This window comes from Medicago sativa, chromosome 1, assembly GCF_051527215.1.
Source record: "Medicago sativa cultivar Bolivia chromosome 1, Bolivia_mono, whole genome shotgun sequence".
In the NCBI taxonomy this organism is placed as follows: Eukaryota; Viridiplantae; Streptophyta; class Magnoliopsida; order Fabales; family Fabaceae; genus Medicago; species Medicago sativa.
This window is the reverse complement of record NC_140749.1, coordinates 9,110,337-9,179,005: the sequence shown is the minus strand read 5'-3', so window position 1 is coordinate 9,179,005 and position 68,669 is coordinate 9,110,337. Positions and strand designations below refer to the sequence as shown.

The following is a 68,669-nucleotide window of genomic DNA, read 5'->3' as shown; positions in this document are numbered from 1 at the left end:
AGTCACCTGTCATATACAGTTCATACATGCATACATTCATACATTCATAACAATCATATATTCATACATTAATGTTTTCACATTTCATTTATTCATGCATACATAACACGTATACAACATCATTCATACATAACTACATCAGTCACCTAGAATCTCATTTCGGTCGTGTCTCCTCAGTCCGGTCTTTACTTATCATGGTGTCAAGCCGCAAGTTTCTATAAATGAACATCTTGCATTTACCTTCTTGTCATCAAAAGTGTCATCCCCAGTGTGTCTGGTCCAGAGATGTCACTCGTTATGAGCCCGTTGGATTCCGGCGAACTCTTACCAAGCCGGGTGGATTCTCGCAAATTCCAGCAGCCACACCAAAAAAAAAAAAAGAAAAAAAATACATTTCATAGTAGAGATTATTATTCTAACCGCGATTTCTACGAGAACAAATCTCCATAGTCCAAGCCAGGATCAGTAACGGTAAACCAAGCAATACCGCTATTGCGACTTCAATCTCTCTTAGAAACGCCATTTCTTCATCTATTTCTTCATAATGGAAGATGTCGATGAGTAGAAGAACGAAGGCAAGGAGAGTGATGACAATGAGAAGGAATATAGTCATTTTAAGAAAGAATGAGGATGGAGGTTGTGGAAAAAATAAGAGATGAATGTGAAGTATTTATAGAAGGAGGGAGGAATGTAGCCGTTAGGGGGAAAGAAAAAGGGGTTACTTTTCACTATTCATGACCGTTAAAAGGGGGAATATAACCGTTTATTTAGACGCTGGAAGGCTCGAACGGTACACACAGATAAATCACCTCATGGTAATGAACAAAGATTAACACTTCACATATCAATCACGACAAGCTGTCGGTTCACCAACGAACGCTTGAGTTTACTTTTTGTTTCAAGTCACAAAGTTCACCAACGAACGTTTGAGTTTACACTTTTTATTTTGTTTCAAGTCACAAAGTTCACCAACGAACGCTTGAGTTTACACTTTTTATTTTGTTTCAAGTCACAAAGTTCACCAACGAACGCTTGAGTTTACTTTTCTTTTATTTTGTTTCAAGTCACAAAATTCACCAACGAACGTTTGGGTTTTACCTTTTTATCTTGTTTCAAGTCACCAAGTCCTCCAACGGACCGATCAGGTTTACTTTCATCATGTTTCAAACGGCCAGTTCCAACTAATGAACAGTTTGGAATCACAATTCAATTTCAATAGTGTCATCCCCAATAGGACTGATTCAAAGAGCGTCACTAATCAAATTCGTTTCAAGTGGCAGGTCCCACCAAATATTCATCTTTACCAATGTCTATCCAAATTTCCCGAGTAATTGTTCAAACCTTATCTCGAGTGTCCTTTGTTAACACACATGTCTTTACTACTTCAAAAGTAATAGACCTTGTATTGTTTGTCTTTACTACTTCAAAAGTAATAGACAGTTTTATTTCTTAATGTTCGTCTTCACCTAATTCACGGTGACAAACATGTCTTTGCCATTTCAAAGGTAATAGACACGTCTTTACTACTTCAAAAGTAATAGACAATTTCTCTCCTGCATTGTTTGTCTTCACCTAATTCACGGTGACAAACATGTCTTTGCCATTTCAAAGGTAATAGACACGTCTTTACTACTTCAAAAGTAATAGACAATTTCTCTCCTGCATTGTTTGTCTTCACCTAATTCACGGTGACAAACATGTCTTTGCCATTTCAAAGGTAATAGACACGTCTTTACTACTTCAAAAGTAATAGACAGTTTCTCTCCTGCTTTGTGTGTCTTCACCTAATTCACGGTGACAGACACGTCTTTACTACTTCAAAGGTAATTGACAAATTTAGTTCTTGTTCGTCTTTACCAGTTCAAAGGTAACATACATTGTCCTTTACTAATTCAAAAGTAATTGACAAAATTATTTCTTGTTCGTCTTTACCAGTTCAAAGGTAACGGACTTTGTCTTTTACTACTTCAAAAGTAATAGACACTTTTATTGCTCGTTACGTTCGTCTTTACTAATTTAAAAGTAATAGACAGTGTTGCGTTCGTCTTTACTACTTCAAAGGTAATAGACGGTTTCTTTACTCGTAATGTTCACTATTATCACTTCAAAGGTAATTGACATTCTTTCCTCCCCAGCAATCATTTTCAGTTTGCCCCCCCAGTCGGCATATGTTTGTCGTTGTTGCATTCATAATTACATCGCCTACATGCATACCATTATATTCATGAGCATTGCATTCATAACATCTTAGGTCAAAATTGGTGCACTTTTGATATTTAAGTCTCTTCGGCCCATTAAATCAAAGATTTCATCTTCAAATCTCCGGACAAAGAAAACTTAAATAGGGGCATCTGTCATACCCCAATTTTTGACCCAAGATATCACAGACACGTGTCCTCTAACCCCGACCAGTCTCAGTCTTTTCAGTGAAAAAATCGGCAGAGAGGTATTTTAAAATACCTCATATATTGGTTCCGAGTCGGGCCCTCTTCTCTCAATTATTATTATTATTATTATTATTATTATTATTATTATTATTATTATTATTATTATTATTATTATTATTATTATTATTATCGTTATTATTATTATTATTATTATTATTATTATTATTATTATTATTATTTTCGTTATTATTATTATTATTATTATTATTATTATTATTTATATCATGTCCATAAAAAATCTAATTTTGGTCCAAAATGTTCCAAACACAGCTCAATTAACAGCCTGTAAATGTCCCCTTCATCCCACACAAGGGCAGGTTTTGGTCCTCCTTTAGCAAGCTCTTTGTCTCAATTCAACTCTATAAATAGAACTACCTGCAACCAACATTAAGACACAAAAAATTTTTCCAGCCAACACACAAACAGAGAGGAATTTCGATCCAAAACAACACAAATTTTCCAGTAACAAAATCACAACATCACACCAAACAGCATCTCAAACCACCATAATCACCCTCAAAAACAAAACCGAATCAAACCCAGGAAACACAAAGGGGTACTTTTCTTTTCTTTTTTTCTAGTATTGCTAGATCTAGGTTTAATTTATTTTTTTTATTGTGTTTTTGTACCAAAAAAAAAAGAAGAAAAAAAAGATAGAAACAAGAAGAAGCTCTAACGGGAGGGAGAAGAAAGAAAAGAAAGAAAAGAGAAAGAAAAGAAAGAAAAGAGAAAGAAAAGAGAGAGAAAAAGAAGGAAAAAATGAAAGAAGAAATAGAAAAAAAATATATAAAAAAAGGGGTTTCCAGCGGCGGCGCCGCCACCTAGGGTGGCCGGCCACCGCGCCGGAAACCCCCACCACCAGCCTTCCCGTCGCCGGAAATGAAGAAGAGGGATGAGAGAGAACAGAGCTTCTCTCACTAGAGAGAAGTTAGAGAGAGGAAGAGGGTTTAAAATGAAAAGAAAAAACCAGTAAAACCCTATTTATATTCCTCCTCGAACCGGGTTTTTTTAATTAAACCGGTTCACCCTGAGGTCCGAACCGGTCTAAGTCCAACCCAGGCCCAGCAGTGCGCCTCTGTGCTCATTTAAGCCCAATCCCTCCAGTTTTCTTCCTACACCCCCTTTACTACTTGCACACCCCCCTGTTTATTTATTTTGTTTCTTGCATACATTTTTTGGCACTTTGTTTTCTTTTCTTTTGCATCTTTATTTACTATTATTAGTTTAAGTTTGTCATCATGCATTTTTATTTCTTACTCACATTTCATTTTTATCATTTATAAATTATTGCATGCATTTTAATTTCTTTAGCATTTTTACTTTCATTCTCATGCATTTTTTTATTTATTTCTTGCTCGTATCTCATTTTATTATTTATAAATTATCTCATGCATTTTTATTTTATTTTCGCATTGCATTCCATTATCTACTATTATTATATGCATATTTAAATTTTGTCATTAAATACACACCTCAATCCAGAGTGTTCTGGTCCTAATTTAACTATTAATATTATATTATTCTCCAGAACAATCTGGTCCTTGTTAATTAAATTAATCCAGAGTGCTCTGGTCCTAATTTAACTATTAATATTATATTATTCTCCAGAACAATCTGGTCCTTGTTAATTAAATTAATCCAGAGTGCTCTGGTCCTAATTAACTGTTAATAATATATTTTTGTTTAAATTTAATTATTCTCCAGAACGATCTGGTCCTTGTTTAATTAAATTAATCCAGAGTAATCTGGTCCTAAATCGACTGTTAATATTATGCTTATGCTTATATAGTCGTTCTCCAGAGTATTCTGGTCCAGGTTAAAATAACCTTATATTTCAGTTTAATATTATTTTTTCTCATTCTGTTTATATAATTTTCATATCAATATTCAAAACAACAAAAACACCAAATAATCAAATCACAAAAATATTTTCATAAACAAACCTTGATCTTCAATCAAGTGATCGTCTTTTTTTAGTTTATTTCTTAATCAAATCATCAATCAATTTAATCCTACTTTGAGTCTACTTTCTTTCAATATTAAAAAACACAAACAAATACTCATTTGCCACTTTGGCTTTCTTTCATTTTAAAACCCTTTTTTAAGAACATAAAAAAAAAACACTCAACCAATCAAACGTCAATTTCTACCCCGAACTACGAGGTTTTGATCCCTCACGGGTACGTAGGCAGAGGACACTCGTCCTTCCAAATCAATAAAACGTAGATAATTTAGGTCTCTAATTTTCTTTTATCATTGCAAATTCCATTTTTTAAAGCAAGCAAGTTTATAGCACAAAAGTTAAATAAAATCAAGAGGTTCTCGTAGAGTACTACGAATATTTAGGGTGCTTAACACCTTCCCTAAATATAACCGACCCCCGAACCCTTAATCCCTAAAAAATGTGGTATTTGAACCTTTTTCCACTTTCTTTTGAAAAGAATTAAATGTTCAGTCGTGAAAACAATAAAGCGGGTCGAACGCCAAATCAAAATGGCCTTTGACCGTCCGAAAAATGACGCGACAAAGTTGGTGGGGGAAAAAGACCTTTCATTTTGTGTTTACAAGAAACTAAATTAGCGGTGTGTGATGTATCTCTGTGTAACTCTCTGTGGGGTGATTCGAACCATGCTTTTTCTTATCGTCCTTCAGTAGGTGCCTCGGGGGGAATGTTAATCATGTGGGATTTTGAGGAAGTGGAGGTGTGGTCAACGGTTAGTCAGAATCATATGCTTCAAGTTCATGGTCGGTTTTTAAAGACGAATGAGGAGTTTTATTTATTCAATATATATGCTCCCTGTGAGGCGAGAGCCAAACAAGAATTGTGGGCTGGCTTATTGATGCGGTTGCAATTACTTCGGGGTGCAAAGGTGTATGTTTGTGGTGACTTTAACGCGGTTAGACGGCCGGAAGAGAGGAGGTCCCTAAGGGGGGGCGAGTGTGCTAATGACTATCATCAGTTCAGCCAATTTATTGACGACAATGAAATGGTTGATTTACCTTTATGCGGACGTCGTTATACTTGGTCCAAAGGAGATGGGACGTCGATGAGTAGGATTGATCGATTTTTGTTGTCTGAAGAATGGTGTACGCAGTGGCCTAATTGTATTCAGGTAGCCCTTCTTAGGGGCCTCTCTGATCATTGTCCGATTCAGCTATCCGTTGATGAGGAAAATTGGGGACCTCGGCCGTTGAAAATGCTAAAATGCTGGCAAGATATACCGGGTTACCAGCAATTTGTGACAAACAAGTGGAATTCCTTTCAGATAGAGGGATGGGGAGGCTTTGTGCTCCATGAGAAGTTGAAAATGATCAAGGGGGCGTTGAAGGAGTGGCATTCAGTGCACGCTAAAAATATTCCTGGCAAAATTGATTCATTAAAAAATCGTCAGTCGGAGCTTGATGAAAAAGGGGAGGAAGATGGGTTATCAGCTGAAGAGATTGTCGAATTGAGGGAGGTTTCTCAAGAATTACACTCCTTGTCTCGGGTGAATACAAACATATCTTGGCAACAGTCGCGATTACATTGGCTGAAGGATGGAGATGCTAACTCTAGGTTTTTTCATTCGGTTCTCTCTAACCGTCGGAGACGCAATTCCATTGTGGCGTTATTGGTGGATGGTATCCTAGTTGAGGGGGTTCAGCCTATTCGTACTGCGGTGTTTTCCCATTTCAGAGACCATTTTGCGGCCCCTTACACTGTAAGACCAGGGGTTGAGAATTTGCCTTTCAATCAGTTATCTTATGCGGAAGGGAGCGGTCTTATAAAGCCTTTTTCTGAAACTGAAGTTAAAGAAGCAGTGTGGGGTTGTGATAGCTACAAGAGCCCCGGACCTGACGGGGTGAATTTTGGTTTCATAAAACAATTTTGGAATGAGTTGAAGGATGATGTTATGAGATTCATTTCAGAGTTCCATCGGAATGGTAAATTGTCTCGAGGTATCAATAATACTTTTATCGCTCTTATTCCTAAAATTGATAGTCCGCAGCGTCTTAATGATTTTAGGCCTATTTCATTGGTTGGATCTCTTTATAAAATATTGGCTAAGGTGTTAGCAAACAGGCTAAAAATGGTTATGGGAAAGGTTGTTTCGGAAACTCAATCAGCGTTCGTAAAAAATAGACAGATTCTTGATGGCATCTTGATTGCTAATGAGGTGGTAGATGAGGCTAGAAAGGCTAAAAAGGAATTGATGCTTTTTAAAGTTGATTTTGAAAAAGCATATGATTCAGTCGACTGGGGTTATCTGGATGAGGTAATGCAAAAAATGGCGTTTCCAGTGCTGTGGAGGAAGTGGATAAAGGAATGTGTGACAACAGCGACTGCTTCAATCTTACTGAACGGAAGTCCTACAGAAGAGTTTCCTTTAAAAAGGGGTTTACGGCAAGGGGATCCTCTTTCTCCGTTTCTGTTTTTGTTAGCAGCAGAGGGGTTGAATGTCATGATGAATTCAGTGGTGAGGAATAATTTGTTTACAGGATACTCAGTGAGAAGTTCTAATTCGGTTGTAGTGACTCACTTATAATACGCAGACGACACATTGTTATTGGGTACAAAAAGTTGGGCTAATGTGCGTGCTTTGCAAGCGGTGTTGACTTTGTTTGCAGAGATATCTGATTTGAAGGTCAATTTTAATAAAAGTCTTTTGGTGGGTATTAATATTGCAGATTCTTGGTTGAATGAGGCAGCCTCTATTTTAAATTGTAAAGTGGGTCAGGTTTCTTTCTTGTATTTGGGCCTTTCAATTGGGGGTAATCCGAATCGGTTAGCATTCTGGGATCCTGTGTTGCATACAATTAAGTCTAGATTATCGGGGTGGCAGAGTCGCTTCCTCTCCTTCGGTGGCCAGTTGGTTCTCCTAAAGTCTGTCCTGACTTCGCTCCCTGTCTATGCTCTTTCCTTCTTCAAAGCTCCGTCAGGTATAATCTTTATCATTGAATCTATTTTTAATAAAATTTTTGGGGAGGGAGTGAGGATAACAGGAAAATATCCTGGATTGCTTGGAGCTCGGTCTGTTTACGAAAGGAGTATAGAGGGCTGGGATTGAGGCAGTTAAGGGAATTTAATAGTGCTTTATTAGGGAAATGGTGTTGGCGGATGTTGGTGGATAGAGATGGGTTTTGGTATAGGGTCCTGGTCGCGAGGTATGGTGAGGAGGCAGGGAGGTTGGAGGTTGGGGGCAGGAGTGGTTCTTTTTGGTGGAGGGAGATAGTGAAGATTAGGGATGGGATAGGTGACATTGATGGAGGTTGGTTTTCAGAGAGGGTGTCGAAAAGGGTGGGGGACGGTACTACTACTTTTTTTTGGCATGACACGTGGATAGGAGATGTGCCGTTACGTATGAGGTTCAGTCGCCTTTTTGATTTATCGAATAATAAATTATGTACGGTGGCTGACATGTTTAATCTAGGCTGGGAGGAAGGGGGACCAGGGTGGAGTTGGAGGAGGAGGTTGTGGGCGTGGGAGGAGCAGATGGTGGAGGAGTGTAGGCATCTTATTGATAATTTTGTTTTGCAGACTGACTTTTCTGACAGGTGGCAGTGGAACCCAGACATTCCAAGGGGTTACACTGTGAACGGTGTATATCACATTCTGACTACTCTGAACGATCCCCCGTTGGGTGGTGTGAATGATCTTGTCTGGCATAAGCAGGTACCAATGAAGGTGTCCATTCTTGCATGGAGGTTGTTGCGGGATAGGTTACCAACCAAGACTAATCTTGTCAGAAGAGGTATTATCAATGCCGAGAACGCAGGGTGTGTTTATGGATGCGGTCAAGACGAATCAGTGGTGCATTTGTTCCTTCACTGTGCTGGAACCGCCACATTATGGGGGCATATTAGATCCTGGATTGGTGTTTCAGGTGTCGAACCTAATGACATTTGTGATCACTTCTATCAATTCATTCATTGTTCAGGGCAATCAAGGATGCGCAAATCCTTCCTTCAGCTTGTTTGGTTACTTTGTGTCTGGGTGGTTTGGAGTGCTCGTAATGATAGAATATTTAATAACATCCAAACCACCATAGATCAACTTATAGAAAATGTTAAATTTCATTCTTTGTGGTGATTAAAGGCTAATAATGCCTTGTTTGTGCATGGCACTCATATGTGGTGGTCGAACCCTATGTTATGTCTGGGTATCGACTGACTGAACTTGTGTAAATATTGTTTGTATGTTCTCTTTTTGGGGTGACCCTTTGGTACATCTTGTGCTGAAGTGGTTCTACCGCCGGTGTTAATATATTCCATTTTTGTTTCTTCAAAAAAAAAAAATATTTTAGGAATAAGTGTCTCTTTGTATTGTGTCTAAGCACTGTATATTTGGTCTTGTGACCATAAAGATTAACTCGTTTAAAATTATTTTTTATGCTTATAAAAAATCTTTTACTTCTATATCTTACACTTTTCAACTACCTTTTGGCCATATTACAACCAAATGAAAAGACCCTTATGATTTTTGCATGCTTACAAAACAAATAATGGAAAGTAGATTGTTTATCAAGCCTATGGATAGTTTCCTAAAAGGTAAGGAATAAGCAGATTGTTAAGGAGTTGCCCAATGTGATGATTGAATTCAGAATGAGAGACATCAAAATATGATTGTTGCAAATCCATGCTTGAATCAATTTCAATTCATCATATTCTAGTCATGGATTCGGAGTTGAATACATGCTCAAAAATTTCAATCAAATTAATTTACCTGAAGATAGATCAATCCCTTAACCCTTTTTCGTAACAAAGAACCTTAATTCCTTAAGTGATCACTTGTCTCAAAGCATGAAAGTATGCTAATTTGTAAGACACGTTTTAACGCTCTATTCATGTCAGATATTGAAACATGAACATCAGTTACATTTCCAGTTCTTACTACTTCTGATGTTCATCAAAAGTCAAGATGAAATATATGAATTACAACCGAATGTAAAGATTTTTTTTATTTTTATATTTTATTTTAGCATACTTGCAAAACAAATTGTGGAAAATTAGATTGCTTAGCTAGCCTACTGACGTTTACTTAAAAGGCATAGAGCTTCATTACACACCCTTAAAACACATGGAGAGATTATTAAGATGAGTTACATAATATGATTATTTACACCAAATTCAGAATCGGAGACATTGAAACATGACTGTTCAAATCCATGCCTGAAGCAATTTCAAATTATCATGTTCTAGTCATGGATTACTACAACCAACAAACCCAATGCCATTGAATTCCAATAATTGTCCCAGTCTGAAAGATGGGAATCAAGACCAAACACAAAATCCTTAGAATAAGGAAGAATGAAAATGTTGGAAATATCCTCCATGGTTTCAAAAGCATGAAGGGTGAGTAAAAAGAGTGATCACAAAAGCTGGCTATTCTGCTAATTGCGTATTGACAATTGCAAATTGGAGACAAACAAAAGTCAATCATAAGTTACGAAAATAAATACATCTCGACACCTTAACCAATGGCAGCTTGCTACAAAAATGAACTAAATAAAAAGGGTAACCATATTTTGTATACCTGCTTCACAATGGGAAGGTTACAGGTGAATCAACATAGACATTTAAAAGAGAGGACTCTGAAAGAACAATAAGAATTCGGGTTCGATCCCCACTGCTAAAAAAATTCTCCTCCCCTAACATTTCTAGTATGCTATTTCCTTTTACATCAGATTTGCAGTAAAAGAAAGATATAGATTTATAATGTGCAAATATTCAAATCCTACATACAAAGAGATACAAAGAGGAATGTTGTTATTAACTATTCAGATCACTTAGTCTACTACAAACCATGTCTAATCTTTGGTGACTGCAAGTATTGGTAACATTAATCATAAATAAGAAACAAATCATGCCTAATGAGATCATTTGTGACCATTACAACATGCTAACAGTACCAAATCCTTAAATTCCTCCAAGAGAAGACAAAAAACTTAAGAACTGGAGCATCAACGGAAATTTAGACCCCCACCTGAGTACTCCACCTCCTGAAGATACAAAAAAGTAAGGTCATGAACACTTAAAGAAAAGAAACCAAGGGTGTTGCAGCTCATGGAAATCACAAAAGGATGAAGTAGGAGAGATGCCAACAAGTTATAGATTTTTTTTCAGTGGACAACCAGTTATAGATTTATTTTCAAAATCAAGCATTATTTCTGATATTAAAGTGGTCACAAGTTTATACTTTATACAGTAAACACAGCATGCATTTACGTTTTTGACTAAAATCTACCAATTCTTCACTATGGCATATGTTCTTTTATTTATACACCAAATGATTGTGGTTCATCTATATTATTCTGGCTTCAATGCCACAGAAATTACTTGTAGTAAGCATTACTTTGCAATTAACGTTACCAATTTCATCTCAATAAAGCAAAACTGATTAAATATCAATAAGCATGTAATCATTGCCTCTGGTTTTTTTTTTTTTTTCCTGGGTCTACAGATATTGTTGCCCAAACATTTTAATAACATACAATGCTATGGGTAGGTAGACTGAGACATAAACATGATACATGTAGCATAAATTCCTCTTGTCATAATACCTTGAAGACAGTAAAATTATGTGCGAACGTTTTAATTAATGTTTCAGAGGACTAAAATATTTTGGACAACAAATAGAAGTGTATAATGCACTTAAAATATTGAAAAGAAAATCCAACCTGAGCAGGTGCTAAGGATGACACCCAGTCTGATGTGTGGGTAGGAAGCAGTCCCAATGAATTGAGCTGCAGAAGAGGCAGTAACATGAATAACAGGGAAAAATAATAATAAGTATATGGCACCAAGATTTTCAAACTTGAGAATCTAGACAAACTTGTTGTGACGTTAAATTAGCTTCCTAAACCTCAAATATATTATAGAACATAAATAATTTAACCCAACTATCCAACAAAATGAACCAAAACTTAAAATTTGAGGTAAACAAAACCATGTATATACTTAGGCTGATAAATTCACTGCTAGGCCCTAGAATCAAGAGTTTATCAATTTTTCAGAGTTAACTTGAACTCATACAAGCAATTTAACTCAAAGAGTTACGAAAAGAACAGAGTTTACAAGCAATTTAACTCATTTTTGTTTCAAGGCACAATATTACCTTCCAAACACCTAGTAACATGCCTCCCAAATTAAGGGCGATGAATACCAACTTAGGCCCAAGAAGCTCCACTTTAGCATCTTTGTAAGGTTCAAACACTGCAAAAAATAATAATAAGCATATGTGAATGATTGCAGAACAAACAGAAACTTGTACATGCCATCTTTTCACAATTCTTGAAATTGCAGACAAATGCTATTGATGTATCCACAGTTCCAATTGCAAAGGTCCTAAAAGATTTAACATCGCAAGCCACAATTTAAAATAAAGTGCTCGATTAAAAGCTGTTTTGAGCACAAAATAAGTTCATCATCCAAACACGCAATTACATATTTTATCAGATCAATTCCTAATGAGTTACAACAAACCAAAAGAGAAGAGAACTGGGATTATCTAAGACCAATGATTCCATTCAACAAATACATATTAAGACCCTGTTTGGATCGACTTATTTGAGCTTATTTACTACCAAAAGCAATTATGAGACTGACTAAAAGAGCTTATGACATGTCCATAAGTTGTTTTCAGCTTATATCCATAAGCTCACTAGGATATCTTATGAAAACAACGTATAGGTTATATGAAACCAGTTCGACTTTATTTTTCTTTTGCTATAGAAATATTTTATACATAAGCACAACACTTATAATACAAGTGCTTAGTTGAGTTATTTATCCAAACAAACCTAATTTCATCCATAATATAAATAATCAACCTCGTTATCTATAGACATCAAGTTTTATGAATTATGATGAGCAACACCAATTCATATAATACAATTACAATCATTGAATGGAGAGATTCAGTAAGGTCTAGCTCAACTAGCAATGTTGATATTATTAGAATGGACATCTTCACCTGAGATCTCGTAGGTGTGTGAGTTTCAAGTGGTGATTGTCAGTTTGTTTATTTAACAAAACAACAAAAAGGAGGCGGAGAAATAGAGAAATCATACTTACTTTTTCCAACACTCTGTAAGGCACTTATGGGTTGCCAAAGAGCTGAGAAGGTGATACCGATACTAAACAAGTGAACAGTATTACCAGCCATCCACATCATAAACCCCATCATTAACAAGTTCTTAAATGGTGCCTGTGCAACTTCCCAAGCTTTCTGTTTCCAACAATATAATTAATCAAAAACAAAACAAAAACAAAAGAGTATTCCTTAAACAATTACAATCAGATGTAATAGTTAGTTACAATAATTAGTTACATGGAGTAGTACTTATTAGATCGGTCAATCATTCCCGTTCGGCATCTATGAGTTGAGACATGCTTTCGACACATATAACAATCGTAAATAGTTTGTTGGTACGCCCACATCTCAACTGATAATAAACGAAAGGGAGGAATCGAATGATCTAAATTTATTGACTAATGTAATTAATCATTGTATCTAATATTACAATTAACTGTCGTGCATAAAAGATTATAATAAATTCAAAACAATATAAAGAAAAAATACAGAAATTATACATAGGTTATCGAACAATAATAACACTAAATTGAATTGAAGAAGAGAGAGTGTGAAGCATACCTGAGATTTCCAATTGGATTCAGCATCTTTCTTTTGGCGACTAAGGGTAGAATCGTCTTGATCGAGGGAAGCGCGTGAGAAACCGGGAGGATCGATAATATCGCGAGAAGTTGAATTATCGGAGAAATCAACGGCCCATCTTCGTCCAGAAGATCCCATCACACCCTTTCCTTTATCCATTGAATTGAATCGCTGAAGAATGAGTGAAGAGAAGAAGGGTTTATTCAGATCGCGAAATTTAACACTTCGCAGTGATGAAACCAACTATGAATGAATGAAAGAGAAATAATAGTAACTCCTTGATTTTATATAGAGACGATAACGGTAAATACAAAAACCGGCAAAATATTTTTATCTTATTATATTTTTATTTATTTATTTTTGGTCAAATCATAATTTAATTTTGATAAACAATTTGTTTTTGACAAAATTTTGATGAACAATTAAACACTGCTTTTTTTTAATAGAAAAATTATTTTTTATAGGTGAATTAAAAACAAATAGTGTTTACTAAAATAAAATTATTACGATGGTTAATAAAAAATTAGTTTTTTTTTGTGAATTAAACACAAATAAATCGTTTTTTTTAATGCTAGCACTAAGCTATTTGATCAAAATAAAATGAAAAAAAGAACATATGTATGCATATTTAGAACAAAAAAAAATATAATTGTCATAATTGGTATTTAATGTGTTAAAAATTAAAATAAATAATATATATACAGTCTTCACATTTTATAAGATTTTTTAAATTTACTTTTGAAGAAATTTTGATCATTTATTTGAAACCATTTTATACTAAATAAAAAATGTATCATAGAACAATAACAGTTTGTTCGAATTTCACTATAGTAATATAGTATTGATATAGCTGCTATTTGACTACACTGAATTTACCAAATTGAAAAACTGGTACTAAGTTTGTCCTTTTTTAATACTGGTTTTCCAAATGAAATAACTAAATAAAAAATCAAATATTAATCATAATTTAGAACTAATTTGCCTATTTGTGTAATTTTTTATTTTAGATAGCTTATCTTTGTAATGTATTTTCTTATGTTAGTTTCCTCATATAAAAAAAAAAATCAAAAACTTTCATTCCATTTGCTAGTCTTTAATTAATATTTTTTTTTCCGTAAAGAATGATAAAAAAAAAAAAAAAAATACAATTAGAAGAAAAAATGCCAAACTCCAACAGATATGTTTTGTTATTTTAACATCATTCCAATTTCTCTTTGCATGTTGCTTTTTATCTTTTTCCATTTTTATCTCCAAACAGAGCACATGCTGCACAACTACTTCTGCCATGGCATTTGTCTTCATTTTTGGACAACTTTTTGGGTTTTATGCATCATTTATCCTGTGATTACTCGCTGAAATACTATTTCACTGCCACCACTTTTCTTTATGTTTAAATTGTCTAGGATTGTGATAGAATATTGGTTTTCTGTTTTGCTTGATTTTGAAATGTTTTCAGTTGTTTTTGGCTTTTATGACTTCTATTTTTCTACATTGGATTTCAGAAAATTTTACAGGTGCATTGCCATTTGCCCTTAGGATGTAGGAATGTCATTTCATAAGTAACTTAAGGTCAATGTAATGTTGAAGTAATTGTTGCTGACATGGTGAGAAGTGTAGAAGAATTGTTTCATCTAGTAACATGTATGCTCAATAATTAAAAAAGGCTTGAGTCACGATTGAAATAGTGTCTATTCCTCCTAGGGCTGAAGATGGGTCTAGTCGAACTCGCCTATGCTCGATTCAATAAGACAATAACAACTTGTTAAACTTGAAACTCGAATCGAGTTTGAATAGAACAATTTTTTTAGCTCGAGTATTATTCATTTAAAGTTCACCAACAACGAAGAGACGAACAAAGGAAGAAGATAACATAGGCACCCTAACCGCCTGTACCTGCGTGAGTACAAGAATAGAATCTAGGGTTAGACTGTTTATGAGATGCCTTGAGAATGATCCCAAGGGTGGTATTTATAGCCCTTTTGTGAGCTTGTTTTAGTGTGACTTAAGCTCCAAGCAAGCTGGGCTTTAGGTCTTTTTACCCCATTCTAGATACTTCTAGAAGTTGGCTAAGGCGGCGCCCCAGGAAGGGCGTTCCTAAGCTTCAGGATCCCTTCTAGAGGGTGCCTGAGCCTTTCTAGAGGGCTTTTAGGCCCTTAGGAATATATTGACGGTCCACCGCCTAAGCAGCGTCAGCTCCTCCTCATCACACCACGATGAAATTCATCCGACAGCTGAGATATAGTATTGGTTGTTCGATAAAAACGGACCTTCATATGTCTGATAGTTTGTGTCAAAGGGACTAGTAGATTTTTCAGTTGCAAACTTGATGCTACTGGCATCTCTTGGAAGAGAATGTATGGAAACTAGTGTTATTATGTCCCTTTGGTGAAAAGAAGAGTCACACAGGTTACTAAATTTAATATGTGATAGCTCCATAATTCATTGTGGAGCTGCTCATAATAAGTGATAGATCCATGATGCGTCTGTTATTGAATAAGAAGATTGAACCAACCAATGTGCAGTGCAGTGCCCTTGTTCTGGTGTAATTCAATGCTTGGATTGGACCAAGTAATGTGTAGATCAAAGGAAGGAAAATTGATTGATAGTACTTTGATCATACTTTAGTTCGATAGATGGTTATGGTTATGGAGCTGATATTATTGAATCATGTTATGCTTACTTGTTGTATTATTAATTGTGTATTGTAAGTAGTCATATGCTCTGTTTTTGTAGCTCTAATCTAAACATGTCTTGTGCTTGGATTATGTGTAGGTTAATAAAACGGTTTTACTTCTTAAAAAATAGGTCCTTTGATGTTTAAAAGGAATAAAAACTATTTATTTTTTTCAAGATGGAAAAATAATTATTCAATTTTTTGTCGTAACTCAACGGTTCTCGGAAAAGAAAAGAAAAAAAGTGACATTTTTAATGAGTTTAGTCAGGAGGTAAATAAAGTTTGATTAAAGATAGTCTCAACTTGTATTTGAAATCGGTTTCTTCCAAAAGATTTTCATCTTGTTGGAACTCATTATTCATTTAAGCTCAACTAATTGGTTTCACAATTTATTAAAATATAACTATTTGTAAATAAATTAAATTTTTACAATAAAAAAAAAATTCCCATAATTATCCATGAATTGAATTGTTTCAATCTAAAAAGCATACTTCAAAGGCTCAATTAGAGTGCACGTCAGTTTTAAGGACCAACCGACTTATCCGGATAACCAATTAAAGTTAAAACAAAGTTTTGTATGAACTAATCAAGGTAAAATAAATTTCAGTACGGGTAATCATTTGGTGGTTCAATGTTTAAGATCATGCTTGTTTAGTTGAGAAAGTAACAGTGAATGAGTATACCAAGTAACTGAAGTTAAATAAATTGGGTTTGAGCAGGTACTAGAGTGAGTGTATAGCCAACCATTAAAGAGTGTGAAGCCTCACAAGTACCAAATCAATGTCAGGAACAATTACTTCAATATTACATTACAATATATCTTTTATTGAATCATTTTTGCAGGATAATCAGGTTGTTCCTCGACAGAAAGTATCGAATAACCAGCTTCACCAAAAACTTTATGCACAAGATGTATATTACTATAAAATCCAAAGATCACTTGCTGAGAACATAGACATCACTGTGTATACAAAACCTCATCCTTACAGGTTTATAGTTGACTAGAGAGACCTTGCAGATTTCAAACAGTGAAATACTGGTTTTCTATGTATATGTTGCCTTCAATAGAAGAATGATTTTTTTTCTGTTGCATCAAGCTTCTTCTTTTTTGGAGGATAATCAGGTTGTTCCCCCACAGCAAGCACTTATAATTGTTGATTTATATTGTTGATACTATATATTTATTTTTTTGTTAACCCTCTACTCTAGTTCTTAGAGGGGTGAATGAACACAAGTAATTCAGAGTTCAGACTTGAGGTAAGTAAATTCTGACTAATAATTGTTCCATCCAGAAATTTAACTCGGATTCTCTCAAATAATCCATACCTTGGCAAAGCTCATTAACCACTTTTGCTTTTAATTTGTTGGTACATAGTATTTTATATTTGACATATGAGAAACTCATTAACCGCTTTCAACTTTAATACTTTCCTGACCATGATGAGCCGCCATAGCTCAACACTTCTAAATTTAATTTCATCCAAGAAAATGAAATTGCATAGGACTAGTTTTTTTTAGGGAGAAAACATAATGCATGATATTTTATTGTACAACAGTAAGTCACAACGTGATAACATGCAACTTGCAAGTTACTACTGTTCAGTTTTCAATATAAAGATTACTGAACATAGAATAATATAAACATGAACTTAAAAAGCCAAGGGAGCAAAGAATGCTAAAAATAAAATAGCCAAAATTATTAATTTTATTATTATTAATTTCAAATGAGCAACTAAACATTATAATCAAATTGGTGGGAAAACATATCCTCATTTTTGCTGCCTTTCACATTTTTCACAAAACACTCGTTTGAAAAAATAGCCTCAGTGTTGATTAAGCTGTACAAGAATACTCAGTTAATAAGCTTCTCTGTTTTACTAGCTCGTGCATGTCATGGACAATTTTGAACACAGAATCCGGCCTTGCTAGTTTTAATGCATTTTGGGACATTGCTTTTAGTTCATCGGCTTTTGGACCAAACCAGTCCGCAACAATTTTCGCTATCTCCTTAGGCAATTTAGAGTACTTTCCACAACCATTTTCAACAACATAGGGAACATTGCCCGCTTCCTGAAATCAAAGGAAATGCTGTAAGTTCACAACCATATTCAATCACTTGGGCGTATATGCAGATCAGCTACGTAGAGAACGATTTCAGTTATGAAACCTCAGCCTAAATTTAACTAGTATCTAATATTTAAAAATATACCACTCTAAATTTAACCAGTGTTGTTAAATAGTGGCTATGGCAGTAGAGCATATAGGAATTTGAACAAATCACTATTGTTCTGTGATATGCTATTTCATTCAGAATATTGTGAAATAGTGTCTATAGCGGCACTATAGCACTGTTATGCAACGGAATGTGAACACATCGCTATTTTTCACGATCCACAACTTGCAACTCTGAAATTAGTTTCATCAATTAGCCACAATAGTGCAAGCTAACTTTTTGCAAATAAAAAAATTCATGACAAGGTCGAGGAATGGCAATAATGAGAACCACATTACCTGCCCGGCAATGTAATCATTTAAAATAATAGGCAGGCCTCGAATCATGGCCTCTGCAATTGTCCCTGGGCCAGCCTACAAAAGCAACAAAAAAAGAATCCATCAACAACTGTCATAATGAGGTAAGAAAAAGTAGCCGCGACAATGAGATCCAACCTTTGTAATAATGCAATCACAGGCTCCCATGCATTCTTCAATTTTGGTAACGAATCCCATGACCTAAAACATTGGTAAAAACAATAATTTAGGGGATTCCATATCAACATTTATTTATTTACCCCAGACATCTTCTACCTTGACCCATAAGAAAGAAAACTTTCTGTTCAAATAAATTAAATCAAAGTTGTGAACTTAAGCAAGTCTAAAATATTATAATTTAGATATTCATTGTACAAGAGGTAAAGATGAGTTTCTCACACTAGAAACTTTGCTAGGAGCAATTAATCAATTTAGAGCTAATCTTGCCGCTCAGCAATTATAACTATAACTCTCATTTTCACATTTTTAATTATTCTGGGATCCTACTCGTCTACTCCATTTTTTACTTCAATACTCTTATTTAGGACGGTGGGACACATGCAGATAATTCACAAAGTATTCATTTTTTTATATTCAATAGTACCATGAGTAACATTTTTTTTGCTCACATGTACGCTTCAAAAGTTCAAACATTTGATATCATATGCGCAATTTGATCCTAAGACTAGACAACAGTCTATCATGTAATAAAAATCTAGAACATGCATATACTGGTTCAAGTAAAATCACAACCGCCGGAACAATTAGTGTATCAATACCTTCACTGGAATCTTCCAATCAATAGAACTGAGTTTGTTAGCAAGCTTCTTATTACGACCACAGATCACAAGAATCTGACCTGTGGGAACCCCCTCGTCATTTAATAAATCTCCAAGTGCCCGAGCAGTAGCTTCAATGGGACCCATGCCTTCACCTCCCCCCATCAATAATACAGCAGGAAGATCCTCATCCATCCCTAAATCTCTCCTTAGTTCATCCTATTAGAGAAGCTCGACAATCTCAACAATACTTAATATAAAAGAAAACCAAATTGCATAAACATGAAATAATTTTGTGCAAAGCAGCCAATCAGCCAAAGCAGATACCAATCAAACACATGGTTAATAGATCATTAAGCTTTAATTAAAGTAAAAACAGTGAAACTACACTTTCATATCAAATTTATGTCTTTAAGAGAGTGAAATACTAGCTTGCATGTGCATCAACTAGTTTCATGTCTGCCATCATGTACACTAAACTAAAATTATAATAGTCCGTTGGAGCCTTTAGTTAAAGAATCAGAACCCATAATAAATATCAAACAATTGATTGTAGTATTGAACCATTAAAAATTTGAATTTTGAGAATTTGATTTTTTGCTATTATTCACTTCTCCATATGCTAACTACGGAAGATATTAAGTGTAAAATAGGGTGAATTATACATCCATCCACCATGAACAATCATATTTAACAATAACACCAGTTATCAAGTCTGATCTCTCCCTAGGTGGGACCAGCTCAGATTAACAATAGATGTGGAATTAGTTTATAGAACAGTTTAAGATTAAAATAAAGAACCTCAAATAATAAATAAACGGCAAAATCATGGCCAAGATTGTAGTCGACAATACATGCCTACCCTTAGCAAGAAAGAAAATGGCTATTATCCCGTCTCATTGTTGTCATAAATGGCTATAATTTTCAAGCAATAATTCAAAAACCTAACAAGTTGAATTACTAAACAACTAACAGAGACTTGATAATTCCTATTATCCCATCTCATTGTACAAAACAATTCAGAAAAGGTCATTTGGGAATGTAGTTTAACTACTAGTCGTCCAATCATGCCATAGCTATAAGAAGTCAAGAACATGGCATACCTTTGGCCGAACAGGCTTTATAAAGGAAGGTCTAACAGGTAGGCCATAAATCTTTATTTGGGTTTGTTTGAGTCCAGCCTTCATTGCCCTTTTGGCAACATCTGTAGTTGGACAATAACATCTAGTTACAAGTTTGTGAAACCTAAAAAATACAAGAAATAAGATGTCAAAATCAGACTATAGGTAATATTTTGGAATAGAAAATACTAAAAAACCAGAACTAAACTAACCATGTTGGATGGCATGTGCTCAAATCTGTAATAACTGTGGTAAAAACAATCTTATCTAAAAGACCCCTTGACCTCAAAATGCGAAGAGGAACGTGTTGCATCAGTGGATGCACACTGATTATTATATCAGGCTGATACTTCATTAATCCTTTAGCAACCTCACTGTAAAAATATACAAGATATATTTAACCTCTGACACGTGATATTATACTTCATAAGATAAGAGCAAGCGTAAATAAAATTAGTTTCCAGAACAAACAATATATGCATCAACACCAGCAAATTACAATAACTACTGTCAAATATTGATTACTGCTAACATAATGTACAATAACATTCTCTTAGAATCTGGTTTTAGCCTAACTCAACCTTACAAAACCAGCTTGCAAGGTGAGGGACGCTTCCTACGTATAAAGTTATTTTCAAGATATTTTTCATCCAATGTGGGACTCTTGACAAACTCCCTTCACGCTCTAGATTTGACAAATGGAGCATGGCCCAGTAGTGGGAGACATGATAGCTGGTGGCCCAATAGACCTTGAATAGGCTCTGATACAATCTTAGAACTTGAGTTTGGCCTCACTCCATCGGTCCATCCTACAAAACTAGCTCGTAAGGCAAGAGGTGCCTTCCACATATAAAGATGTTTGCGGGCCTAATCTCATCCAATGTGGAAGCACATTGCAACTGCAGGTAATAAGAGGGCAACTGTTTAAGACTGTCATGCACTTTATTGTTGGGTGGCAGCCAAATATCAAATCCGAACCGTGCTGAAATATTGCCAAGTTACCGTGCGGTCATTTTTATTGTAATGATGAAGCATGTATTGCATACTTATGATTTAAACACCGAAAATCTGTATATTGCACATGAACATAAATGCATGTACGATGTGTGGATAAAAGAAAACAATTTATCTCCACCACTAGAGAAATCCAGTTCATAACGACAATGAAACTATTCTAATATAAAATGTTATATTGTTTGAATGATCCTATGGTAACTAACAACTTAAAAACAGGGTTATTAGACCAGTTAATGCCCTGACTTTCATGTATGAGTCACTTCATTCATAAACTTATCAGTTATCCATTACAGCATATGAATGTTGAAGTTATTTGACAAGAACTGGTAAATGAAAAGAATAAACCAAAATCTCACCGAGCTATGAATGTTGAAGTTGCAGCAAAATTTGACTGATGAACTAGACGTGGGGCCGTTCCATAGTAGGTCATCCTCCACAACGGTCCATGTTTCACCAAAAAACTATAGCTTTTAGGAATTTGATTGAACGGCCAAGGTGTGTGCTCAGACCATAAATCGGTAATAAACACCTGCATAGCATTAACTCCAAAGTGTAAACAAAACACAACAAAAAATAAAACACATGTTCACTCACACACACACACAAGTTTATTTCCTTCACAGTAACATTCCATGACCCTCAATCCTAAAATTACCATTCACTTGCAAATTATTCATGAATTTATTACCGTACATAAATTAATCGTCAAATTTACAAAACCAAAAAACTAGTTCCAAGTTAGCCCCCACTTTTAACCAGAATCGATTTTACATAATCAATTCACTCAAAATCAATTTCTTTCATTACATAACCTATTTTAATCTCATTCTACTAAACTCTCCAAAATAACTTACAAAAACAACTCAAACATTATATAGAAACACTTTAACCACATTACTCAACAAACAAAATATGATAAACAATTCATTTAACCCCACCCTAACTTTTTTACCTAAAAATCTCCTTGCTCTTAAACAAAAGCACCATATTTCATTCCTCTAATTACCTAACACAGACACTTCTGATCAAACGCATCTCCAGTGTCTGCCACGTGTCAGTGTGTGGTGTCTATGTCAGGGATACATATCTAATCTAATTATACTTATACAAATATGACACTGTCGCATGTGATTCCATTCAATTCTGTCATTTTCTTAACTTATTATCAGTATCAACGTGTCAGTGTCATGTCTGATGTATGTATCAGTTATTCAAAGCTAATTTTACCTGATAATCATCGCCATATTCTTGATAAAAAGCAGCTTTAATCGCTTCAGCAGAAGCACGATGACCACCACCAGTATCACTCATCAAAATCAAAACCTTCTTCACTTTCTTCCCCTCACCACTCTTCAATCCCAATCCTTCATCTTCCACATCAACCCCATTCCCATTTCCACCAACACCATTCCCCTCACCACCAACACCACCACCACCACCGTCATCAACTCCCAGCGAAGCGAATCCAATCGGAATCCTCTCACAATGAACCCTAACAGCTCTATTAAAATCATGAAGAATATTCCTAAACTTATAACCACCACCGCTATTGTTTAAACTGAGTGAAACGGTGCGTTTTGATGATGATGCCACACGTGTGAGGTTGTTGAAGTAAAGGTAATTAGAAAGAAGTGAAGCCGGTGAACATGCTTCTGAAGTTAGGTTTAAAAACGACGACGTATCGAGTGTGAATCGACCAATTCGTGAACCTAATTCAAAAACCGCATTGGGTTCTTTTGTAACACGCGTAGCTGGATTATACATAATAATAATAATAATAATAAGTTAATTATTGTAATAAAATGGAATATAAATGGATAATTAGTTTGTTAATTTTGTGTAATGAGGTTGAAGAGGTTAAGGTTTTGGAAGTGAAATGTGTTCATTCATCGGAGAAAATGAGGTTGTAGTGTTTTTTGTTTGTTTGTTTGTTTATTGCAGAGGTTTTTATAAGTTGAAGAATTTGAAGAGACGAGTTTTGATGAGTTGAGTTGAGTTGAGTTGGGTTTTTAAGTAAGTGGATTGGGTTTTTTGGTTGATGCAATGCAATGAGTTTATGATGACTAACTTGACTACATTGGGTGATGCCGACCAAAAGTGGGTCCTACTATCGTTCTGAGTGGGCCAATGAGATGTGAGATGTTGAAATGTTTTTTTTTCAACGCAAGAGCTTTCATGGTGTTCTTGAGAATTTTTTTTGGAAAAGGTTTCTTGAGTTGATTCTCAACTTTCAAGTTTGAAACACTTTCTTCAACAAGGCGAGTACGAGGTTATTGGTAAAAACACTTTACTACTATTTTTTGTGTGCAAAGTTGTGAAGTAAATAAAAATTGTTTCAGTTAGCAATGAAATTCGTCTTTTTTTTTTTTAAACAATTCGTTTCGTAATGGAGTTTGACTATTCAGTTTAGTTACAATTACAAACAAAAATAGCTAATGTGACATCATTCATCAATGATATTTGATGTAAAAGATCATTCAATTAATTCAAAACTTTTAAGCTATCAAACTCTTATATTCCCATTCAACTATCTAATGTAAGTATTCTTGATTTATTAGGATTTGAATGTGAGTCATCTAACTCATTTACCTCTTAGTTCAAAACAGTTGAGCTATCAAACTCCTATATTTTTATGATTTTGTCATGAAATTAGTCCAATATGGCAATATATTTATTATTCATTTAGAAACTATTCAGAAATTTTCTCTAAAATCTCCAATAATATTTAAGTCTATGAGTTACTCTACCCTATGAGTTATTTGTCAAATTAGGTTTACAAAGTCCACCATACCTTAATATGAATGAGAAGAAATTTTGTTCTTAAAAGCAATATGCTTGTTGTAGAAAATACTTCCAAAAAAAAAAAATACTGCTAGTAATATGGTATACAACATAAATTATTTATGTAGTTACTACAAGGATTTGATTATGAACGCGTTCTAAATACACTTTATGTAAGATTATTTGATTATAAACAAGAAACTTAATTTGCTAGCAGCCTCAATGTGATTCGCATGTTCTATTTTTTTGACTGGGTAATTGGTACATAGAAATATGCATAATTCATAATTGCATTGCATGTACAAGTAACATATTAGACGACTCGTGACTCTTGATCAAATTGCCGGCCAAAGAAGAATTTCATTCCATATTGGAATTGGAAGTTGAAACAGTCCACCCAATTCTTCAAGTTCACACATTGTCACTCACCACATCACAACCAAAATAATATGGATATCATGCATTTATTTAACTTTACGATAAAGAATGTATAAAGCATATAATAAGGATATTCTCAAGTCGTGTTGTGGCTTTTTGATTTGGAGCACTAGCAACACTAGTCAATCACATGTGGTAGTAAAAAGGAACAATATAGTGGTACTTCAGTTACCGGCCAATTTAATTGTGATAGTCCTCAAATATATATATATATATATATATATATATATATATATATATATATATATATATATATACACAAACAATCCTCAAAATATTTTTAAAAAAGTATTCATTATTTTTAAAAACACTATGTCTCTTTTTAAATGAGGGAGAAGAGAGAAAAGTTCTTTGACAACTCACGAGAACTTTTGGTGTGTGAAATTGTGAAGGATGAGAGCTCTATTTATAGGTTCTAAGGTTGATGAAAAATAGAAAATTGGTTTAATGCACTTTGATGGGGATTTGAATGAGATTAATGGTTTTGGAATGTGATTTGAATGATTTTTCAAATGGGAGAGTTGACATGTATCATTAAGAGACATAGTTGTCTAAGTATTCATTATTTTAAAAAAGTATTTATTAAAATTTTAAATAAATAATAATGATATCTTTTCAAATACATTTATTCTTAACACAACGTTGGACACAAATGATTAATGTGTTTTATTTAAATTTACGGATTTAACCGAAAACGGAGTTTGATTTCATTGGATAAAACAATTTGTGGTATATGCTAGGGTGAAAATAAACAAAAAAGAGACATTCGTTTGATGATATTGTTTTCTGGGTTTTTTTTTTCCACATGGATGTTATGAAGATGATGAAGAAGAGAAGGGGAGAAGATGGAGAAAGGTTAAAAAACTTAGATGTTGTTGGTTCATTCTTAGATACAATAGACTTGCATGATTCAAATGTCACTTTTTTCTTCAATAAATCAAACGGTTAAAAATTAAAAATTAAATGAGGTCTTTGGTGGACCTCCTATAATGTTGGTTCAACTTAGACATTTTGGGTTAAAATTGACAAGTGGGACTAAATTGGCTGACGGAGGATGGAATTAAGGGACTTAAATGAAACTTTTATTAATTAGAGGATCAAAACTAAACTTCAAAATTAATTAAGGGACCAAAATTGTAATTTAGCCAAAAAAATTATACATTTATCAATGTTACTAGCATTGGGATATTGTTTTTTGTTTTTTTAACAAGTCAAAATGGGATTATAACTTACCAAGGGAGATTCATCTCGCACAAGGCATGCAAAGAGAAACACCACCAAAAAATTTATAATGTCAAGTCACCGGTGTCAAAGGAAGAAACACCGCAATAAAAACTGAAGTAATAATAAAATTACACCATAACACCCATATAAGCTAAGGGGTGCCGCCACCAATCATGATAGCTAAAAACAAAGATGTGCATATTAGACTTTAGTCAAAGGAAAGAAAGTCTTTTAACCTTGTCCTCTATGCTATGTGAATCCAAAGTTTTGTTATTAAAAACTCTATTATTCGGTTTCTTCCAAATAACCCAAACACAAGCTAGCCAGATTATCCTAAAGAAGGTGTGAGAAGAACACGGTAACCCCGCAAGGTGCCCGAACTGATGAAGATGATCCTGAGCCAAACTTGGGACGGTGCAGGAGATGCCTAGCCACCTAAAAACCAAGAACCACACACGGCAGAATGTGTCGCAGCCAAAAAAACAAGTGATCCACGGTCTCAGATGTACTGCATCCCCCCCCCCCCACCACACACAAACGTTGTCATCAATTTAAAGGACGCGTCGTCGCACCAAGTTGTCTTTTGTTGGAAGTCGATTACGAAGAAGCCTCCATGCGAACAAAGAAACCTTTAACGGTGCTTGCATGTGCCACACATCATCAAACATTCCCCTGTCTGGAGGTGCATCTACCGTCGTTAGGAAATGGTAAGTTCCTTTAACCGTGTAACCGGTAAAAGGATCAAGAAGCCACCTCCACCTGTCAAGTAAGTGATCCTGCAAAACAATATCATGCAACAAAACCGAGCATTCTGTGACATTTTCCTCTACCCAAGCAAGAAGGCACCTCCTCCACACCCCATGCGCCACCCCCATCCTCCTAACCTTGACTCGCCATCTCCGCCACTGTCACCCACCTATTTTCGGCCAAAGAAAACAGCGGAGGGAATCTAACCCGAAGCGGAACTCCACCCACCCTATTATCCGTCCAAAAAAAAGTACTACTTCCGCCACCAACTATCCTACGAAAATTGTCCTCAAACCAACTCCCCACCCCCCACCCATCCGGGTGAAGATCCTCTCAATTTTAAGTTCTCTCCATTTATTCCATTACCAAAGTTTTGGTGTATAAATGTGCAATTAATGTCTTCAATTCTTGAAATGTGTGCATTTATATCATATATTTACTTCAAAACTATAGTAACTAGTATGTAGCCCGTGCCAAGCACGGGTAAATAAACCGCTGTTAAAAAGGTAATTTCTTTTGGGTGGGAGGAGCGGGATAATAATTTTTTTATACATGTTTTAAAAAGTCTTTGAATAAAAATATATCAATGTTATCAAACATGTTCAAACACAAATATGATAGATTTTGAATGAAAAATTCATATTAGTCTCACACAAAAATGATTAGCTTGCAGTAACATATATGTGTTCGAATGTAATTAGTTGTTAATTATATACCATATTAAATAATTTAAAAATTTTGTAAATAATTTTGTCTAGACCGTTAGATAATCATTAAGAGGATGATTTAATTTATTAGCAACAAATTAGCTAGGATTGTTCATACTTTAGTTTTCTAAATTGAATCTTACTGAACTATCACAATAGTTGGAAAATTAGGCTTTGTTTGCGAGTATGGAGGGCAAGAGAGGGGAGGGTTTGGAAAAAAAGAAGAAGGAGAAATTGGAAAAAAAAATAGAGGATATTGGGAGGAGGGGTTTTGGGGGGCTTATTTTTCTTCAAAATCTAAAACCTTCCTCATTTGTGGAACTAAAAAATTGTATTGGAGGAGGGTTTTGGGGGATTTGGGAGGGTTTATGTGAATTCTTAAAATTTAATATATGTTGTTATAATATTCTAAAAATTAAAAATATATTAATCTTAAACATTAATTTATCACTCGATAAAAAAATACTCTTTTAAAAAATGTGAAAGATTTCTTAATTTCCCCCTATATTTTTGTCCCACCAAAGTCCGTCCTTCCCCTCCCCTGCAAACTCCCAAACAAAGCCTTAGAAAACTTCCTCATACCAAAAAGGGATGATTAATGATTTGATGTACCTGTTCATGTATTTACAAAACGATGTGGGTTTTCTTTGAAAAACTCAAAAGGCTTGTTTCGTTTTCTCTCACCAACCAAAACCAAACATTAAATTTTTCTATTGTTTTTAGCATTTGATTTGCTGAAAAATAAGGATTGGAGTTCTGATGTGTTTAATTTAAAACCCTTTCAGGGGCTTGGACAAAGTTAGGGGTAAGATAATGAACAAAAACTTTTTTTTAAGTGAGAACTGAAATTGTCCCTCACTAAACCCGTTATTTTTTTCTCAAGTGTAGATTATCTAAAATATAAAAATACCCCTTTATTTTCTACTAAAAAAAATATTTGATCCCTTAATCCCCTCTCTCTCTCTCTCTCTCTCATTTCCCCCCCCTCTCGCTCTATCACTCCCCCTCTCTCCTCCACTCCCTCATTTATTTCTCCTCCCCCCCTCATCTATTTCTCCACTCCCCCTCTCTCTATTATCTCATCTCTCGCTCTCATTTTCCCTCCCTCTAGCATCTCCATCACATTTCCCCTATCTCTCTCTCTCTCTCTCTCTCTCTCTCTCTCTCTCTCTCTCTTTCTCACATCCCTCTCCTATCTCTTATCTCTTTCACCCACCTCTCTCTCTCTCTCTCACTCACTTTTTATCTCAGACCCCCTCCTATCTCTTTTGGCTCTCTCTCTATCCCTCTCATATATCCTCTCCTGTCCCTCTCCCTATCGTATCTCTCTTCTTTCTCTCCTTCCACCCTGTTATACCCTAATTTTGGACCTAAAAATACTAGTCAATTTTTCTTTCCTTGCATTTCAAGTTATTTGAACTATCTCTGATCAATTGCATCTTTCTCTGCGCTTCATTTCAATTTCATTTGCAAAATTCACATGCAGGGGCATTTTAGTCATTTCCTGTGTCAAATTTCTCTCCGTCTTTCAAAATTTTGTTTGAGTCCTTTCAAATAGTTTGAATAAGTCTTCATTTCAATTCTATGTCAAAATCCATTTCAAAAACTACATTTGAAGTCATTTTGAGTCAGTTTTGCCCCTAGGGGCATTTTGGCCATTTCAAGTGTCAAGTCACTGTTTAAATCCTAAAAATTATCCCTGAGTCTTTTAATTTTGCCTGTGTGAGTCTTTGATTCAATTTCTGTCAAAAATCCATTTTTTAACTGCATCTGAGTCATTTTTAGTCGTTTTCAGCCCCAGGGGCCTTTTGGTCATTTCACATGAAATTTCGGCAGAGAGGTACTTTAAAGTACCTCATTTAGGCCATTGGTTCATTTTAGTCCGTTTTGTCAAATTTTAGACGTTTCACTTTACGTATTTTCCAATTACCAATTTTAATTCATTTTATTTTATTTTTTAGTCCTAAATTCCTAAAAATTGCATTTTAGTCCATTTTTTGTCCAAGTCATTAGGTCTGTACAGGTGTCAGTTCCTTATTGGTCCATTTGTCCAAGAGTTTGTTACAAGGTCCAGTGCCACGTGGCAATATTCTATTGGTCCAGAAGCTACACTTGGCAGCCTATAAAAGGCTCCAATCATTGCAGTGCCATTCAGATTTCAACAACTCATCAGAAACAAAATTCCCCTTTCTCTCTCTCTCTATTTTTTCGATCAAAACCACCAAAAAATCACAAAAAAAATCAAGAACATTCAAGAACACTCTTGAATGTTCAAACCCTAACAATCCATAACCACCATTCAAGCCACCGTAACTAACCTTTCCGGCCACTCTAACCACCGCAACAGTCACAAACCACCGTCACTATCATCACAGAAACTGAAATCACTCATTATCAACATCAACAGATCGAATTCAAGCGTTCAAGCTCAAATCCCACAAAATCCAAACGCAAATTCACAGTACAACACATACATCAAGCCAAGAACGGATCAATCCACAGAATCAGAATAAACACGAATCAAAGAAGAAGAAGATTCGGACGTGTTCAAGCGACGAAGAAGAAGATTCGAACAGGTCTTAGCAAAAGAGAAGAGGACGCGAATCTTGAGGCTTCCTCCTCCGATCTAACACGAAGGTAAGTGACTTTCTCTTCTCTCTATTCCGTTATCGTGTTCATAAGTGTTGTTTCAAAAAAGATTCGAATCAAAAACTGTAGATCTAGGGTTTATGAAGCATGTTATCAGAAAACTAGTTTCGGATTCTTAGAGAAGAGGAAGAGACGAAGCCGCCGGTATAAAAATTTTCAAAAAAAAAATAAAGTATGAGCTCCGACACGGCGGCGGCCATGGCCAACCACCGCGTCGGAGCAAGTCCGGCCGCCGTCCCCACCTTCTTCTCCGATCTGCAGATTCTAGAGAGAAGGGAGAGTGATTTCAGTCTAGAGAGAGAAGGAGAAGAGAATAATGAGGGTTTGTGAAGGGATTCTGTTTTTATACTCCCTTGTGATCACACGCGCGCGCGTGCGTCATCATACCATGGTCCCCTGCGTTCTGAGACGTTAGATTTAGGGTTTTGGCTCCCTGGATCAATCCAACGCTCCCGATTCGTTTGGATGATCCAGGATCCGTCTCCTTCTGGGCCTGGGCATCTTTTCTTTGCAGATTCTTCGTTTTTGCTTATTTCTTGCTATGTGCACCACTGGATCTTGTTTTTTACGCCCCTTGCTCATTCAAAATTTCTTAAAAAAATTCCAAATAAATTTCCATGAGTTCTTGATAACTTTCTTGATGTTTTTATAACATTTTTGCATAATAAAATTTGATAAAAAAATATGTGTAGCATTTTTTTACTATTCCTGTTGAAATTGGTGATTTTCTTGCACATATTAAGTCTAAAAGTCCTTTAAAAATTCCTCAAAAATTCTGAAAATTTTCATGAATGTTTCTTGTTATTTTTGTGATGTTTCTATGCATTTTGTTTACTGGAAAATTTTGTTGGAAATATTATCACATTTTCTTGCATTATTTTTTTGATTTCATGTGAAAAATCTTGTAAAAATTGTCTAACTCCATGTCAAGCTCTTGGTGATTGTTTGTGGGACATGTTGCTTGAAGTTTGTGAGTTTATTGTTACTGTTTGTGTTTAATTTTGTTGCATAATTGTGAATTTTGGTAGGTTACTTAGCTTACAAGTCATTAAGTAGTTAAATAATGTAAATATGCTCCAAATTTGTTTTAAAATGTCAAGTAAATCAAGTAGCCTCAATTCTCATTCCAAAACTTGTTTCTAAACCTTCAAAATGCAATTGGAATGTGAGAATTATAGGTCACTTGGTTCTTGCATTTTATGGACAAATTTTAGCCATGTTTGCACTTATTTTCTATCTTTTATATTCTAGTTTTTCTTTTACTTCACCTCTTTGATATTGCCTTATGCTACTAACCTCTTCATTTCATGTTTCATATTCATCATAAGCATCTCCATTTCATCCCATATTCATTTCTATTTTTCTTGCAACTTAATTTGTACCAAAAGTTAGAATGTAAACACTTAGGAAATTTTGTAATATTCTTTCATGCTTTTAATTTCTTGGCAAAGAGGCCATAGAATGTATCTAGGGTATGATGTAAAGGACAATGGACTCTAAAAATGTACACCGACACAAGCACCGACACATGCACACACATCACTATATAGCTAGAATATGCATGTTTAGATGTATGTTTAGGATTGTATGTTTAGATGAATGCCTAGGATTCATACTTAGAAAAAACCAATTTTCCAAACAAATGTGAACAACTTCACTCAAACCTTTTCCAAATAAACCTTGGGATCCAATATCCCATTGTATTTTCTTTTCCATTTTCTTAATCAAATTTCAATGAAAATAATCAAACTTAGACCACATTTTGCAAATGACTAATTCAACCTCACAATTTCCCAATCTCATGCCCTTGAGGCCTCTTTCTATTCTTCAAATTCCAATTTTCAAACTTAAAATCAACCAACAAAAACAAAAACATTTTTTTGGAAGAGAACTACGGTGGATTTGATCCCTTAAACGGGTACGTAGGCAAGGAACAAGATTCCTTCAATTCAACTAAAATAAAACTCCAAAAACATTCTTCTCCCTCCAATTCTTCACTTAGCAAATTTTAGGTGTAAATAACATTTTCAAATAGCATTTAAAGATAAAGCGCGCGCGTAGAAATTAAAGACGGTTCCTATAGGTTACTATAGTCGTTATGGGTGCCTAACACCTTCCCGTAGCGAAAACAACTCCCGGACCTCGATTCTCAAGGGTTTTGCTTACTTTTTCCCTTCCCAAGAAAAAATAAGATATCACCGGTTTAAAAGGTTCAAACGTAATCAATGTTTGACACCCGAAAACCAAGATAAAACAGCTGGCGACTTCACTGGGGAGATTCGAGAGTTACGCCTAGTCTTTATTTCCACGCTTGCGCTTGTATTTTTACTTGCTTCCTTTACTTGCTTTCCTATGTGAATAAATGTTTAAATTCTTGCAAACGTGTGGGGTGAGAATATCAAAAGTCCTGCACCCGGGCTGAGTGAACTTAGGATTTAGGAGGGATATAATCGACAATTCATTCCGGGGGTTGCCTCGTGTTTTGGATTATGCGATCAATCCCACATAGCTGAGACATTTTGGGGGTGATGTTGTCGGCGCGAGTTGTCGCGTTTAGGCACTTTGCTTCTAATTGTTCTATGACGCTATGAACCGTAGATAACCAAACCCATCCATGGCCATTTTCTAGGATGTAGTGCGGAGGCTAAACCGAGTGTCGTCTCGAGTTTTAGTCGTCACGCGATACTACACTCAAGTTAGACCTTCCACGTATAATCATGGAGCGAGCGTTGTCTCGTGACACCATGAGATACGTCGGAGAGGTTGCAACTTGGGAACCTTTTTAGAACCCGGTTACTATTATCCTAAAACCCTAGTTTCACCGGACGCCGTGTCCACCCATGACTCCTCGACTTTGAACTTCAAACCCACCATGTTTTCTCCGAACTTGAACATAATCATGCATTCATGCATACATGCATACATGCATAAACTCTTTTGTCATGCATTGTCATCGAAGGGCTTAGACAAGTTGAAATTGTAAACATTGTAGGGATGAAGATGACTAAGTCCTACAAGTTCAAGGAAGTGGATTTGGCTAGTTTGAGGGATTTGGCACTCAAGATTGAGGATCTGACTGGTTTCCGACACCGTTACGGGGCTTTACTTCCTATTCTCCATACCAATGTGGATGAGAAGCTTGTGCACACTCTAGTGCAATTCTATGATCCGGGGTATCGGTGCTTCACTTTTCCAGACTTTCAGTTGGTGCCTACTCTAGAAGCTTATTCTTCCTTGACGGGTTTATCTATTGCTAAGGGGATACCTTTCTCAGGACCTGAAAATCCTCTTCCTCCATTGGTTATTGCTAAGGATCTCTATCTCAAGACCACCGATGTCTCCAAGAATCTTGTTACTAAGGCACATATCCGAGGGTTCACTTCAGAGTATCTTCTTGGGAAAGCCAACCTCAATACCACTTGTCAGGACACTCTCGAGGCTATTCTTGCACTTCTCATCTATGGGCTTATTCTCTTTCCGAATCTGGATGGCTTCGTGGACATGAATGCTATTATGATCTTCCACTCCAAGAATCCGGTTCCTACTTTGCTAGCTGACACATACCATGCTATTCACGATCGTTCCAGCAAAGGTCGTGGATACATTCTTTGTTGTGTGCCTCTCCTCTATAGGTGGTTTATTTCGCACCTTCCGCAGTCTTTCCACGACAATCCGAGGAATTGGTCTATTTCACAGAGGATTATGGCTCTCACTCCTAATGAAGTGGTTTGGCTCACTCCCGCTTCTAGGGTCAAGGAAATCATCTTGGGTGGTGGAAAGTTTCTTAATGTACCTCTTCTTGGTACCCGGGGTGGAATCAACTATAACCCGGAGCTTGCTTTGCGACAGTTTGGTTTCCCGATGAAAGATAAACCCATCAATCTTGCTACAGCTCCTTACTTCTTTCACTACTCCAATGCTCCCACCGGAATTAGAGAAGATTTCATGCAAGCTTGGACCAAGCTCCGGAAGAAAGAGGTAAAGTATATGGGTGTGAGGTCCGGTATCGCTCATAAGGCCTATACACAGTGGGTGATAAACCAAGCTGAGGAGATTGGCATGCCTTACCCCTCCATGAGATATGTGTCTGCATCTGTCCCTACCATGCCTTTGCCTCTACTCCCACCTACCCAGGAGATGTATCAGGAGCATCTAGCTATGGAGAGTCGGGAGAAGCATCAGTGGAGAGCTAGATACTATGAGGCTGAGAATTTGATCATGACTTTGGATGGAAAGGATGAGCAGAAGACTCATGAGGTCTTGACACTGAAGAAAGAGTTAGCTAAGGCTAGGAGAGAGATTGAGGAGAAAGATAGGCTGCTTATGAGGGACTCCAAGAGAGCTAGGGGGGCCCGTGACTTCTATGCACGATACTGCGACTATGAGTCCGACTCTGAGGACGACGCTTCCACTTCCTATGCTTGAGGACTTCCATTTCCTGCTTGTTATTTCCTTTTGTTTACGTTGAAATTGTCTTGTAAAACTATATGTTGGTTGTTTGTTTCCCGTTTATGTCAATTGTTGTTTAGTAATGTTTACAAGTTTATAATTTGTCTAAAACCCTTCGATAACGTAAAAGGAGTCTTTTTTGCATGCATTTACACATTTCATGCATCATATGCATTCATTGGCTACAAAAAACTTCTCTCGTGCTCATTGCCTCCTGGTTTTGTCCGCCGCAGTCTGAAAAGTGGCTCGTGTTCGCAAAGTCTACCAACCAGATAGAATTCATCAAACAAGATTTCATAAGAGAAGGATGATGGCTAACTTTGAAGAAGAAAATGCTCAGCTCCGTGCCGAATTGGCTGCTATAAAAGAAGACTTGGCTAAGGCTCATGACGCTATGTCCGCTATGATGGCTGCACAGGAACAGCCAGCCACTTCTATTCCAGTTACTGCTGAGGTGATTCCCTCTATCCCACTATCTACTGTGGCTACTGATGCTCGTTTTGTTATGCCCAACGGCCGTCCTTATGGCCTCTCAGCTTACTACTCTCCTAATACTGCTGCTGGTGTCTCTGGTTTTGCTGGTCAAGGACAGATTCCTGTGTCTACTGCTATGCCTCAAGTAACCACTGTTGTTACCGACCCAATTGTACACACTGTGCAACAGGTGATTGATGTTGACACTCCGCGCGGACAAGGCCCCGCAATGGAAGCTATGAAAAGACAGTTGAAGGAGTTGGCTGGAGAACTCCGTGAGGTCAAGGCTAGCCGAGGAAACAATGGTGCTCCTGCTAAAGCTCGTGATCTGTGCTTGGTATCCCGATTTGAAGTTCCTAAGAAATTCAAAGAGCCAGAATTTGACAAGTACAATGGGACTTCTTGCCCACACAACCATGTTATCCGGTATGTCCGAAAGATGGCTAACTATGCCGACAATGATGCACTGATGATCCACTGCTTTCAAAGTAGCTTGACAGACGATGCAGCAGATTGGTACACTAGCTTGAGCAAAGACAACATTCATACCTTTGAGGAACTCGCTGCTGCTTTTGAAGGTCAATATGAATTCAATACTCGTCTGAGGCCAAACAGGGACTCTCTCAAAGCCCTATCTCAGAAATCAGATGAGACCTTCCGCGAATACGCTCAGAGGTGGAGAGGGGCAGCTGCCCGTGTTTCTCCTCGACTTGATGAGGAAGAGTTGACACAGACATTCCTGAAGACTCTGAAGAAGGAATATAAGGAGAGAATGATAGTCTCTGCCCCAAACAACTTCTCTGATATGGTTACAATGGGAACTCGCCTAGAAGAGGCTGTCCGAGATGGTATTATTGTCCTTGAGAAGGGTGAATCTTCAAACAGTGCGCCAAAGAAGTATGGTAATGGTCACCACAAGAGGAAAGAATCTGACGTAGGGATGGTGTCTGGTAACCCGTCTGCAGCAGCCATGCAACTACCTCTGCCTTATCACTACATGCAATACTCTCAGCATCCGTTCTTCCCACCATTCTACCAGCAATATCCTCTGCCGCCGGGTCAACCACCAATGCCCGTCAATGCTATCCCTCAGCAAACACAACAACAACCTCCTGCTCAAAAGCAACGACAGCAACAACAGGGTCCCCGACCTAAGCCTTCTTTTCCACCAATACCAATGTCGTATGGTGAACTGCTCCCAACTCTATTGGCTAAGGGACACTGTGTCACCAGACCAGGCAAGCCTCCGCCTAATCCATTACCTCCGAGGTTCCGTCAGGACTTAACATGTGAATTTCATCAGGGTGCTCAAGGCCATGATATCGAAGGTTGCTTTGCTCTGAAATATATTGTGAAAGATCTGATAGAAAAGGGACGGTTGACTTTTGAGAACAGTGTTCCCCATGTCCTTGACAACCCGCTTCCAAACCATGCTGCTGTCAATATGATTGAGGCCTTTGAAAGGATTCCTGTCCATCAAGAGGATCCCAGGCTGGATGTCCGCAATGTCGTTACTCCCTTGGTGCCATTACATGTCAAACTTTGCCAGGCTTCTCTGTTCAATCATGATCATGATTCTTGTTCAGAATGTCTGCAGAATTCTATGGGCTGTTGTGTTGTGCAAAGTGATATCCAGAGCCTGATGGATGACAAGTACTTGATTGCCAGTGATGTATGTGTGATTGTACCAGTGTTCCATGATTCTCCTGTTGAAAGTGCAAAGAATGTTGAGCCTCTGGTGATCAGGCTACCTGGTCCTGTATCTTATACCTCTACCAAAGCAATTCCCTACAAATACAATGCAACCATGGTCGAAAATGGGGTGGAAGTACCTCTCGTAACCCCAGCTACAGTTGATAATGTTGCTAGTGAAGTTACAACTCTGAGAAGTGGAAAAGTCCGTCCACCCTTGTTTCAAAGACAGGTGGTAACACCTATTGCCACGGTAACTCCACCAGTTGCTCCTCCTGTTGACAAGAACACCAGCCCAGCAGGCCAATCTATTGAAGAGTCCAATCTGGACGAAATCCTGAGGCTTATCAAGAAAAGTGATTATAAGATTGTTGACCAGCTGCTACAAACCCCATCAAAGATATCCATCTTGTCTCTGCTCATGAGCTCAGAAGCTCATAGGAAAGTGTTAATGAAGATACTCGAGCAAGCTTATGTTGACCACGAGGTCTCTGTGGATCAGTTTGATGGGATAGTGAGTAATATTACTGCCTGCAACAACTTGGGGTTCGGTGACGATGAGCTCCCCGAAGCAGGGAAATGCCACAACTTGGCTCTACATATCTCGGTGCACTGTGGATCTGACCTGATATCCAATGTATTGGTAGACACTGGATCATCTCTGAATGTAATGCCTGAATCCACCCTAAGGCAATTGAGCCATCATGGAATTTCTCTGAGGGGTAGCAGCTATCTGGTTAAAGCTTTTGATGGATCCCGCAAGGATGTTCTCGGGGAAGTGGACTTGCCAATTACCGTTGGTCCCGAAACATTCCAAATAACTTTCCAAGTCATGGATATCAATGCCTCTTACAACTGTCTCCTCGGAAGACCGTGGATCCACGACGCTGGAGCAGTCACATCCACTTTGCATCAGAAGATCAAGTTCATGAGAAACGGTAAGGTTGTCACCGTATATGGTGAGGAGGCATTTCTGGTTAGCCAAATATCATCGTTCTCTTGTGTTGAAGCAGGGTCCGCAGAAGGGACGTCATTCCAAGGCTTGACTGTTGAGGGTGCAGAGCCCCGGAGGGCTGGTGCTAGCATGGCTTCACTGAAAGACGCCCAGAAGGCTGTTCAAGCAGGACAAGCTGCTGGCTGGGGCAAAGTGATTCAGATCTTGGAAAACAAACGTAAAGAAGGCCTTGGATTCTCCCCAACATCTGCTGTTTCAAAGGGAACTTTCTACAGTGCTGGGTTCATCAATGCTATTACTGAAGATGCTGCTGAAGGTGGTCACGTGCCTGCATTTGTTATACCAGGAGGCACTGTGAGAAATTGGGAAGCCATTGATGTTCCTTTAGTCATGCATGCTTCCACGTAATGTGTTTTGTTGCTCATGTTTCTTGTTTTCAAAATAACAATCCTTTCGCTCTGCCCAAGGCGAAAGTGATATCTTTGTAAGGGCGTGTTTGTTTCGGCATTGCCGTTAATCAATAAAAAGTTGTCGTTTTTCTCACGACTCTTTGTTTTTTTACTTTTTTAGTGCCTTTTTTCTTGGAAATAATGGTAATGCCAGAAAAAACCAAAACATCTGTATTTTTCTTAATAATTTCAAAAATCTGCATGAGAAAACTTTTTCTAAAATCATCCCAATCATATTATGCAGATTGAACCATAATAAACCCATTGAACACAGTGACCCTATGGTTCCTCCAAATTTTGAATTCCCTGTATATGAAGCTGAAGATGAGGATGATGATTATGAAGAGATACCGTATGAGATCACTCGACTGCTTGAGCAAGAAAGAAGAGCCATTCAGCCTCACCAGGAAGAAATTGAGCTCATCAACCTGGGTACTGAAGAGAATAAGCGAGAGATCAAGATTGGTGCTGCACTTGAGCCAGAGGTGAAAAAGAAAATCATTCAGCTTCTCCATGATTATCCAGATGTCTTTGCATGGTCCTATGAAGATATGCCGGGTCTAGATCCCAAGATTGTGGAACATCGGATACCGACAAGGCCTGAATGTCCTCCTGTCAAACAAAAATTGAGAAGGTCTCGTCCAGACATGGCTCTTAAGATCAAGGCTGAAGTGCAGAAGCAAATTGATGCGGGCTTCCTCATGACAGCTGAATATCCTGAGTGGATTGCCAACATCGTACCAGTACCAAAGAAAGATGGGAAAGTTCGAATGTGCGTGGATTACAGAGATCTGAATAAAGCCAGTCCAAAAGATAACTTCCCGTTGCCTCATATTGATGTGCTTGTTGACAGTACTGCTCAATCCAAAGTGTTCTCCTTTATGGATGGTTTCTCTGGTTATAACCAGATACGAATGTCTCCTGAAGATAGAGAAAAGACGTCCTTCATTACTCCATGGGGAACATTCCGTTATAAAGTGATGCCGTTTGGCTTGATAAATGCTGGTGCTACCTATCAAAGGGGTATGACCACTCTGTTTCATGATATGATTCACAAAGAGATTGAAGTATATGTTGATGATATGATTGTGAAGTCAAGTGATGAAGAGCAGCATGTTGTGTATTTGAAAAAGATGTTTGAAAGACTGAGAAAGTACAAACTGCGGTTGAATCCTAACAAATGTACGTTTGGTGTAAGATCTGGAAAGTTGCTAGGCTTCATTGTCAGCCAAAGAGGCATTGAAGTTGATCCCGACAAAGTTCGAGCTATCAGAGAGATGCCGGCCCCTCAAACTGAGAAGCAAGTCAGAGGTTTCCTCGGACGTCTGAATTACATTTCAAGATTCATATCTCATATGACCACTACCTGTGGTCCAATTTTCAAATTGCTCAGAAAGAATCAGCCTGTTGTATGGAATGACGAATGTCAGGAAGCTTTCGATAGCATTAAAGAATACCTGTTGGAGCCACCTATCCTTGTCCCGCCAGTGGAAGGAAGGCCTTTGATTATGTATCTGTCAGTGTTAGACGTTTCAGTGGGCTGTGTTCTCGGTCAACAAGATGAGACTGGTAAGAAAGAGCATGCTATCTACTATCTGAGCAAGAAGTTCACCGACTGTGAGACTCGGTATACAATGCTTGAAAAGACTTGTTGTGCTTTAGCTTGGGCTGCCAAACGCCTGCGTCATTATATGGTGAATCATACAACTTGGTTGATATCCCGAATGGATCCAATCAAGTACATCTTTGAAAAGCCTGCTGTTACTGGAAAGATCGCACGTTGGCAGATGTTGTTGTCTGAATATGATATTGTATACAAAGCTCAGAAAGCCATCAAAGGAAGTGTCCTTGCTGAGCATCTTGCTTGTCAGCCTCTTGATGATTACCAGCCAATTAAGTTTGATTTCCCTGATGAAGAGATTATGTATCTGAAAGCAAAAGACTGTGAAGAGCCACTGATCAATGAAGGGCCGGATCCCAATAGCAAATGGGGATTGGTGTTTGATGGTGCTGTTAATGCTTATGGTAAAGGAATCGGAGCCATCATTGTAACTCCGCAGGGGCACCACATTCCTTTCACAGCTCGAATAACTTTTGAATGCACAAACAACATAGCTGAATATGAAGCATGCATCTTGGGCATTGAAGAAGCCCTTGATCTGAGAATTAAGCACCTTGACATCTATGGAGATTCTGCACTTGTTATTAATCAGATAAAGGGTGAATGGGAGACTCATCATGAGAAGCTGATCCCTTACCGTGACTATGCAAGACGTCTGTTGACATACTTTACCAAGGTTGAGCTGCACCACATCCCTCGGGATGAGAACCAGATGGCTGACGCTCTCGCTACTTTGTCTTCTATGTTTCGTGTGAATCATTGGAATGATGTGCCCGTAATCAAAGTGCAACGTCTCGATAGACCCGCTCATGTGTTTACCATTGAAAATATGCCAGATCAAGCTAATAAAGATGTGAATGACAAAATGCCTTGGTATTACAACATCAAACAATTCTTGCAGAATCGTGAATATCCACCCGGTGCTTCCAACAGGGATAAAAAGACTCTGAGACGATGGGCTAGCAAATTCCTTCTGGACGGAGAAATCCTATACAAGAGGAACTATGATATGGTCTTGTTGAGATGTGTTGACAAACAAGAAGCTGAGAAGTTGATGCATGATGTACATGATGGTACCTTTGGGACCCATGCTTCGGGTCACACCATGTCAAGAAAGCTGTTAAGAGCCGGCTATTACTGGATCACTATGGAACGTGACTGCAACAGACATGCCAAAAGATGCCACAAATGTCAAGTTTATGCTGACAAGATTCATGTGCCTCCACATGCTCTCAATGTTATCTCTTCCCCATGGCCTTTCTCTATGTGGGGCATCGACATGATCGGAAGAATCGAACCAAAAGCTTCCAATGGACATCGTTTCATTCTAGTGGCAATTGACTATTTCACCAAGTGGGTTGAAGCTGCTTCCTATGCAAATGTGACCAAACAAGTGGTTGTCAAGTTTATCAAGAATAACATCATCTGTCGATATGGCGTCCCCAACAAAATTATCACTGACAATGGTTCCAATCTGAACAATAGCATGATGCAGGCTTTATGTGAAGAATTCAAAATTGAACATCACAACTCTTCTCCTTACAGACCTCAGATGAATGGTGCAGTTGAGGCCGCTAACAAGAACATCAAGAAGATTGTTCAGAAGATGGTCACCACTTACAAAGACTGGCATGAAATGCTACCCTTTGCCTTGCATGGTTACCGTACTACGGTGCGCAGCTCAACCGGGGCAACTCCCTTCTCTCTTGTGTATGGTATGGAAGCAGTTCTCCCTCTGGAAGTGGAGATTCCATCTCTGCGAGTGATCATGGAAGCAAAGTTAACTGAGGCTGAATGGTGTCAAAGTCGGTACGATCAATTGAATCTGATTGAAGAGAAACGTATGGATGCTATGACTCATGGACAGTTATATCAAGTGCGGATGAAAAATGCTTTCGACAAGAAAGTCCGACCCCGAGAATTCAAGGAAGGCGAACTTGTATTGAAAAGAAGGATAAGTCAGCAACCCGACCCAAGGGGCAAGTGGACACCTAACTATGAAGGTCCTTATGTTGTCAAGAAGGCTTTCTCTGGTGGTGCTTTGATTCTTACACATATGGATGGTGTTGAACTCCCAAATCCTGTTAATGCCGATATAGTCAAGAAATACTTTGTCTAGAAAGAAAAGAACAGCGTGGTAGGTCGAAAACCCGAAAGGGCGGCCTAGGCAAAAATGCGCTTCCCGGTGGATCGAAAACCCGAAAGGGCGATCCAGGCAAAAGTTAGGGACAAAAAAAAATGAATATGAAAGAGCTCGCTGAGATTGTACGCAACTCAGGCAAGAATGAGCGCCTCGATGAGCCGAAAACCCGAAAGGGCGGTTCATGCAAAAATGAGGTTGATAAAAGACAAGTAACTATATCTGGCAAATCACCATCACCCCTTGGGGCATCTGCAACTGTCAATGATCTTCTTCATCAGAGGCTTCTGTACTTGTGAATTCAAAATTTCTATGAAATGTAGCGGTTATCGTGTTCAATGTATCACCAACCAATAAAATTACCATTTTCCAAGCTTTGTAAATCCGTGAAGTCATGCCTTTGGCTGACTTTCACTCTTCTACATCAATTTGAGCCTTTCTGTTGTTTGAAACTCTATTTTTCTTTCTACCTCCAATGCTATATACAAAACATTTTCTTTCTATTTGATAATGTCAATATCTGAAACAAACATCTTTTGAAAATTGAAAAATCGTTTTCTGTCTATTTTGAAAGCAAACCTGAGCAACAGGGTACATTTCAATGAAACATGCATGAATGAATGAGTATCAATGTCTATTTCAATACATGTTACAAGCAGGTTACTCCCTAAGATGATCTGTGGTCAATGGCAAGAATGAAAAAACAGAATGAAAATGAAAAAATTGAAAAAAGCTCGCTAAGTTGAAAACCCGAAAGGGCGGCTTAGGCAAAAATGAGCACCCCGCTGGATTGACAACCTATGAAGGCAATTCAGGCAAAAATGGGGCAATGAAAAGAATCTATTCCCCGGTGAATCGAAAACCCGAAAGGGCGGTTCAGGCAAAAAATGGGGTTTGAAAATGAAAAATGAAAGAATGAAATATTGAAAAAGCATTGACCATAGATGCGAACATCCAATGTTTACCCAGCACTGACACGCCTAGCAACGGCGACCTGTATCCAAGAGCTTTCCAAGGCTCATCCTTTACAAGTTTTAATTGCCCTCAGCCATGGTTTTGATGCGTCTCCCAAACGACGGTCTCTCCAAAGAGGTTTTCCCCTGTGAATATGTTGCAGCACGAGCCACTACGTGCCCAATCTTCCAATGTCTTGTCTGCCTTTGTGAAACTTCTCTGTCAAACTGCCAACCAATCATGCATTCCAAGCATTCATACATGCATAATCATGCATTTTATGTGCTCATACATCCAATAATTTTGCTATACCATACATACATATTGCATATCCAACTTTCAACTGCCAAATTCAATGCAAGTTTCAACTCTCCAACTTCAATTCCAATCATGTCAACTGTCGAATTCGAAGCAATTTCCAATCTCCAATTTCAATTCCAATTCCAAATTCAATTCAATGTCAAACTGTCAAATTCGAAGCAATTTCCAATTTCAAATGTCAAACTGTCAAATTCGAAGCAATTTCCAATCTCTAATGTCAATCCTAACCTCAATTTCAATGTCAAACTGTCAAATCCAATTCAATTTCAAATGTCAAATTCGAAGCAATCTCAACTCCAATAACAATTCCAATGTTGACATCCAATGACAATGTCAATGTCAATCTCCAATTCCAATGTTGACATCCAATGACAATGTCAATGTCGATCTCCAATTCCAATTCCAATGCTAATCTCTAATCCCAATTCCAATGCCAATTTCCAATTTCAATTCCAATTTCAATGTCAATGCCAAATGTCAATGTCAATTTCAATTTCCAAGCCAATGTCAACGTCAATTTTCAATCCAATTTCAATCCAATTTCAATGTCAATTGCAACTCTCCAATCCAATGTCAATGTCTATGTCTCAATCCAATTCCAATTTCCAATATCTATGTCTATGTCTCTGTCCAATCTCAACTTTCAATCTCAACTTTCAATGTCAATTTTCAACTCAAATCAATGTCAATTTACTCTCAATTTACTCTTGGGCCAACTAAAATGGTCATGTCTATCCTCAAACCAAGTCAATGACAATTTACCTTCAATTGGTGTCTTGTTAAGCCAGACCTTCAATTTGTATCTTGTTACTGGTCAAGTGCCAGGTTCGATCCAAAAAAGAACCACTTGTACCTGCTTATATACCTATGCTTCCGGACAAACGGCAAGTTCGATAGAACAGTTTGTACCCAGCTTATGCTTTGCCATCAGTCAGACGGCAAGTTCAATCTGAAGAACAGTTTGTACCCAGCTTATGCTTTGTTATCGGTCAAACGACAAGTTCAATCTAAGAGAACAGTCTGCACTCTCCCACATGATGTGGTGATAATCCAACAAGCGAGTTCGATCCGAAGAAACAGCTTGTATCAACCCTTTTGTCTATGTCTCTAGCCAAACAGCCAGTTCAATCCAAAAGAACAGTTTGTGTCTGTCTATCTGCTTAACCAAGTGTCAAGTTCGATCCAAAAGAACCGCTTGTATCTGCCTATATGTCTATGTTTCCGGTCAAGTGCCAAGTTCAATTTCACGAACAGCTTGCACCTATCTTTTGTTTTGTATTCCTTGGTCAAGTGACTAGTTCGACCCAAAGAGCAGCTTGTACCTTATTTTCTATCCCTGGTTTGTCTACCCTGTCAATGTCCACCTGAATCCCCAGTGACATGATAGGTTCCATAGACTCCAGTCGTTCGTCTTGCATTCATAATCAAATATTCCATAGCATTCATAATTTTGAAAATCTGAAAACGTATTTTTATGTCCAAAAGCAGTGCAAATGTTAATATTTAAGTATCTTCGTCCCGTCAACTCTAAGACTCCGTCTCTTGACTCTCCGGACAAAGAAACTTAAATAGGGGCAGCTGTTATACCCTAATTTTGGACCTAAAAATACTAGTCAATTTTTCTTTCCTTGCATTTCAAGTTATTTGAACTATCTCTGATCAATTGCATCTTTCTCTGCGCTTCATTTCAATTTCATTTGCAAAATTCACATGCAGGGGCATTTTAGTCATTTCCTGTGTCAAATTTCTCTCCTTCTTTCAAAATTTTGTTTGAGTCCTTTCAAATAGTTTGAATAAGTCTTCATTTCAATTCTATGTCAAAATCCATTTCAAAAACTACATTTGAAGTCATTTTGAGTCAGTTTTGCCCCTAGGGGCATTTTGGCCATTTCAAGTGTCAAGTCACTGTTTAAATCCTAAAAATTATCCCTGAGTCTTTTAATTTTGCCTGTGTGAGTCTTTGATTCAATTTCTGTCAAAAATCCATTTTTTAACTGCATCTGAGTCATTTTTAGTCGTTTTCAGCCCCAGGGGCATTTTGGTCATTTCACACGAAATTTCGGCAGAGAGGTACTTTAAAGTACCTCATTTAGGCCATTGGTTCATTTTAGTCCGTTTTGTCAAATTTTAGACGTTTCACTTTACGTATTTTCCAATTACCAATTTTAATTCATTTTATTTTATTTTTTAGTCCTAAATTCCTAAAAATTGCATTTTAGTCCATTTTTTGTCCAAGTCATTAGGTCTGTACAGGTGTCAGTTCCTTATTGGTCCATTTGTCCAAGAGTTTGTTACAAGGTCCAGTGCCACGTGGCAATATTCTATTGGTCCAGAAGCTACACTTGGCAGCCTATAAAAGGCTCCAATCATTGCAGTGCCATTCAGATTTCAACAACTCATCAGAAACAAAATTCCCCTTTCTCTCTCTCTATTTTTTCGATCAAAACCACGAAAAAATCACAAAAAAAATCAAGAACATTCAAGAACACTCTTGAATGTTCAAACCCTAACAATCCATAACCACCATTCAAGCCACCGTAACTAACCTTTCCGGCCACTCTAACCACCGCAACAGTCACAAACCACCGTCACTATCATCACAGAAACTGAAATCACTCATTATCAACATCAACAGATCGAATTCAAGCGTTCAAGCTCAAATCCCACAAAATCCAAACGCAAATTCACAGTACAACACATACATCAAGCCAAGAACGGATCAATCCACAGAATCAGAATAAACACGAATCAAAGAAGAAGAAGATTCGGACGTGTTCAAGCGACGAAGAAGAAGATTCGAACAGGTCTTAGCAAAAGAGAAGAGGACGCGAATCTTGAGGCTTCCTCCTCCGATCTAACACGAAGGTAAGTGACTTTCTCTTCTCTCTATTCCGTTATCGTGTTCATAAGTGTTGTTTCAAAAAAGATTCGAATCAAAAACTGTAGATCTAGGGTTTATGAAGCATGTTATCAGAAAACTAGTTTCGGATTCTTAGAGAAGAGGAAGAGACGAAGCCGCCGGTATAAAAATTTTCAAAAAAAAAATAAAGTATGAGCTCCGACACGGCGGCGGCCATGGCCAACCACCGCGTCGGAGCAAGTCCGGCCGCCGTCCCCACCTTCTTCTCCGATCTGCAGATTCTAGAGAGAAGGGAGAGTGATTTCAGTCTAGAGAGAGAAGGAGAAGAGAATAATGAGGGTTTGTGAAGGGATTCTGTTTTTATACTCCCTTGTGATCACACGCGCGCGCGTGCGTCATCATACCATGGTCCCCTGCGTTCTGAGACGTTAGATTTAGGGTTTTGGCTCCCTGGATCAATCCAACGCTCCCGATTCGTTTGGATGATCCAGGATCCGTCTCCTTCTGGGCCTGGGCATCTTTTCTTTGCAGATTCTTCGTTTTTGCTTATTTCTTGCTATGTGCACCACTGGATCTTGTTTTTTACGCCCCTTGCTCATTCAAAATTTCTTAAAAAAATTCCAAATAAATTTCCATGAGTTCTTGATAACTTTCTTGATGTTTTTATAACATTTTTGCATAATAAAATTTGATAAAAAAATATGTGTAGCATTTTTTTACTATTCCTGTTGAAATTGGTGATTTTCTTGCACATATTAAGTCTAAAAGTCCTTTAAAAATTCCTCAAAAATTCTGAAAATTTTCATGAATGTTTCTTGTTATTTTTGTGATGTTTCTATGCATTTTGTTTACTGGAAAATTTTGTTGGAAATATTATCACATTTTCTTGCATTATTTTTTTGATTTCATGTGAAAAATCTTGTAAAAATTGTCTAACTCCATGTCAAGCTCTTGGTGATTGTTTGTGGGACATGTTGCTTGAAGTTTGTGAGTTTATTGTTACTGTTTGTGTTTAATTTTGTTGCATAATTGTGAATTTTGGTAGGTTACTTAGCTTACAAGTCATTAAGTAGTTAAATAATGTAAATATGCTCCAAATTTGTTTTAAAATGTCAAGTAAATCAAGTAGCCTCAATTCTCATTCCAAAACTTGTTTCTAAACCTTCAAAATGCAATTGGAATGTGAGAATTATAGGTCACTTGGTTCTTGCATTTTATGGACAAATTTTAGCCATGTTTGCACTTATTTTCTATCTTTTATATTCTAGTTTTTCTTTTACTTCACCTCTTTGATATTGCCTTATGCTACTAACCTCTTCATTTCATGTTTCATATTCATCATAAGCATCTCCATTTCATCCCATATTCATTTCTATTTTTCTTGCAACTTAATTTGTACCAAAAGTTAGAATGTAAACACTTAGGAAATTTTGTAATATTCTTTCATGCTTTTAATTTCTTGGCAAAGAGGCCATAGAATGTATCTAGGGTATGATGTAAAGGACAATGGACTCTAAAAATGTACACCGACACAAGCACCGACACATGCACACACATCACTATATAGCTAGAATATGCATGTTTAGATGTATGTTTAGGATTGTATGTTTAGATGAATGCCTAGGATTCATACTTAGAAAAAACCAATTTTCCAAACAAATGTGAACAACTTCACTCAAACCTTTTCCAAATAAACCTTGGGATCCAATATCCCATTGTATTTTCTTTTCCATTTTCTTAATCAAATTTCAATGAAAATAATCAAACTTAGACCACATTTTGCAAATGACTAATTCAACCTCACAATTTCCCAATCTCATGCCCTTGAGGCCTCTTTCTATTCTTCAAATTCCAATTTTCAAACTTAAAATCAACCAACAAAAACAAAAACATTTTTTTGGAAGAGAACTACGGTGGATTTGATCCCTTAAACGGGTACGTAGGCAAGGAACAAGATTCCTTCAATTCAACTAAAATAAAACTCCAAAAACATTCTTCTCCCTCCAATTCTTCACTTAGCAAATTTTAGGTGTAAATAACATTTTCAAATAGCATTTAAAGATAAAGCGCGCGCGTAGAAATTAAAGACGGTTCCTATAGGTTACTATAGTCGTTATGGGTGCCTAACACCTTCCCGTAGCGAAAACAACTCCCGGACCTCGATTCTCAAGGGTTTTGCTTACTTTTTCCCTTCCCAAGAAAAAATAAGATATCACCGGTTTAAAAGGTTCAAACGTAATCAATGTTTGACACCCGAAAACCAAGATAAAACACACCCCAATCTCTCTCATATCTCTCATGTACTCTCCCTCCCCCCCAATGCCTCTTTCTCTCACCCATCTCACTCCTCTCTACGTCTCTCACTCTATCTTATCTAATAATATATAAGATAGAATATTGCAGTAAGTTTTATCTTATTTTGTTTGTGTTGTCAATTGTGCGCCAAACAACGCACATGATAAAAAATTGTCCAACCTTAAAAATTTGTCATGCATTGTTTTGGCCACTACTCACCATATCGATTCAAACAAACTCTTTGTTCTAGTTCGTCATGATTTAGGTGAGTGGTATTCTGGTTTCAATTGCGAATCAATTCTTCAAGCACGTTACACTAATCTTTCAATTTTTATTCTCTTGATACAAACTCAGATTCTTGTAAACACCATTTTTAAACTCATTAATTCCCTTACTCTTCAATCAATTTGTAAAGCTCCTAAAAATTGTTTGACGTTTACGGTGATTCACATGGTAACATCGACTTTATGTTTCTTCTATTTTGCAAACAACCTCTGATGTAACCTGAGTTTTCAATTATTGTTTGAAGCCGATTAGATTTACCAAAGAGGTTTCTATCGTTGTCTCAATATGTCTGAATTTGCTATCAACAAATAATTTGAATAGAGCACAAAGTTCGGCACAAATTTATCATCCTTTTACATTAACTCTTATATTATTTTATTGTAACAATATGCCAATATAAAGGCAATATATGACTTGACCCAAAAAAAATGCTATGAGGTTCTCACTCATATTAAAATTTTCTTACAGGTTCCCAAAAGTTATGGTTGTTGCAAAGACTACATTTGTCCTATTTTTATCTGGTATATTTTGTAATATATCCTCGACCATCTATAAACAACAGATAACTCAGGAAAAAATAGCAACCACCGTTGAGGCAAAGGCTAGATACAATACCCGAGGTTGCAACATGAGATTTGAGGCCATTGAATACCTTTTAGTCGACAAAGAAAGATTCAACGTAAGTAGTTAGTATAATAAATAAATAAGTTTTAGTCATGTATGACATGTGAATAACATATACTCAAAATAGATCCCATGTCTAAATTGCACACAAATGAACATTTTTATCACTACCACAAAAATACACATAAGGAACGCAAGTCAAATAATATTATTTTTGCAAAAAAAATTCCTAGTTTCAAAATGATAGGAATCATCCAAAAATTGTCTTTCATGACTATCAATTTCACCAAATGGAACTAAAAATAAAACAAAGCAGACAAACAAATTAAAAAGAGTAAAATATAGATTCAAACTGCAACATAGGAAATGAATTAATACTTTAGACATGAAAATCCATCAACCATTATTTCTTATTTTGTTTAACTGAGCTAAGAGTAGATACAATATTTATTTTATTCTGCTTTTCTGAAATGATACATCATCATTTCTCATCTGCCAACTAAATGATAGAAAAAGATCAAATTAAACAAAACAATTGAAATAATTCAAAAGAAAAAAAAAGCCATATATCATGTTATTTTGAAGTTCAAAATCATTAAAAAATTATTTAGTATGTGATTGAAAATCACTACTAAGTGAAATTTTCCTTCAAATTAAGTGCGTAATCTACAATCGAATAAAACATTTCAGATAATTTTTCGTCAAATTTGAAATATTCCAAAAATGGGGAGGGTGGAGAAGTGTGTTTTAGAAGCCCTATTCTAATTGTAATTTCCCCATTTAGATGTTGTTCCTAATTGCCAAATGGAAGGAAAAAAAACTAAAATGAGCTTTTGTTATTTTTTTTTCAATCCAATATAGTAGTTTTATGATATTGCCAGAGTTAAATAGGTTTTTGGAACCTATAATATTATTTGTAGTCCTAAAAAAGAGTAATATGTTTACGTTCTTATAAAAAATCTCAACCTAAAGTTTAAATCTTAATATTTCTTCTTCCCGTACTTTTGTGTCATAATTTCTGCTTTCTGGTCGCGGATGGCATCACTCATATGAAAAGGAAAAAAACTAATTGAATATACTACATCCTACGCGATATTTCGTTTGGTTTCAGGAAAACAAAATAAAAACTTTGCCTCGTCTCTAATAGTTCTTATGAATAGCCAACCATTCTACGACGCATGCTGGAATCATTGATGATCATGGGCTAATCAAAAGGTTTGTGAGACATACCCAAAAAACTGTGTACTAAAAAATGAGACTAAAAAGCAAATTATGTAGTGAATAGGTTCAAGTTTTTAAAGGGTTCCAAAAACATGGATTTGAAGAGAATTGAGCAATTTGAATTTTCGGATTATCATTAAATATAGTTATTAGTAACCTAGTGATTACGTTATTTGAATTTGTTAAAAGAAAATTGATATTTTTTCTTTATTTATTTGATCTCGAATTCAAATAAAAATTGAATTTGAAGATATTGTTTTGATGATGCTAGTTAATAGCACGATTTCGTAATGTTTTTTTTTTTTTATGGCAAATTGAGTTAGGAGGGTGTATGTGAATAAGAAATGATCAATGATATGTATGTCAATATGCTTAAATGACTTGTTTAAGGTGACAGAATAAGATCATGAGATAATCATAATCATTAATTGTCTATTAGCAATAACAATGCTACGTATACTTTTGGATAAAAGATTAATGTAGAAGTATATTCACAAACCAAAACCCAAAAAATTCAATTTTCATCCCATTCTATTGCAAGTGTCGCAAATAAATAGGATAAAAAGTGGCACAAAATTGCATTGTGCTTGATTCTCGTAATTAATACTTCTTGTTGCAGAGATGTGTTTACAATTTTCGCTTTTGACGGCCTAGGTATAGCATCCCTGAAATAAAGAAAAAAAATGGTCGAATATACTATGTGACATTTTGTTTTTAAAGGATTTGATGTAAAAAAAATTATTAGTTTCAAGAAACCAATGGGTGTATTGGATTAGGATTCTATGGGATTTTAAAAGACTTTTTAATTATGAAAAAGTCTTGTGGTATTCAAACAAGACTTTTTGCAACTTAAAAAAAGTCTTGTGGTATTCAATCAAGACTCTTTGTCATTTTAAAAAAGTCTTGAGGTATTCAATCAAGACTTTTCATCACTTAAAAAAAGTCTCATGGTATTCAAAATCATTCAAATTTCGAAGGATTGTTTAATAAATTGGATTTTGATGGATTTTGTGGGATTTTGTAGTATAATTTTAACAAGAAAAAGTCTTTCATGAAAAGATGAGATTTCTTGGGATTGTTTTTCATTTAAAAGTTACTATCTCTTTCTTCTCCCTTCTCTCTCCCCCCTCTCTCCTTTCTCTCTTCGTCTCTCTCTCTCTCTCTCTCTCTCTCTCTCTCTCCTCTCTCTCTCACCTCTCTTAGAAAAACTCAAACGACTTCTCTAATTTCAAACACAAAATGAGGGCTGACACAATATTTTTTTTTTGAAAGATTTGTAAGGGCTGTCATAATTTTAAATATGTACAATTGAATTTTGTGGGAATAACATTTTTAACAAATAAAAAATGTGTATGGAGAATAATGTGTTAAGAGTGTTTTTTAGTCCCTTAAAATCTTATAAAATCCATAAAATCCTTAAAATTTTAAAATCAATAGTAAAAGAATTTTTTATTGGTTTTATTTTTCTTTATTCAAACGCTAGAATTTATTTGTTCATTATTTTTATCATTCACACTTGTAAGTTTGTTCTTTTTTTCCCTAAAATTCATTGAATCCTTTAAAATTTTAAAATCCCATAAAATCCTTTGAAATCCTTAAAAGTCAATGTGATAAATCCATTAAAATCTTGAGTGTATAAAGTCTTTTACATAAAAAATCTTTTAAAATCTCACGGAATCAATACAATCTCACACAGTCTTTTAAAATCTTAAAGACTTTTTTTATTAAAATAGTCTTTTAAAATCCTAATCCAATACAACCCCCTAAATTGTATTTTAGTCCTCTACATATTCATATCTCGCAACATTGGTCCATGTTTAGATGACCAATATACCGCATTAATGAATATATAAAGGATTAAATATCTTTTTTCTCCTAATAAAATAATATGATGACTAAACTTGGAAGGTTTCAATTTTAACACATTCATCTTAAAATTCAAAATAAATATTTAAATGACGTTTAAAGAGCCACAAATTGATAGCTAAATGTATTGTAGTCTATTCTTAGTTTTCATTCAACTTTTTTTTAAAAATATAATGCTATAGGTGTTTTTTTAACAAAAAGAGGACAAATTATACGACTGGACCACAGACTTTATAAACAAAAGATTTTTAATTCATTACAACTTGTTTTCTAGTTAAAAAAATCGGAACAACCAATCAGAGAAATTGATAAAAATGAGATTAATACTATTATTGATTGAGAAAAGGAACATAATAGTTTGTTCTCTATCGGAAATGCTTAACAGTACGGAGCCATTTAAACCAAAAACAACGAATGAAATTGATCATGTTTCTTGAATAAAATTTGAGAGAAACATTAATTGTAGAATAAGCAATATTCATGCCACCACATGTACTTTTGAATAGAGGGGGAATTCATTTGTTTATATTGTAGATTGTAGATTAGCCTAGAACTCCACTTGATAAACATTTGAAGGAGCCTTTTTTTTTTTTACAAAAACATTTGAATGCGCCTAACATTAGTTAAAATGAAATCATAAACAGAAATAGTAAAAGATATCATTCTAACATAAATAAAAGGATGAATCTTCTTGTACAAAGAAAAAGGTTGGATCTTGAATATCAAATTCCAAAAAAAAATTACTTCCATTAGTCAAGTTATCAGAAGTACAGTATCAAAATTAATTCTTGATAAAGTATCTTCAACAAATTATGTTATGGAGATCTACATTGAAAATAAAAATCATGATAAAAAAATGATTCCTTCATTGATGATTAATGCATACATGATCGTTGTAAGTGAAAAATTCAATAAAAAAAATGGCTTGAAGATTGAACCAATGCAGCCCATGGTAAAAGATCGATATATCCTTGAGAGTTTTTCATTAAGTTCATGACTATTTTGTAAAACAAATGAGATTAACATTTAGATTAACAATTTTTAAAAAAAAATAATTAGCAAGATGTACACACATAATAATTACAATTCGCTACTCTAGAATGACCAGATCCACCTCATTAGAGCAACATCATGACTTAGATATTTCATTATAAAATGTTTGGTTCGTTGAAAACACATGTTTCTCTGTATCATGCATGCATGGCATTGAAATCAAATGAGGAGATTTCAGTGTCACTGTATAGAAAATTGATAAAGCAATTGCAAAGCATAATTGAGAGGATATTCCAACAAATAAGAGTAAGAATTGTAAGATTGAATTGAGAGGATACAAAGTACAATTATATAGCACCATTGCTGCTACAATTGAGGAGCTGATTAAGGTTCTAGAGAATATGAGATATTATTTGTCAAAAAGAAGGTTAATTTGATTGATGAATTTGTATGAAGGTTAAACGTGTGATATTACAATTGAATTTTGATTGTTGAATTTTGAGTGGGATTATTACAATTATATGGCTAATAATTTCTCACAAAAGATGGTTAATTTGATTGCTGACTTTTGATTTGATTCCAATGGAAATTGAAGATATTATTTTAATAGTGTTAGTCAAACATATGAAGTTTTTTTTTATTGTTTTGATAACAATTGAATGCTAATGATATTATGTGATTTTGTCAAAAAATGATATTATGTGATTTGAAATATGATTCTCATATAATTTGACTTTGAAAACAATTACCCCATTAGTCTACTTAGCATTTCATTAATGATATTGAGAAAACAATGACATTGAGATATGCCACGTGTACTTTTTGAATAGAAAGGGATTGAAATGTTTATATTGTAGATTGACATTTCCATTTTATTTAGGAAATGGATAGGATCTTCACCCCATCCCTACACCACTACGGACACCAGAAAGCATCCTCCACCACAGTGAGCTATCCATCCCCCTTCCTTCAACCTTCCCGTACCGAGCCTTCAAGACTTGATACCATAAGGGACTCGTATTCATGCATACACATGTTCGTCCAACTGTTCTTTTTTATTATGTTAATGTGTATAAATTATGAATAATAATGTTGATTTTTTATTCAAAAATTTGATGTTTGTGTTTTTGCAAAATCGTGACACAATTTAGAATAATGGTGACGTGGTTTGTGAATTTATTTGGAGGTTTCAATTCTTCAAAAATCATGGTGGGACTTTGGAAATTGTGGCGTGATTAGGCCTCTTATTTAGAACTCTTGCAAGATGTGCCTGCATAAAATTGTTACAAATCTATTGATCAAAGGGAGTAACGTTGTGTACGCCTTAGACCATCTCCAATGGTGGTGTATTTACCAATTAAGACACCGTACTTAATAGGTACCCCCATTGGGGAATTTTTTTTTGGAGGGTCTCTTAAGACCCGAGGTCATATTTAAGACCCCCAACTTTAAACGGGACCCGCACGCTTTTAATATTAAAAAATTGAAATGTAGTGATATAAAGTTATTGATAGTTGATTAGTGGGTCCCATTTAAGAACTTTGTGTGAGATCTGGGTTGGAGGGATTGAGTGCTTATTAGGTACTACTATTAAAAAATGATAAAAGAGTGATGTGTACGTGTGGGACCCATTTAAGTACCCAAAAATGAGTGTCTCCATTGTGGATGCTCTTAGGAGCAATTAAGAGTGTATTTATACTTTAAAGGTAGCATTGCATTGATCGATAAAAGATTAAAATGAGGTACACGAGTCCCTTATTTATAGAACTCTTCTGCACTAAACAAACTCTAACTAAATTAAACCTAGCTCATAAGAGCAACTCCAACGCAGGTTGCTTATTGCTTAGGTGGAGGTGAAGGTCCCATCCCTTAAGTTTTGCAGCGTTGGAGGAATGCCAGCTGGAGTTCTTGTTGCTTAATTTTTTGTGTCAGTTGCTTATTTAAGTAATGCAAAAAGTGTGTTGCTTACCATTAAAAAACAATAAATCATGTTCAAATCTCAACAGAATTGATTAAAGGAAAGATGAGAAACAGAAACATGAAGGAAGGGGACTATAGATCCAAAAAAATGAAGTCATGTGTAGCTGCTTCATCTCCAACGTTTGAAAATTTGATTGAAGGACAATGAAAACAAGCTCTGTGTGTGGGTTTTTGCATTGAAGTGGGGAAATAAATTGATTTTGGGATCAACTATATTGGTTTGGATTTAGAGTGGGCGGGGATTGTTTAAGAGAACGAAAAGGAAAATATGAGTGGATTTGAAACCTGGTGTTCCATGGTGATGGGAAAGAAAAATGAAGGGGGGATAGTTCTAGAGAGAAATAAAGGTTGGGTGGATAGAAAGCGGTGGAGGATGTCCAACGAAAATAAAAAAAAAAAATTAAGGTATGTTTGGGTGTATCAAACTTAAGTGAGAATAAAAAAAAATACAATTGGTGGGGTCAATTACAGGTTGCTTATTTTATTTAGCATTGAAGTAAAATTGGTTAAATTACTTAGAGGTTGCTTGAGTGTAATGTGGCAATTTGGACCCACAAAAAATAGATTAAGGAACCAAAATTAGTTCTCCCATTGGAGATGCCCTAACTACCATAAGTAATTGAAACTCAAGTGTACAAATATTTGAAACTAACTTCAAATACTATATCGGGAGCTTGAAGTAAAAAGGCACTAAACAAATACTGAAAGAAAAAAAAAAGTTTGCAGATTCAAGAGCATAATATAAAAGCACATTTTTAGAGTGAATGACCATCATTGTTTTTGTAAAAACATATGTTGTTGAAAAAAACTCAATTATAATTAAAAAAAATCGTGTAACACTATTTGTATGTTAACCATGTGTCTAACCACACTTCTATCACTACAAGAAATTATCAGCTTTGCGACACTTAAGAAAAACTGTCGCAATCGTATACTTGCGACAGTTCGTGCGATCCTTTTTCCAACACAATAGGATCGGAATCTTGTGGTACCTAGTAAGTGGTATACCTAATATACAAAACTGGAATATGTTGAACACTGCAGTAACAAGTTAGTTCAGTTTACAATTACAACAATACATCAATTCAAACTAGACAAATCACATATGCCTAACTTTTCCTTCAACTTGCAAAATAATTCCAACTTCAATGGCTTAATCATAATATACGAAACTGGATTAAAAATTTCCAAATGATCAAGAATAGATGTGTTTTTGTCTTTTCTTTTTTAAGGTATGTGTTTAATGTTCAATGTTGGCATAACCACTCTCACTAACTTGCATCAAATTACCTGCAAATACTTCGTATATCTTACAATTTATTTGTCAGATGGTTGATTGAAGTATAGGATATTTTTTGCCAAATCAGATATTGCAAATGCAAGTAATAATGAATTTGGAAACACCACATCTAAGACATTCATATACAAGACATAAAATATACTTAAAAAATATACTATCAATATAAAAAAGAAAATTACAATTTCAATCGGTCATAGTTTGCAACATCCTCAAAATGCCTAAGTTTACTCCTAAACACCTTAAAAGTCATAATAATGCTCACTGAGGAAAATGAAAAACTTTAGGAAGTGTCTTCCCCACAGTAGATGACTTCAGCTTGTCTTGATGCTCTCTTGAACCGAATTAGTTCTGTCATTACCTCAGTTCTGACGTTTGCGGTAGATGACTTCAGCTTCACGGTCATCTTTTCTAGCACAGGAGAATATAGAAGTAGAAATTTGATAAAATCTAATTCATATTTGGTACCAGAGATACGATCTATACTCACATGTTGCACTCCGAGGGGCATGGATGGCTCCGAAAAGATATCTTCCAAACTATCAGATGCAGGCGTTGAAAGGTCACTCTGCTTCTCATTCTGCGCCTACATGCAATTGTTACAAATTCAAGGATCAGAGGGTGACAGTTTGTATGCATCAGAGAATATATATATATATATATATATATATATATATATATATATATATATATATATATATATATATATATATATATATATATATATATATAGAGCCGATTAAAACTCGAAAGGTAACAATGTGCTGATTGAGAAAAGATGGAAAATGAGGTACACACGTCTCTAATTTATAGGACTCTACTGCACTAATTGTGTAACTAACTCTATCTAAATTGAAAACAATTCATAACTTTTGGTAGAAATCATAATTCACGTTTACAAGTCTTACAAACAAACTTGAAAGAAAAACGGGACGCTAGACAAATGCTTAAAGAAAAAAAGGTTTGAAAATTCTAGAGTTTAATAATTTTATATAAAAACTAAAACAACATGTGCAACATTACAAGTGCAACCAAAAATCAGTATGGAAAGCAAAGTCAAGCAAAATTAAATTAGTACTCACAATTATGTCCAAATTTTGAAGATTAGGTGAACTTCTGAGCAAGCAAAGAACAACAGAAATTTTCTTCAAATCATTGAAGTTTATGGGTGAATGAAAATATCTTAGATTGATACAAGGTGTAGGAAGCATTACTGGCACAATACCTGCAGCCAAATACTGAAGCAAGCAAAACAGGAGAATTACTCTAATCAAAATATAATGTTTTTAAAACAAACAGACAGCATAAGGCAAATCACTTTTAGAGTCAAAACATATCAAGAGTTGCATACACATTATTCTGGTTCATTATAAAATTGTAGGGGGTTTGGGGAACTTATACTGCACTAGGTGAGTCGCTCCTACAATCAAATTCAACATTAATATGAGGACTTGCTTGAGTTTTTGGGAGGTGCGAAGACGAGTTTTTGGGAGGTGCCTTGGAGGGGAGAACTTGCTTTCCGGGACAAATATCCTAGACTTTTCTCTTTATCGACTCAAAAAGAGGCAAATGTGGAGGCATTTTTTGGTAAATTGGGTTTTTACTTGGCGTCGTCCGCTTTTTGTATGGGAGAATGAGTTAGTTCAAGAGGTAATGGAGGATTTGGAAGGTTTTAGGGGGTGTCAAGGGGAGGATACTTGGAGGTGGAGATTGGATTCCGATGGTAGGTTCACGGTGAAGTCGATGTATGTGAAGTTAGAAGGTTTATTGCTTGAGGAGGGTTCTACAACTTTGGAGCAAAGGAAGGTTTTTTCCAGGATTTGGAAGAGTGTGGCTCCATCCAAGGTGGTAGCATTCTCTTGGAAACTCCTTCATAATAGAATTCCAACTAAGGTGAACCTTTCACATTGGCAAGTTTTATCACTGGAAATCTCCCTAAACTGTGTAATGTGTGAGGGGGAACTTGAGACAGCGAACCATTTGATGCTTCATTGTGCTTATGCCATGAAGGTGTGGGATGGTGTCATGACTTGGCTGGGGTTTACTGTTGTGATCCCACAAAATTTATTCTCTCTTTGGGAGTGTTGGGATGGAGTTACGAATAATAAAAAGACCCGGAAAGGATTGAGGATGATTTGGCACGCGGTGGTACTGTGGACTCTTTGGAGGTCTAGAAACGATAGAATTTTTAACAACTTCTGTGAAGTGGAGGAGTTAGGGGAGGATATAAAGATTTTGTCGTGGAGGTGGTTTTTGAATCGGACATATGCACCGGCTTGCTTGTTTTATGAATGACATTGGAACCCAAAAGAGTGTTTGTTAAGATAGGGGAGTTGTGTTAGGCTGCGCTATAGATGTTGAGGCTGGGGTATGCGGTGCCTGCGGTTTTTGGTTTGTTTGCTGTCAGTGGCTTGTATCTGACAGCATCAGCTTCTGTTTTGCTGCAGTGCTGTTTTATTAGTTTGCTGTCTTAGTTTTCGGACTGGTTTTTTTTCTTTTCGGTTTTAGGGTTCAGGCTGGTCGCAGGCCGTCCTTTTGGGGTTTTTCTGGTATGTCGGTAACCTTTGTATGCTGTTTTTTTTTTCTGTCCGCGAGTTTGTGGTGCTCCTTGCACTCGCTCGGCGTTTAATAAATTGGCTGATTTTAAAAAAATAATAATTCAACATTAATAAGATGCTTACCTTTAAAAAATCTTCACAAATGAATATGCTATATATGTGAGGTAGATGAACGAAAAATTTGAGCAAATTGTTAGAGCATCCATGCAATCCAATTTGATTGCTTTTAGAGATCAAAATCACGGATACCATAGCTAATTGAAAAGTGTGGTCAAAGTTGATACTCTCAAATTCATCATATATTTCAAAATCCTTGAGATTTGGTGCATGAATATTAATCTGCGTTACACCATCAATTTTTGTCAATGTCAATTTCTCAAGCAGGGGGCAGCCAGATATCATGTTTTCAAAAGCATCTTGAGTCATTCTAACTAGACAAAGAAAGACTTTTCAAATTCCGGAAGCCTTCAAACGTTGTTGGAGGTTTAAGCCATAAACCATCAATTTCTGTCAATGTCAATTTTTCAAGCAAAGGGGCAGCCAAATATCATGTTATCAAAAGCATCTTGAGTCATTGTAACTTCAAACATAGAAAGATTTTTCAAATTCCGGAAGCCTTCAAACGTTGTTGGAGGTTTAAGCCAACATGAATTCAGATCTAAATGTTGTAAACCTTGGCAAGAGAATAAGGATGAAGGTATCTTATAGTATTGATCAAAACTAATGTCCAACACAAGCTCTTTAATATACCTTCCGGTTAGATGAAGAATCCACCGATCAATATCAGCCATAGAGTTCACACCAATAGTGAGATGCTGATAGGAGTCTGAGACCTCAAACTTGTTGATTGGCCCAGAATGAAGAAAAAGTACATGATCAACAATTCTTAAAGACTTGCTCTCAATAACTGAAGGGTCTTTGGAAGTTTCAGTAGATACACATCGACCATCAAACACAAGATCTGGTAGAGTGGACCATTTCTTCGTCCAATTGCTCGATAAAACCCTTGTTCTTACTGCTTCCTTAATTGACAAGTGTGAGAGAATCTGTTCTATAAGATGATCTGGTAAGCAACTATTTCTGTCGGACTCCACGTCTATCATCTTTAGGCACTTTGATGGTTTTCTTCCCTTTAGATAGATAGATTCAGATTCAAACAAAGGGTGCACACGTGAACCAGAAAACAAAATAGGTTAGTGTATGTGTATGTATCTATGTATGCATACAAGAATTTTAATTAGGTCCACGTGAAAGAGAACCTTGAAACTCAAAGTAATGTAACTTCTTTAAATAAATGAAAATAGCATAGCTATTAAATCTTCTGAAATCAAATTATAAAATGGTGGTATAGCAGTGTATATGAATCCTAATTTTTTTTTGTTACAATATATGAATCCTAATTTAAACCATGTATTCCATTAAAAGCCCAGTTTCAAGCAATGGAAGTAAAAAAATTCATTCATAATAGAATGGAATGCATGTTATATCACACAAGAAAATGTTGTTCGAGGAAAAGGAAAAGTGCAAGAAGCGATGCTCGCAGCCAAGGTTTTAAATAACAGTCACGGTAAGGTTTCGTGATTTCGACTGTTACAGGTGCTACGTTACAGTCGTCACGGTGGTAATGGTAGTAGTATGTATATAAGTAAAATGGGTTTACATGTACATACTTTTAAGTGATGTGGCCATTCTTAAATTTTAAACTACGTTAGCTTGTATATACCTAGATTAAGTTTTAGTGTACATACTTATACTTAATTTACCTTAACCAGAGGTTAACAGTTTGTACATGTTTAAATTAATAAGTTTAAGAGTACATACCTAAACTTAAAGCAATGAAGAATTGAAATTGATTCAAAAGATAAGAAATTACCATGTCGAATGCATTGCATTGCATTGCATATTAACTGGGAAATATCGAATGACCAACCAAAGTGAAAGGAACGCAGAAAAGAAGGGTTTAGGGTTCACGCACATAAATTAATGTTTAAATTCTGGAATTTAGGCTCCTATACTAGTTATTTATAAAGATGAAGATCTTTTTTTTTCAAAAAATATAAGTAAAAAATATTTTATAAGATTTTTGTACAGATATTTTTTTTTTAATAAGATTGGTAGAATATTCTCCCAAAAAAATAGAAATTTTTTATAAAACATTTTAAATATGAATTGTTATGTTTTTGGTTTTTAAAAATTCATGTTTTCTTAAAAAAAAATCTAATTTTATTTTGGAGAGATTGTCATAATATTCTACACATTTCTGAAAAATTTCATTAAAAAATATAAATGTTACATGAGTTGACTAAAAATTAGAGACAAAAAATAGTGACGGAAAATTTTTGAAGGACTAAAAGTCTAACAAATTTTTTAAAGGGACTAAAACGAAAAATTAATATACTTATAGGAACCAAAAACATATTTAACCCTAAATTTTTTATGCAAATATGTTTTTTTATTTTATAAATATAAGGAATTGAAAGTTTTGAGAGCTTTGGCATATGATTATATCAACCAACACAAGCTTGATGTTGGGGATATGAAATAGGTCGTTATTGGTTAGCTGAAAAGAGTAAAGGGTTGCAAGATGTGGAAGATGTGGTCTGGTGGCGAATAAATTGTCATGATAATCAGGGATGTTGCGTTTGATAACACATGCATAGGGTATGAAGCGCAAAGACTTCGATATTATAGGCTCACAAAGATAGGTGGAGAAAACTAGTAAGTTGAGACTCACAACAATGAGTCCTTAGTATAAGCTGGCTAGAGATATGGTTAGGATGACCATTGTTGCACCTATAAGATATAATTATGCTATTATGCTAACTTTATTTGTTATGCTCTATATGTGGTTGAATGGTAGCTATACTTGGAACCAAAGACCTTTAAGGAGACAATTGAGAGCAATGAAAGCAAAGAGTGGTTGAAGGTAATGAATGAGAAAATGCTTTCATTGGAGAATAATCAAACTTGAAAACTTGTGGGGCTACCTAAAAATCAATGGGTGGTTGGATACAAGCGGACCTTCAAGAAGAATGAAGGTATTTCGCGAATTGAGGGTTCACGTTATCAATTAAGACTTATGGCAAAAAGTTGCACTCAAGTTGAGGGGATCTACTACAACAAGATCTTCTCATTGGTGGTAAAGCATCGTTGCATAAAGGTAATTATGGCTATTGTGAATCAATATAATCTTGAGTTGAAACAAATGAATGTGAAGATTGCATTCTCACATGATTACCTTGTAAAGGAAATCTATATGGAGCAACTAGATGGTTTTGTGGAGGACAATTCTAAGATGTGTCTTTTGAAGAAATCTTTGTATGGGTTGAATCAAATCCCAAGGCAATGATATCTAATATCTTTGGTTTGATGACATTCTTGTGAAAACCGGTTACGTGGGTATTTGGTATGATTATTGTGTTTACAATTGAAGAGGAATGATAAACTCATGCTCGACCTACTTCTATATGTGGACAATATCTTGATGGCAAGTTATAACATGGAGGAGATCAAAAATCTCATAGGGATATTAAACGATGAATTTGAAATGAAGGATATTGATGCAACAAAGAGGATTCTTGGAATGGATATCATTGGATAATGGTTAATATGTGAATTGCTATTTTCTCAATATGGTTACTTGAAAGTTGTGGGACAGTTTAGGATGAGTGGTTATAAAAATGCTAGCACTCCTTTGGTTCATCACACAAAAAACTTGAAAGTTACTGATAAGGATTAAACTTGAAAGTTCATCATTTTGCACTTACCTTTTTAATTGCTCAATCAACAACATAATGACATCAAAGAGGTTAGGAGACATCTCACTTAGGTTGGCACCCCTTAGAACCTCTAATTCTATTCCAAATGCTCACATGAATTATTAAAAAAATGGGGGAAAATATATCTGCAAACGGGGGGGAGGGGGATCAACAAAAAAAAAATTAGGAAGATTATATCGATTCCTAAAAGGTCTTTAGAAAGGTTGTGGTAAAACGTCCTACCAAGTAAAACCCATAGACTCATGACTCAAAGCATCGAACTTGTCCACACAAGTATTACACTCCATGTAGAGATAGGAAAAATAGAAGAATCATACTCAAAGCCAAGACAATTCTTCCAACGATTGCGAAGGCCCCAAGGCACAATATCATGTGATTTCAAAGCATGAATAGCTAATTGAGAGTCACTCTCAATCTTGGCTTTGTTTGGATGCAGAAAGGAAAGAAAGTAAAAGGAAAGAATGTTTAAGGAATGAAAGTGAGTGGAATGAGAGTAAAAAGTAAGATGATTTTTTAGTTATTTGGTATGAGTGATAGTGAAAAGAAAGTGTAAGGAAAAAAAGATGTGAATGTTTGTAAAAAGACAAAAATAACCACAAAAAGTTATAATAAAGGTGGGACCAAAATGATGGAGTTGGAAATAAAAAAATGGATCTTTACGTCTTTTCATTGCAAAACACACATTCATCCCACTTTCTTCCCAAAAGAGGGGATTGTTTTTGCACGTGGGGCCCACCAAAAAGTAACTTTCTTTCCCTTCTGGCATTTTAATCCAAACTATGGAAAGAAACAATATCAGCTATCTTTCCCTCCTCATACAATCTTTCCTTAGTGTTTCTTGGTTACCAAACAGCCCCTAAGGTGGGTCTAACCATTACATTATCATGCGCATGCTTAATAGCAATCATAATTCTTAACAACTCTGCATGCGTGACAGAAAAAAATGCAACCTGTTAGAGAAGTCATTCATAAAAACGAAGTAAACTATGCAAATATAAAAAATTTATCTTTTTTAAAAACTAATTATAAATTTGATTTTTTTTTGTTCTCCTAAAAAATTGATTTTTTTAAAGAATGTGTCATAAAAAACACCATGATTATTGAATTTATCGCTGGATAGAATGCCTATAATTGAGGCAAGTTAGCACAATAAAAAACAAACAAAGGGGCACGTAAGTGTTCCAACTTCCAAGGTCTAAACAATGGTGAAGGATAAAATTGGTGGGGGCCAACTATAACATGAGTTGATTTTTCAGAAGTATATGTTGGGTCCAACTTGGGCTCATAATTTCGAATTAGAAATTGAGCACGAAAATAAAATCTTTTAAATAAAATAAAAAAACACTCTAATGATAATCATTTTCAAAATAAACAAGGGTAATAAACATTTTGATATCTGAATATTGTAATGTGTAAGCATAATAGTCTCTTAATATATTAAAATAGTTCTTGATTATATATTTCGTTAGTCAAAATAATCTTTGACATTAACGAATAGCTATAATAATATTTCAATATATCAAAATTTTAAAATAGTCGTTGATTGTATCATTCGTTAATCAAAATAGTTTTCAATATTAGAATACTTCATTAATATTATCATATTAGTGTTTTAATATACCTAACTTATTGTCGTATCAATTCTATTTTGTTCCGACCAAAATGTTAATTGCCCCATATAAATAATCTACTTCCTTTTGTCAAAAAAATAAATAATAATCTACTTCCAAAATAAAAACTTCATTATTTTAGGAAATTCGAAATTTTCTTGGCTCCTAATTTTTTTTTTTTTTTTTTTTTAAATCGTAGTAATAATTTTTGATCTCGCATTTGGAAGTTTGAAGCTTTTGAGAAGCAAATGGGGAATGAATACAATGAAGCAACCGACGGACTTGTGAAACTATTCAGAAAAGCAAATCACGATCTTGATATCGTTCAACACCGTCTTCAAACTGAATTTCAACAGCAGTACCCTGAAAATGTAAGTAATAAACCCCCCCATATTACACTTTTCACCCCCTTTTTTCATTTTTCTTCAATTCCTGTGATAATTGGTACCTTTTTTGTGCTTAACACTGATATTGGTTTTCTGCAGGCAAACCCTATGAAGCTTGTTTCTAGGATCAAAAAGATACAAGAAGAGATTTCAATTTTGAAGGGGCAGTGTCATGAGCTTCTTGCTGCTAAGCAGGTGATTGATTTGCTTGCTGTTGTTATAAATATAACACTGACACTTTAGATTGAAGACGTGTTTGGTGTTTGACGTATATGTTTATTTTTTGTCACTTTTGAGTAAACCACTGAATTCGACATGGTTTTCTATGACACTCTCAATTCAAACGGGTTCTTGAGATTATGAATGTTCCACAAATGTCACTGACTCTGTCAAATTTTACTCATATCAGTCCTTCTGAGAGTGCGGGACCAAATTTGATAGTAATGTTATGGACTAAATTGATAGTAAGTTGTTAAATATATAGACCAAATTGATAATAAGTGGTTAAATATAGGGATCAACTTGACAATTTAATGGAGTCAGAGACCTTTTTAAAATATTCATAGTCACAGGGACCTATTCGACAGTGGCCTACAATGTCAGGGACTAATTTGGTGGTTTGCTCGTAGTTCATAGCTACAAAGTTTTTTTGATTATTTTTGTAATAATATTCATATGTTAGTGTGAGATGGGGATAAGATCTAGGTTTTGAAGTATTGTTTGCTTGTTGAGCTGTGCAGGATTTGATTGATAAAGCTCAGACAGTTCTTGTTGAGAATAGAAATTTAGTGCAGCGTATGCAATCATCTGTGGGAATCCCCGTTACTAGTGAAGATGATGATGCATTCACTAACTTCAAACAGGTTATTGTGTTTGTCTTTATTTTAATCTTTTTAAACAGTTTGAATGATATCCTATAGCTGAATGTGTGTTCTTTGATGTGCCTTTTTTGTGTGTGGCATTTCATAGTGCCTTTACTCATTTATGTATGCATAATGATTCATGTTGGTTATACCAAAATAATCTTTTGATCCTTTAAACAAACAAAACTCTATAAGATGTTTGTAAGTTGTCTAATTTATAAGTTATTTGGGGAGCATTTGTGAATAAGTTGAAAATGCAAAAAGAAGAGGTGGGACATGTCATACGGTTAGCTATTGTTTTGTCTTTGTGGTTAATGCAACATAAGATTATCGTTCAAGAAGGTGTCGCTGACTGCACCACAATTATTAATTAGATTAAAATGTTGTCGTGGGGATGGTTTATTGGTAGAGAAGGAAGGAAAACGAGTTGTTTATTTTATGATTGGTGGTCAAATTCGATAGCGTGTATGCTTTATTTGTAATTGTGATCACTATGCATTTGGTGATCTTTGATGTAAAGGGTTGGCGTATAAATTTTGCTTAGAAAAAAAGCTGAAAACGACTTATGGATTTTCTGTAAGTTATTCTAAACACTTCTGCAATTGTTTGTCTCGACTCGTGAGTTAAGTTTTAATAGGCTCTTCCGAATCTCTCCTAAGTATTTATCAGTCAAAATCAAGATGCAGTCTCTTCTATTATGGAGGATAGCCAAGTGAAGAGTGATGGTAACTTTTGCTTGAAACTTTTGCTATTCTCAAAGGTTGCCATTTTCAAAGAGGTGTTTTAAGTCTTTAACCCTCTTGCCAGCAAACAACCAATATAAATCAAAATATGGAGCGTTGTAAGTATTTAACCAAGCTTGGGTACCTTTCACATTGCTTTGCCAACATAGGGAAGGGGAACCTGTTCCCATATTGGATGAGATATAACTTGAAAATATCTTTATAAGTGGGAGACATCCCTCACATTAGAAGCCAGTTTGTAGGGCTCAAATTTTAAAATAGTATTAAAGCTTATCCAAGATCTGATGGGCAACCCACTATCAATTTCAAGCTACTCGGGCCATGCTGCAAATGTTCAGTCCTAGGCGTGAGGGGTGCGTTGAGAGTTCCTCATTGGATGACATATGGCCTAAAAGTATGTTTATAAGTGGGAGGTATTCCTCGCCTTACAAGCTGCCGGTTTTGTATGGTTGATTTAAGTCCAACCAAATACTAAGAGGTCCTGTTGGTTTTTAGTTGGCAGAACGTGGGAAGGGAGAAGGTAAAATACAGAGGATGCATTAAAACATTATCAACTAGAGTAATAGCTCAAACTGGAAAAGAATATGATTAGTTTTTCATGTTCTTATATTTATTTTTTTTTTTTTTTGTTATACCAAGCATTTGCAAAGTGATTTTCATCCCAAATTTTGTATCTCTCAACTTTTCACATAGTCAATCAAGTAGATCTTAGTCAACCAAGTAATTGCAATGGTTTTCACACAATTTTAACTGATTGTGCAGGTGATTGATGAATGGACTGATCAAATAAGATCAAAAACTGGTGAGCAGTTTTACGGACTTTTTGGTTTGCCAATTGTCCATGCACATGCTGTACATTTGACAATGACAACCTTATTTAATTGATACTAGCATGTAAATCATCATTCTGGATTAGCAAAATTTTCTGGCTATTAAAACAGAGGTTTGGAATGTGTATTTTATGCTAGAAAGAGATAACAACAGATTATGGTTTGGTCCCCTTTTTTTACTCTCCTAGAAACTAATCCACTTGGGTTGGCCTAGTGGTGTTGGCTTGAGATCTTGGAGTGTGCTCTTCTCAAGGTCTCAAGTTCGATTCTTAAAAACTATCCTAGAAGTTGGAATATTTTTGTTATTTATTACTCTAGTTGGTGGTCTTTTTACATTTTTGTCTTCATCTCCTTTTTCTCCTCTTTGCTTTTGTTTGTGTAATTTAATTTCTTAAGTAGATGCATTAGTTAGTCATAAGGTCTGTAGGAGTGCTTAGGGCTCGATTCCTTCAATGAAGAGAGGAGAGTGGAGTTTAGATAGACACAGTTTTGTCAAATTGCAGTTATAGTGGCTCGGCAGTGTTGTGGAATTTGAACAAAACAAAACAAATCGCTATTGTTCCGCGTCACCCTGTTTAGTATAAAGTGTTGTCAAATAGCGGCTAAAGCAGTGCTCAACCCTCTAGTGTTGAGGAATTTGAACAAACTGCTATTTTCCACGTTCCACGATTGACAACACTTGATGTGAAGAGTGTAATAACAGAATATGAGGACAAATAAAGTATGCATGTCCTGTTTATCTGGCGGCGCTATAGCATAGCAGAATTTGAACAAATTGCTAATTTTCCACGATACAATATGTAATACAAAGTGTGGTCAAATAGCGGCTATAGTGCTGTAGCGGCTATTTGCTAGTAGATTTTAACAAACAGTTATTTTCTTCCATCCGTGATTAACAACACTGGTTCACTACTAGATTAAAGTTAGGTAATAATGCTCACCGTGCTGTCTTCATGTCGCTGCATGGTGTCTTCCATCCTTTTCATTTGTATACCATTTCTAGAATTCAGAAATGCAGAAAATAACTGTCGCTGTAAATGTGTTTTGATGCAGGAAATGAACCACAAGATTCTGATTCTGGAGATCTCAACAAACTACTCTTTTCAGCTATAGTTCAAAGTAATTGAACTGCTATCCAGACAACCAAAAAATCATGTATGTTACAGTTTTAGTTCAGTTCCTAGGGTTTTATCAGATATATACGGCAGACTTGTAATGTAGTACAAATAGAACTTTGCCGTGTATTGGTTATTCTTCTTATAAGATGTATGTGAGTGTTTCGATCTGTGTTGGAGAAACAAACACACAATACCATTGAAGCTACATATTGTAGCTTTCATAGCGAAAACTATTTGGACATGATTCAAAATATGATAGTAGCTGTTTTGGGTTCTCTAACTTGTGTGCTTCTGCTGTGGAAGGGATAGTAGAAAACAAGTCGAATTGTGTGCACACAGAAACAGTATGGTAGGAACAAAAATAGCATCAACCATTGTGGTGAGCAAGATAGAACATCCATAACATGTGTAACATACTGGAAAGTTAATTCAGGAGAACCGAGTGTTATGACTTCATAAATGTCATATTTACACGAGGAAGGAAATATCATGAGAAAATACTGCTGCAAGCTGCATTTTGTGAAGGAATGACATGAGTG

General features: G+C 35.8%; 4 protein-coding genes across 6 annotated transcripts; 1 reads left to right on the top strand and 3 right to left on the bottom strand.

Annotated features, from left to right (window-relative positions):
- Window positions 1–10,112: 10,112 nt before the first annotated feature.
- On the bottom strand, window positions 10,113–13,356 carry LOC146952400 (ER membrane protein complex subunit-like protein). Its single transcript, XM_085701493.1, has 5 exons — window positions 13,081–13,356; window positions 12,501–12,654; window positions 11,542–11,639; window positions 11,105–11,170; window positions 10,113–10,426 (listed from the first exon to the last, which is right to left on the bottom strand). Exons 1-5 carry the CDS (start codon window positions 13,258–13,260, stop codon window positions 10,388–10,390), a joined length of 537 nt encoding a protein of 178 aa, XP_085557619.1. The 5' UTR covers window positions 13,261–13,356; the 3' UTR covers window positions 10,113–10,387.
- Window positions 13,357–17,462: 4,106 nt separating this feature from the next.
- On the bottom strand, window positions 17,463–23,263 carry MGD1 (monogalactosyl diacylglycerol synthase 1). The gene is made up of 8 exons (XM_085701487.1): window positions 22,449–23,263; window positions 21,578–21,750; window positions 20,417–20,578; window positions 20,187–20,328; window positions 19,084–19,302; window positions 18,443–18,505; window positions 18,287–18,361; window positions 17,463–17,845 (listed from the first exon to the last, which is right to left on the bottom strand). Exons 1-8 carry the CDS (start codon window positions 22,983–22,985, stop codon window positions 17,609–17,611), a joined length of 1,608 nt encoding a protein of 535 aa, XP_085557613.1. The 5' UTR covers window positions 22,986–23,263; the 3' UTR covers window positions 17,463–17,608.
- A 33,122-nt stretch (window positions 23,264–56,385) lies between these two features.
- On the bottom strand, window positions 56,386–59,957 carry LOC146952398 (F-box/FBD/LRR-repeat protein At1g13570-like). 2 transcript variants are annotated; one of them, XM_085739597.1, is made up of 4 exons: window positions 59,390–59,957; window positions 58,925–59,228; window positions 57,326–57,481; window positions 56,386–56,829 (listed from the first exon to the last, which is right to left on the bottom strand). In XM_085739597.1, the coding sequence occupies exons 1-4, from the start codon at window positions 59,902–59,904 to the stop codon at window positions 56,527–56,529; spliced, it is 1,278 nt and encodes a 425-aa protein (XP_085595723.1). In that variant the 5' UTR covers window positions 59,905–59,957; the 3' UTR covers window positions 56,386–56,526. The 2 variants fall into 2 exon arrangements, with proteins under 2 accessions (XP_085595723.1, XP_085595658.1); XM_085739532.1 differs by having other exon boundaries at window positions 58,925–59,203; window positions 59,353–59,951.
- A 4,337-nt stretch (window positions 59,958–64,294) lies between these two features.
- Window positions 64,295–68,410, top strand: LOC146952397 (uncharacterized). 2 transcript variants are annotated; one of them, XM_085701473.1, is made up of 5 exons: window positions 64,295–64,561; window positions 64,676–64,771; window positions 65,317–65,439; window positions 66,945–66,984; window positions 68,066–68,410. In XM_085701473.1, the coding sequence occupies exons 1-5, from the start codon at window positions 64,439–64,441 to the stop codon at window positions 68,137–68,139; spliced, it is 456 nt and encodes a 151-aa protein (XP_085557599.1). In that variant the 5' UTR covers window positions 64,295–64,438; the 3' UTR covers window positions 68,140–68,410. The 2 variants fall into 2 exon arrangements, 1 of the variants encoding a protein (XP_085557599.1); XR_015006107.1 differs by having other exon boundaries at window positions 64,372–64,561; window positions 65,317–66,702.
- The last annotated feature ends 259 nt before the right edge of the window (window positions 68,411–68,669 follow it).

What these genes read in the sequence shown, in the direction of transcription:
- LOC146952400 (XM_085701493.1), bottom strand. Translation starts at nt 13,260, where the DNA reads ATGGATAAAGGAAAGGGTGTGATGGGATCTTCTGGACGAAGATGGGCC. An exon ending in AATCCAATTGGAAATCTCAG is followed by an intron (nt 12,655 to 13,080) that starts GTATGCTTCACA and finishes TGTTGGAAACAG; the next exon opens with AAAGCTTGGGAAGTTGCACA. An exon ending in TGTTACTAGGTGTTTGGAAG is followed by an intron (nt 11,171 to 11,541) that starts GTAATATTGTGC and finishes CCTCTTCTGCAG; the next exon opens with CTCAATTCATTGGGACTGCT.
- LOC146952397 (XM_085701473.1), top strand. Translation starts at nt 64,439, where the DNA reads ATGGGGAATGAATACAATGAAGCAACCGACGGACTTGTGAAACTATTC. An exon ending in AACAGCAGTACCCTGAAAAT is followed by an intron (nt 64,562 to 64,675) that starts GTAAGTAATAAA and finishes GGTTTTCTGCAG; the next exon opens with GCAAACCCTATGAAGCTTGT. An exon ending in AGCTTCTTGCTGCTAAGCAG is followed by an intron (nt 64,772 to 65,316) that starts GTGATTGATTTG and finishes TGAGCTGTGCAG; the next exon opens with GATTTGATTGATAAAGCTCA.
- LOC146952398 (XM_085739532.1), bottom strand. Translation starts at nt 59,904, where the DNA reads ATGATAGACGTGGAGTCCGACAGAAATAGTTGCTTACCAGATCATCTT. An exon ending in CTCAAGATGCTTTTGATAAC is followed by an intron (nt 59,204 to 59,352) that starts ATGATATTTGGC and finishes GCTTTTGAAAAC; the next exon opens with ATGATATCTGGCTGCCCCCT. An exon ending in TTCAAAATTTGGACATAATT is followed by an intron (nt 56,830 to 57,325) that starts GTGAGTACTAAT and finishes AATTGCATGTAG; the next exon opens with GCGCAGAATGAGAAGCAGAG.
- MGD1 (XM_085701487.1), bottom strand. Translation starts at nt 22,985, where the DNA reads ATGTATAATCCAGCTACGCGTGTTACAAAAGAACCCAATGCGGTTTTT. An exon ending in TAAAGCCTGTTCGGCCAAAG is followed by an intron (nt 19,303 to 20,186) that starts GTATGCCATGTT and finishes CTTCTCTAATAG; the next exon opens with GATGAACTAAGGAGAGATTT. An exon ending in ATTGGAAGATTCCAGTGAAG is followed by an intron (nt 18,506 to 19,083) that starts GTATTGATACAC and finishes CCAATGTTTTAG; the next exon opens with GTCATGGGATTCGTTACCAA.